Source organism: Xenopus tropicalis, chromosome 5, assembly GCF_000004195.4.
Source record: "Xenopus tropicalis strain Nigerian chromosome 5, UCB_Xtro_10.0, whole genome shotgun sequence".
In the NCBI taxonomy this organism is placed as follows: domain Eukaryota; kingdom Metazoa; phylum Chordata; class Amphibia; order Anura; family Pipidae; genus Xenopus; species Xenopus tropicalis.
The window spans coordinates 92,540,972-92,603,899 of NC_030681.2; the positions used below are offsets into that span (position 1 = coordinate 92,540,972).

General features: G+C 38.2%; 1 long non-coding RNA gene and 2 other non-coding genes across 3 annotated transcripts; all 3 read left to right on the top strand.

Annotated features, from left to right (window-relative positions):
- Positions 1 to 5,239: 5,239 nt before the first annotated feature.
- On the top strand, positions 5,240 to 30,238 carry LOC116410933. The gene is made up of 2 exons (XR_004222764.1): positions 5,240 to 5,331; positions 28,659 to 30,238. It is a non-coding gene; the product is annotated as an uncharacterized LOC116410933 (long non-coding RNA).
- Positions 22,617 to 22,687, top strand: mir30a (microRNA mir-30a). Its single transcript, NR_049557.1, has one exon. It is a non-coding gene; the product is annotated as a microRNA mir-30a (primary transcript).
- On the top strand, positions 29,995 to 30,072 carry mir30c-2 (microRNA mir-30c-2). The gene has a single exon (NR_049663.1). It is a non-coding gene; the product is annotated as a microRNA mir-30c-2 (primary transcript).
- Positions 30,239 to 62,928: the final 32,690 nt, after the last annotated feature.

A 62,928-nucleotide genomic window follows, 5' to 3' on the forward strand; every position in this document is an offset into this window, starting at 1 on the left:
AATGAGTGGAGTAGAGGTGGACTTTTCAAAGGATACATATCCTATAAAAATTAAGAATGTACTGGTGAATTATACTCCTCTAAATATAGAAGGATTGTACTTAAAAAACTTGTATTTCAGACTGATTTTTTGAGAAATTCCACCAAAACCACACTAGCCCCACCCATCTGTTCCACTTCCTTCTGGCTGAATTCTCTGGATGTGCAGGGGAGCCGGTGGCCCTCCGTAGCTGCACTGTAGAATAGGAACCGATCAGCAGCTAGGCTGTCCTGATAGGGAACTGAAGCCTGTCTGTGCTTGTGTGAGTGCAGGATTGTGATTGGCTCTCCCCCTCCTACTGTGCTTCTTACAGGGACCGTTAGGACACTCCCACCCTTCATTTCAAACATGGTCAGAGAAGTGATAGGCTCTATAGGGAGCTCCAATAAAGGGGCCATTTTTACAGATAAGATACATTTTTAGCACAAAGTGAAACCAGCACCGTATATTATTCATAATTGCCTACAAAGTTAGGGTTTTTCCCATTTATCCAATATGTCTCCTTTAAGTAACAGGTCTTTGAGAGACAGAATTCTTGCTGATTACCAGGTGTTCAAATACTTATGTGCAGCAGTGCATTCCAACATGACAATGACCCGAAGCACACAGCCAGGATAAGCAAAAAGTGGCTCTGTAAGAGGCAAATCAAGGTTCTGGAGTGGCCTAGCCAGTCTCCAGACCTAAATCCAAAAGAAAATCTTTGGAGGGAGCTGAAACTCCGTGTTGCTCAGCGACAGCCCCGAAACCTGACAGATCTAGAGGAGATCTGTGTGGAGTAGTGGGCCAAAATCCCTGTTGCAGTGTGTGCAAACCTGGTTAAGAACTACAGGAAAGGTTTGGCCTCTGTAATTGCAAACAAAGGCTTCTGTACCAAATATTAACACTGATTTTCTCAGGTGTTCAAATACTTAAGTGCAGCAGTGCAATACAAATACATTCTTTAAAAATCATATGCGATTTACTGAATTTCTTTTAAATGCTGTCTCTCACAGTGGGAATGCACCTACAATGCAAATTTCAGACCCCTCCATGATTTCTAAGTGGGAGAACTTGCAAAATCGCAGGTTGTTCAAATACTTATGTTCCTCACTGTAAGTTCCATGAGATTTGTTGAGCTATCAGCTCTGCATTAATTGAATAATGGTTACTATGTTCAGTGCTCCAAATTTATATACAGTAATCCATGGCAACCGAAAAGAAATGAACTTTGATTAATGATGCATAATCAGTCCAATGAAATTAGCTGTGACCACTAGCTTCATAAACCCTGGGAGATGACAGCAGGGCAGAGAGAGTTAAGGAACAACTTTTTATAGCTGTTGGAATGCCTGGGAAGTCTTGGATGAGGTCTGCTAAGGAAAACTGAATATAAATACAGCAACAAACTGATGAACATTTAAGCATGATCAGCTACAATGTAAAGAACACTGTGGTGTACCATCAAAATCTCAACGTCATGTTACTTACTCTTTAATTTGTCATCACATTTTTCACATAAACTGTTTTATTCTAGAGATCTCACTTTTTCCTTTATAAAGCATTTAGCATCTGTCAACATGCTGATACCTCACCTGTAATCATCTTTTATATTTTATTGCAGCTTTCTGCTCCATCCTTCCTCAAAAACGTAATCTTTTTTGGGTGATGGAATACTGAAGTAGCCTGAATGTATCTGGTCACCACATAAACACATGCTTGGGATGCCTATTCTGCTATTATAGGAATCAAAAGCTTCCAGGCAAAGGCATGATTTTCAACAAGGCTTTGCAGGTCATGAAAAAACCACATTAATAACTGGACACAGGCTTTATAATTTTCAATATATACTACTGCCTAAAGAAATACAACTGTAAATGTGTTGTTCTATTAATGCCTAGTACTATTCAAAGAGGTTTAAAGGGCCATAATATTGAACATTTTCAGAATATAATAACAATATATATCAGAGATCTTGTGTTATTTTTATTAGTTCAAAATAATTGCCCAGTAAGGTGAAGCTACTCATAGCTCTTATAGCTATATGTTGACTGAAAGTCAATGTAGATACATTTTTAGTATTTACCAATCACCATTATGGCATTATGGCTCTTAACCTGTATGTACAGTGGCTTGCAAAAGTATTCGGCCCCCTTGAACTTTTCCACATTTTGTCACATTACAGCCACAAACATGAATCAATTTTATTGGAATTCCACGTGAAAGACCAATACAAAGTGGTGTACACGAGAAGTGGAACGAAAATCATACATGATTCCAAGTGGGGTGTGCGTAATTATTCAGCCCCCTGAGTCAATACTTTGTAGAACCTCCTTTTGCTGCAATAACAGCTGCCAGTCTTTTAGGGTATGTCTCTACCAGCTTTGCACATCTAGAGACTGAAATCCTTGCCCATTCTTCTTTGCAAAACAGCTCCAGCTCAGTCAGATTAGATAGACAGCGTTTGTGAACAGCAGTTTTCAGATCTTGCCACAGATTCTCGATTGGATTTATATCTGGACTTTGACTGGGCTATTCTAACACATGGATATGTTTTGTTTTAAACCATTCCATTGTTGCCCTGGCTTTATGTTTAGGGTCGTTGTCCTGCTGGAAGGGGAACCTCCACCCCAGTCTTAAGTCTTTTGCAGACTCCAAGAGGTTTTCTTCCAAGATTGCCCTGTATTTGGCTCCATCCATCTTCCCATCAACTCTGACCAGCTTCCCTGTCCCTGCTGAAGAGAAGCACCCCCAGAGCATGATGCTGCCACCACCATATTTGACAGTGGGGATGGTGTGTTCAGAGTGATGTGCAGTGTTAGTTTTCCGCCACACATAGCGTTTTGCATTTTGGCCAAAAAGTTCCATTTTGGTCTCATCTGACCAGAGCACCTTCTTCCACATGTTGCTGTGTCCCCCACATGGCTTGTGGCAAACTGCAAACAGGACTTCTTATGGTTTTCTGTTAACAATGGCTTTCTTCTTGCCACTCTTCCATAAAGGCCAACTTTGTGCAGTGCACGACTAATAGTTGTCCTATGGACAGATTCCCCCACCTGAGCTGTAGATCTCTGCAGCTCGTCCAGAGTCACCATGGGCCTCTTGGCTGCATTTCTGATCAGCGCTCTCCTTGTTCGGTCTGTGAGTTTAGGTGGACGGCCTTGTCTTGGTAGGTTTACAGTTGTGCCTTACTCCTTCCATTTCTGAATGATCGCTTGAACAGTGCTCCGTGGGATGTTCAAGGCTTTGGAAATCTTTTTGAAGCCTAAGCCTGCTTTAAATTTCTCAATAACTTTATCCCTGACCTGTCTGTTGTGTTCTTTGGACTTCATGGTGTTGTTGCTCCCAATATTCTCTTAGACAACCTCTGAGGCCGTCACAGAGCAGCTGTATTTGTACTGACATTAGATTACACACAGGTGCACTCTATTTAGTTATTAGCACTCATCAGGCAATGTCTATGGGCAACTGACTGCACTCAGACCAAAGGGGGCTGAATAATTACGCACACCCCACTTTGCAGTTATTTGTAAAAAATGTTTGGAATCATGTATGATTTTCCTTCCACTTCTCACGTGTCCACCACTTTGTATTGGTCTTTCACGTGGAATTCCAATAAAATTGATTAATGTTTGTGGCTGTAATGTGACAAAATGTGGAAAAGTTCAAGGGGGCCGAATACTTTTGCAAGCCACTGTATGTATAGTTTTATTTACATAGTGCTATTACACAGCACTGACCTGACATTATTAGCTGGCACTAAAGGTACTTATCATGCCTTGGGAAGAAGGTGCAGCAGTCAGAGGTAAAATACTTGGGAAGTTCTGACTGAACCTCACAGACCAGCACATGCAGCACAGCAGATGTAAGCCTGAGATGACTTCTAATGGAAAGACACCAGAACGGGAATCTGCTCATTGTTCTGCCATGGAGGAGTAGCTCAAGCCAGACTGAGTTTAGCAGAAAAGGACAAGTGTGCTACTTAAATACAAACAGATCACTTAATGCCTAAACAGCCTATATTCATTAATTGTATCCACTTAAAATATTCCCAATTAGGCCCACACAAGCAACACGCTTCCCATTCTTATTCAGTGTGTGTGTGTGTGTGTCTGTATATGGTACATAATTGAGAGCAAGGAGTGCACAGTTCATATTCCTTTCCAATAAGCTATAGTAGTAAAATTAATTTTATTCAGACTTTATTTGTTCAGATACATCTGTATTTATTTATGCACTGCTACATTCTAAAGCCAAAAATCAATTCTAAACTTAGTTTTTCCCCTTAGTTAGGAGGCTTAGTATTTAGTAAATGCAAGCATTTAACAAATTCTAACCTATGTCAGCAAAAATAAATGAATTATGGTTTATTAGATGACAATTATAATACAGTTCCTAGAAATGTGAATTTCCATGCTCCATGTGATTTCTCAGATTTGATATTGATCTGGTAAATGTAAGGTGAACTTCATTGTTATATCAATGGGCTTGTTGCAAATTATGATTAGCAGTTTGGAATAGTAATGAGAAAAAACAAGCGTTTATGGATGGGATGCTGCAAAAGTGGAGGCTTGTTATTAAACTAAAGCTGAAGTACCAATTGCTTTGTGTAGTAGGAGGCAGTAGTAAGATCTATCTGTTTGTAAGTAGGGGGCACGTAGCTAAGGTCCTGCCTGGTGCAGCCTTCCCTAATGTGCATTCTGATGTGGGCGGGGGTCTGTAAAGCACCCATGCCCTGTAGCACCCATGTCTCACAACGAGGCGGAACAATATGCATCAGAGGGCGCCTGTGACTCCATTCGGATCGGGAACTTTTCCCGTTTCCAACTACACGTGCTACGTATTTTCCTTTTCCATCCATTTGCTTCTGTTTGCGATGACCCAGTCGCTAATTAGAAGTGTAAAGTCTACGGGAGAACTGCAGCGTACATATTTCCTCATGGACAATCTTATTAGCGCTACATAACTCTGTTCGGGAAATGTCTTCAATGTTGTCGCCCCGCTAATTAATAGCAATGCTCAGCAACACACACTAAATACCCTTTCCGACATTGCAGTCGACTCTACAAGCTGCCTTTCATCCAAGTAAATGATTGCGCCACTCCCCCGGCTTACTGCTATTGGTCTGTGCGTCGCACTCGGGGGAAGCGTCGAGTTTTCATTGGCTCGCAGACCGGGGAAGGCGGTGCCGGCGAGGTAGGTGTGTTTGTCCGAGTTCATTGACAGCAAAAGCACAGGGGGGACATGGGGTCACATCACGTGGGGTTGCAGGAGCCGCAAGGAGATGGCGATCAGGGACAGAGAGGCTCTGGGGAGGTGAGTTTGTTCCTGAGCGAAAAAGAGAGCGGTGCGTGTTCCCCTGAACCCCACCTGCACGAAAAAGATTCAGTTGCACTCTGTGCTGGGGAAAAGGCGACATTAACTGCAAATAGGAGCAGTATTTACGGGAGAGCAGAGTTGCTGTAGGAAAGCGCTATGCAACCTGCTTCCCCTGACTCTTGTTAAACTCACAACAGCCTTTGTAGGCACACTGGGAATTGTAGTATAGCAACAGCGGCAGGTTGGGCAGCACTGGCGTGTGACATGCACTTTATTAAATGAAACAGCGAGGTAACATGGCTGGGAAAGTCAGGCTTTGCTCGAACTTGTTTCTTCCCCTGGTTGCTGTAGTCGGACCGCGACTTTCTCAGCTGCGCCTCAGTCTGTGCGTCAGGGGATCGTGGGAACCTCAGCCCAAAACATCCGGAGGTTAAAATGCTTTTTATAGTCCTTTGCATGGATGCCGAGCATGTATTGGTCATCCTGAGCCTGAGGCAGTAAGTGCCTGAGAGCAACTTCTAGTAATCAGTGTCAGGCATTGTGCTTCATACAGCTCTGTTACACAAATGTGCTGGGGATGCACCCTCATAGTGATAGTTATTATAGGAATGGACTAGTTGCACCCTACATAAGCCTTGGGGTATTGCACTGACTGTTTGTAAGGAGGCCATTAAGGCATTTTAATCCCATGCAGTTATCATTGCCCTACCCACCACAATCCACTCATAACCAAAAAACCAGCTGGGTGTTTTGGGAGTTGTAGTTCTGCTAGCTGAGGGCCACAGATAGTAACTGATGCACTGTAGCTGGGATGCCCTTGACTTGTCTCCTTCATTCACTGAGCAACTTTTTTGCATGTACCCATTAGCAGGAGTTACGCAAAGCCCCTGCACTTGGGAACATGAGAAGGGGAAGGTCACCCTTTTTTTTTTCTTCACTTTTTGTTTTCACCCGTGCAGAACTCTTTCAAAACCGGAAAGGGTGATCCAGATGACTCGCTGTGTTAATAGCCGGCACTTTGTGAAATGACTCTCAAATAAATGAATTATTGATAAACTTATTAAGGATCTATCCCATTTTTGAAGTTCGGGCAATCTAACTTAAGTGGAAAAGTGACAACAGCTGCAGTGTTCTTACTGTGCCTAATAACCGTTTGCCTAGTTTGTAGTGCTGTTGTAAAGCAGCAAATGCTTATAGAACAGGAGTTGCTATGAACTGTAGCCTAGCACTGCCGCTGGGAGTTGTTGGCTGAGTTAGATATTGATAGTTACTATTGATTGTTTCTTCGCCATGGTCACTGTCAGATAGATAGTCCATGTGATTATTTTCTCATCTTACATTAAGGTTTCCACATCATTTGAAAAATCAAGGCCACATCTAAAATTGTATTTATTATAGCACTACAAGTGTACACATTGCTTTGCAAAGTGTAATCTCATACAGGTATAGCGTATATACATTAGAGACTGACAATAAATACATGGTGTGACTTTCAATATACAGTTAAAATAAAAGTTGCTTAGCTGTACTGACTGACTTAGCATAGTATAAATGATAGCATGAGGCCAACTTGCAAAATAAAATTTGACATTACATTTATTGTTTTTATAAAATTAGCATGCTGTCATTTTTGTTTTGTTGCTACTAAAGTGCATTATGCTTACAAAAGTAGAATCTGGATGCAAAAATTTTAGTGGAGCATAAATGGGTCTGCACTTTATATGTTGTCTAGGAAATTGTGTAATATTGTTTTTGTCTGTAAAGCTCCTTTGCTCTGATATGAATGTTGCAATGATACTGCATTTCTTTTAGAACGGAACAGAACTGAGATTTTGAGGAACAGGCATTTAGCCACTGTAGTGAAAACAACTGTATTGGAATATAAACATGTTTTGAGATAAACACAGGCCAATCCAGGGTATAAACTAAGGACGACATTTGTATATGTGTCAGTCTGTGGACATGACTGAGGTTAAGTGGGTCAAAGACTTAGATATATAGCAAAAACGGTACATGTGGGATTCTGGGTACATAGCTGAGAATAAGCGGCTTATAGATGTTGTAGCTATAGTAAAAATTGTGGCCAAATTGGGATTGTTGCTGCAGTACAAGTACATCAGTCTTTCCTTAACCAAGTTCCTTATTTATTTTTTGCAGGAAAGTTTAATGTGTATTTTTATCCAGATCTTATTTTGCCAACTCAAACATGAAAAGGCTACCTGTGGTTTCAATCGATTAATATGAATGCTTTTGTGTCTAATTTCAAAAATTTAGGGACATGTATAGAAAGTCCAGCTAGGATCTATCATATAAATAAATAGCCAAGATCTGAGGACACCTCATTAAAGCTATTTTACCTTATATGGGATAAATTAATATTTACTTTTAACCAGCAAAGGGATGTGTATTTTTTTTTCTCCAAGTGAGAATTGATGGCGGTTAATGGCTTTGCTAAACAGATCTAATGCTAGAAAAGCCTGCATTATTCTTCTTAGGACATGAATGTCACTTATTGGTGGATGGAAACATCCAGAATGACTGCATCAGACAAGCATGGAGAATAAATAGGCAAGCTATGAGGACCTGATACTCTCCTATTAACAGCTACTGATCCGCACTGTGAGCATGGAAGAAGTGAATAAGGATTGTGCCACTACAGAAAATATGTGACTCCTATAGCACACTGTTAGTTATAGTGGCACCAAGATCTAAAAAACCTGAAATGCACTAAAAGTGATACTAAAGCTAGCTGCTTTAAGCTTCTCTGTGCTTTGTAGTGTTTCACCCATCTTTATTTTTAAATTACCTGCTCCCCAACAGGGTTTAGGTACTAAATTTAGGTACTTAGTGCACACTTGCTTTAAAGCTGTACCACAAAACTGACTGGTTATAACAGTGTGCAATGAATTAATATCCAGAGTTGCTTTATCATATTGATGTCAGGCTGTGTTTATCATTTAGCTAAAACAAATATTGTTTTGAGCTTTCCTCTGAAAACAATCGGATGCTTGACTGATGCCAAGATGGATATGTTTTTCTTTGGTTCCTGTCTTTGTCATTCTATTAGCATTCAGTCACACCAATTTGCTAAGTGACTGCATGTCACAAGCATACTTGCTTTTAGTATCATGCAATCTAATTACTTGGAAGAATCTGCAACCCACAGATTTTCTAAGCACTCTTTTGGCCTTAAATGATTTCCACCAATCAAGTAATTAACCCTGACACCCCTACCCTGTATTTTTGTTCTGTGTGCTTGTGTACACAAATACAAATTTTGACACTAGCTCATATAGAAGTTGTTGTGGAATGCATACAAATCATGTATGCTTAAGTGTAATTATAAAAATTAGAGGAAACTATAAATTCAACTTGCCCCAGCAAATCAAAAGCAAATACTTACATTTAATATACACACAGAATGACATTGCTGCATTCATTACTAGTCTGGACAGCAGAGACTTTTAAACCCCCCCTATACTCTTTGGCACATTTAAAGGAAAACCTTGTAAGAAAACTTGGTGGGCAGAAGTGATCTACTTAGCAAGCTCATGGGAGACCAAGGTTTACATTAGGGGGAAGAAATTGTTTGAACACATGGGAAGAAAAAATATTTAATATAAAAAAGGGCCATTAAAAAAAGGCCAACTAGAAAGGGAATTAAAATGAAAAAACAAAAAACAAACAAGCATACAGAAAGGAAAAATAGAAGTTGGCAGTAGGGCTTTATACAGAAACCCATGTGAGAATACATAATTTTAAAGAATACCCTTTTCTATATAACAGTTAAGAAGTGCCAATTCAAATCATGGATCAGTTTTACTAGTTTTTACCTACTTGTGTACCTAGATATAATAACAAACTTCTTTTGAGTGGGGTGCCCCTCTGTTTTGTGATTGGCACAGTACACAGAGTGCTCTGCACACACAACAATCGGATAGAGTGTGGGGGCAGTTGGGCACCGGACAGAAATATACCTCTGATCACTATTGAGCCTTAGTAATTGGACACTTAATTCTTCTGTTTATACTGAAATAAAGTTCTTGTAATCACTCGGTATGTGCATACTCCAGCATAGGTATGGACTTAGCTAAGCCTTTCAATAAGGGTGTGGATCATACCAGCAATGAAAAATGCAAGTGAGTGATGTGGGAGTTTCACAGAGCAGGGCCAAAGCAAACTTGGCAAGAACTGCAAATATATATATATATATATATATATATATATATATATAATATAAAAATACAAACAACAATGAGCTGATGACACAGCATGTTAATAGATGTACAGTTGTGTTATGTGTGTAGCTGGGAGTGCATGTTTGTGACTTTCCACCATAAGAAAACTGATGTGCAATTGATGAATGTTAATTGAGTTGTGCACAGTACGCTTGTGCATGAAAGGATCAAGAGCATTAAAATGATTTACTTGTAATATTGACTTTGGGGGGTTGAAAATCAATTTGAACATTATCATTGTTTTGCTGCATATTTTCTTAATTAACCAATTAAAGTTATAACTTTGATGTATTGCTGACTTTGGCAGATAAATTCTTTACATGGGTCAACATTTTTAATAATAGTAAGTTCTTAATTTGTTAACCTGGATCATACAGTTTAGCGTTGGTAATTTGGGCTGTGTGCCCACCACCACTGTGATCAAAGTTCGGGGCTTGGCATAGTGTTTATTTACTTCATAGAACATGACAACTGTGTTACTTTATCCAAAAATGCTCTGAGAAAAGCACAGTGCTTTCTTTGAAGTATAATTAATCCTGAAGTCAAAGGCCAGTGGCACAAGTTTGAATCCTGAATGGGAAAAATTTGGATTGGATACGATAAATTCTGAAGATCGCAAATATCATGAAAATGCTTACGAAAAAATCGTATTAGTCACGATAATATCGTATTGGCGATCCGAATGTCACAAAATTTTCGTACTGAACGATTGTAATCAGCGTTCAAAAAAGTCACGCAAGCGTACGAAAAAGTCACGCGGGCGTACAAAAAAGTTGCGCAAGAGCAAAAAAATCGGCGAAAATACAGAGCGTTCATGTCTTAATAGATCTCCCCCCTAGTGTTTTTTTCCAGTGGCATAGATATACCAGCATGGAAAAGCCGATGTGCTCCTCTCAGCCCCATCTTGTGTGTGCACAGACAAGCACATCAGCAATGCTAAACTATGCATTTTGCACGAAAGTCTGCCCTATGTGCACACTGAGAGGCCGATGCTGTGCCTGTCGCTTTGCACACAATACCTGGCAGACATGACCAGATTGGCCCCCTTTCTCTGCTGTGACTGGCCTTACTGGTAAAGGTATCGGACCCCTTATCCAGAAACCCATTATCCAGAAAGTTCTGAATTACGGAAAGGGCACCTCCCATAGACTCCAATTTAATCAAATAATTCACATTTTTAAAAACCATTTCCTTTTTCTCTGTAGTAATAAAACAGAACCTTGTACAATCCTATTGGGTTTAATTTTTGTTTAAATATTTTTTTACCAGATTTAAGGTAGGAGATCCGAATTACAGAAAGACCCCTTATCTGGAAAACCCCAGGTCCCAAGCATTCTGGATGACGGGTCACATACCTGTATTAAAAATTTTGTCTATGAAAAGAAATTTTTTTAACTTTTTATGCATGTGAGAAATTCCCAGTGATTACATCAACTTAGGCCTTTTTTGACCGTTTGATAAAACTGGCCTATGGACTGAGATTGATTTTATAGGCCAGTACAATCAGATCAGTTAAAATTGGTATTTAAAGGGTACCTGTCACCCAGACATAAAAAAACCTGTATAATCAAAGTCCTTTTAAAATTAAACATGAAACACAAATTATTTTTTTTTTATTAGCACATCTATACCTACCTATACTATTATAAAGGCATAAAATCCCAGCTGTCAGTCATATACTACCTGCCCCGCCTCTATGCCTTAGGCAATAACTATAACATTTCACTACAGCACCTAGATCTCACTGCACTTCTCACTTTGCCCTTCCCTCCTCACCATCTAATTGTGTAGCCAGTGCATGGGCATCTGGTCCTCAATTTTATAAAATAAATAAGATTTTGGCATGATGCAAAGCTTGCCATACTAACGGTGTCCACAAAAATGGTGCATTCCTTTGTGCTGTGATTGAACAATTCCAAAACTGAAGGAAACAATATTTATATTGTTTATATAGTTAAAGTAATGTTTATTTTGCACAAATAACATGACAGAATTACATTTGGGTTTATTTCTTAAGGTGGCAGGTACCCTGTAATGTTGTCTGGGCCTTCCAGGGATTCAGTATCTCAGACCCCAAACGTACAACTCGTCTGAGATCTGAAATACCATAGATGATTTATTCTAAAACATCAAGTGTGTATGTACTTTCCTAGGGGATTGATCTGAATTTGATGATTTAAAACAATCACTAATGGAAATGGTATTGACATATTAGGAAACTTTTTGGTTAATCTGCTGATAACAAATAGATCCCAATACTTGTACTACCTGTTAAAGCAAGCATATTCTTCAGCTGTTTTCCATAAACATGGACATATTTCAATCCGGAGCTTCCCTAGGCAATGGACTGCCATCTGCTTCACCCTTTTGCTGATTGGAGCATACACAATACATTCTGCGCATATTCCGCCCCCTCCTCCTTAATTCCGCCAGAGAATTTAGCCAAAAGTGTCTAGTGATGAGCTAGGAGTTTTGTTTTTTTTTTTAAATATAAAGGCACTGTAGATGCTTATGTATAAATACTGCCTTACATATGTACCAGCAAATGGATTCCTTCATGCAAGCACAAATTGGAGCAGTAGCATGCATATTTTAGGGCTCATACATATGGGCATAAGATTTACACCTTTAAGATGCTTTTTAACGGATTATAAGTGCAGAAAGCTGCATTGTAATGTGAACTGAGCAGTGCTCATAAAGATTTATTCAAGTGTTTCAATCCATTGCATTTTAAGCACTTTTCTAAAGGCAGCATGCTCAATTTTACGTGTTTGTTGGACATTCTAATTTACATTAAGGCTGTGGAAAATGTATGTATGTATGAAAATGCACTGTAATGCAATATACCTGCACATGTGTTTAAAACTACAAATGCAAATATACACTCAGTTTGTATGGGACCTAAAATATTTGTTTTGCTGTGCTTAATTATAATGTGTTTAATGTGTGATAATAGGTCGCAATGCACAGTTTTGTCTATGTTCATCTCTTGTTATTCTCCGTTTAGTTGGAGGCTAAGTCAAGTCATAATTTGATTATTAATTTAGAAAACACTGGTGTCTGCAGTCAGAGCTGTTCTGTCACCAGATCTGAAAATGGATTAGCCAAGCTCCACTGGCATCTGTTAGTGGGGAGTTCAGTTAAGCAGAATTGCAGTTTTATGATTATCCCTTTAAAAAGTGTTGGCATTCAAGTGACCTTTGAAAGTCCATTCTGTTAATCATACTCATGGCATTAAAGCACTGCTTGACTGATTTTTTTTCTATTTTTTTTATACATATATATTTTTTTTGCTCGTGCTCAGAATATCATTAGAAAGGCCTAACTGCTTCTTACTGAGCAAGAAATTAGGAAAAACGTTTTGCATTTGCCTGAAGCTGTCTGCTTGCAAACTATGAAAGTGGAGGCTTTCCTGGAATTAATTGTTTTCAAGGGTGTGGTTGGGAAATTAGGGAAGTAATGGAAATACTTGTCTACATGAATTATACTTTTGCCCTTCCTCTTGTGTTTTTAGAAAGTGAAAAACAATGTTATTTAGGGGTGGGAGGTACTAATCTCTGTTATAGCTACCAATCTCCTAGTCAATTTTTTTACCTTAGTAGAAGCATATATGAATATTATGGATTTGAAAAAACAACAAATTTGTGTGGGGCATTTCTTTCTGAGATTACATGCACATTGCCAGGGGCGCTGATGCCATTAGAAACAATTCTGGTAACTTCAAGAGCTAATTGCTCTGCACTGGCAATGTGCCCCCCCCCTTGGCCCCCTCCGATATGAGAAGACTTGGAGTGTAGAGTGGCGCCACCAGGGGCCTAAACACCTCAACACATTGTTATGGAAAGTTTTGAAAAAGTTTGTATGAGCAGTTATGGTTTCTCCCACTCATATCAATAGTTAATGTGCAGAACAATGTAGCCATATATATGCTACTGAACAACAAGCACATAAAGTGAATAACAAGTGTATTTATAAACTGGGTTTCAACCTAGACATCAATACAATATATTTGTACTCATTTAAATTTTGTTTTTGTTTTCCATGCCATTTAACACTTAACTTTCTTTTGAATGAGGTTGTCGACCTTTGAGTTAACTTTTAGTATGATGTAGAGCAGGGGGTCCCCAACCTTTCTTACTCGTAAACCACAGTCAAATGTAAAAAGACTTGGAGAGCAACACAAGCATCATAAAAGTTCATGGAGGTGCCAAATAAGGGCTAACATTGGCTATTAGGCAGCCTCTATGCACACTATCAGCCTACAGGAGGCTTTATTTGGTAGTAAATCTTGTTTTTATCCAGTCAAAATTCAGCCACCAAGTCATGAATTCAAAAATAATGACCTGGTTTGGGGGCACTGAGAGCAACATCCAAGGGGTTGGGAAGCAACATGTTGGGGATCTGGGGATCACTGACATTGAGAGTAATATTCTGAAACAATTATTACTTGGTCTTCATTTTTTATTATTTGTGTGTTGTGTTTTTTTTTTTTTTTATCATTTTTTGTTAAGTAACTTTCCAGTTTAAAGGGGTGGTTCCCCCTTCGAGTTAACTTTTAGTTATAGAATGTCCAACTTTTCGATTGGTCTTCATTATTTCTTATAGATTTTAAATTATTTGCTTTCTTCTTCTTACTCTTTTCAACTTTCAAATGAGGGTCACTGACCCCGGCAGTCAAAAAACGATTGCTCTCTAAGGCTACAGTTTATTTTTTATTTTCACTTTATAATTTATTTTGTATTCAGGCCTTCTCCTATTCATATACCAGTCTCACATTCAAACTACTCCCTGGTTGCTAAGGTGATTGAAGTTGTTTGGCTGCTGGGGTCAGTTAGAAAGAGAGTCAAATAATTTAAAAACTATAAAAATAAATAATTACGACCAATTGAAAAGTTTCCTAGAACTGGCCATTCCATAGCATATTAAACGTTAACTTAAAGGTGATAAAGGTGCACCACCCCTTTAATAAATCACTTACTCTTACAAAAATATGTTACCTTTAACAGATAAACCTGTTTTATCACTTCTGCTAACCATGTTTTTGGCATCTTTTCAAAGCCTCTTCCCAACAAACTTTAGAATAATATGCCAGATTGCTAAGGTTATTGCTAATAAATTTAATATAAAATAGTTTTTATTCATGAGTCTATATAGATTGTACTCATTGACTTCCATATGTGTATATGTTTTTAAAGAAAATTCTATTTTGGATAATGTTCTTTGTTTTGAAAGGTTTCTGTGGGCTGAATTTTGCAATTTGTTATGGATTAAGCCATAAAATTTTCCCTCATGCTATAAAATAAATTTACATTAATTACTTTTACGAAATGTTTGAATGGTAATTCAAATGCCATTAACTTACAACATAGTTAATTTTATTGCTTACTTGTTAATGTTTTACCTTGGTTAGAACATTTCTCAAATTCTTTCTATGATGGTTGAATGGGTGAGGGTTCTGTGATTTGAAGAGCAGATAAAGCCCTTCACACCTAAAATATATTGGATTGGATGCAAGCAATGACTTTTCTTCTCATTTGTGTATTTTAAAAGTTAATTTGAATTTAGAACTTAATTTCAGATAGTGATGTACTTTAATATTTGTTAGCATATGGTCAAATACAGGCATACAGGTGTCTGTTATAAACCTGTTGCAAAAAGCAGGGCAGGGTGTAAGGCATCATGATTTTTTTTTTATTCGTTGCACCCTGCTGTTTTTTCTTGTTAAATATGCTAGCAGCTAAGAAAAAAACCTGTGGTTGCAAGGCTACTTACAAGGCGCTCTGACTCCTATACCTTATCCATCTGGTTAATCTTGGGGACACTGTTGTACTTTGGAGCTGTGGTGGCCGTAAGGGGTTGTTCACCTTCAAATATGTGTGTATGATGTAGAGAGAGCTGTTCTGAGACAATTTGCATTTGGTCTTCATTTTTTTATCATTTGCAGTTTTTAAATGATTAAGCTTTTTGTGCAACAGATATCCAGTGTAGCAGCTGTCTGGTTGCTAGGGTCTGATTTAACCTAGCAACTAAGTAGTGTTTTAAAAGAGAGACAGAAATATAAATAGAGGTGAACCTAATTATAAAGATAAGTAATATAAAGTAACAATACCAATTAACTCACAGAGCACTCGTTTTGTGGCTGCTGGGGTCAGTTAACCCATATGGAAGCTGAAAAGAGCCATAAAAGCAAGGCAAATAAAAAAAAAAAATTGTCTATTCCATAATAACATGCTAAAAGTTAAAGGGGAAGGAAAGGCAAAGTCACTTGGGGGTGCCAAAATGTTAAGCACCCCCAAGTGACTTTAACCGCTTACCTTGTACCCCGGGCTGGTGCCCCTGTTAGGAGAAAATAGCACCAGCCCGGGGCACCTGGAGCGCAGCGCTTCCTCCTTCCGCCTTCCACTTCCTAAACTGCCGGTGGCCGGGCATGCACAGTAGAGCGAAAAAGCCGACTTAAATGTTTAAGTTCGGCTTTTCACTCTACTGCGCATGCGCGCGCAGCGAAGCCCGAAGGAGGAAGCGCCGGCAGCTACCCCGGGCTGGTGCTGTTTTCTCCTGACAGCGGCACCAGCCCGGGGTAAAAGGTAGGCGGTTAAAGTCACTTGGGGGTGCCTAACATTTTGGCACCCCCAAGTGACTTTACCTTTCTTTTTCCTTTAAGTTAAAGGTGAACCACCCCTTTAATCTGTACAAGTAAGATGTCCGCAGTGAAAGATTAAAGGGAAAAGATTTCACAACAAAAAAAGTCAACAGGCTACTCATTTAATTGATTATATTTCTTTTCAGGCTCTCTGCTGTTCTTATTTTATTTTATCTTCGAAACTACTGCTTTCATACTGTTGTCTGCAATCTACTTAAATTATAAGGTGAACCTCCCCTTTAGTATAGTATAGTATAGTAGTATAATGCCCAAATAACAAGCCATAACAATACAAGGGAAAGCAATTAAAGTAAAAAACTAATTTTAAAACCCTACCCCCTTTTAAGTGCAACGTATAGGGCTTGTGCTGAACTTTTTGGCTCTTGTGTTAATGGAGAAGGAAAGGTAAACCTAAGTAAGCTTTATCAGAAAGGTCTATATAAGTACAGCCATATGCACTCACAGAAAGACTGCACTGAGTCCTCTATCAAAAGAAACAGGATTTCTTGCCTCCTTCCTTGCCCCTGTAATTCCTCTGCCAGAGTCTGCATAGCTCTCTCCCCTCTCCTGCTCCCTCAAGAATGCTAAGAACCCCCCTCCCCCCCTTAGGAATGTGGATCTGAGCCATTCAGCAGGAAGCTTCCTCATAGTCTTACAAACTGTGCATGTAAATTGGTCTTGGTGCAGGAGCGTGGCATTATGGGAATTTTCTTTACAGAGCTCTGCTTAAATAAATATTTAAGCAGATCATGAATTCTCCTCTAATTAAATGACTGTGCCCCTTTTTTGTTCAGTAGGTTTCTGCAATGGTGCTGTTTAGGCTAGGAACAGTAACAGTTTACCTACCAACACACTCTCATAGTGTTGGCATGTGACACATAGATATTATTTACAGCTGATAAATCCTTGCCAGCAAATACAGTCTGCCGGTTTCTCAAGAAAGAGAGATACTGAGATCTGGGAATGATTCAGTGTCTAGAACATGATCTCACCATACTGGCACTGCCCAAAGAATGCCTGCTGGTCTTACTACAGGGATAACAGTGTTGTCCCTTTTAGTTTGCAACTTGCTTGCCTTTTGTAATATCACTTCTGGTTTCTACTGCAGTTTCACATTTACTATACTTTAATTTGATCCAGGATCCACCAGATCCCAATGAAAGCCTAATTACCTTTGTGCATCTTTCTCATGATCTAACTCTGAGGAAACTTGTCTTCCCAACACATTTAACATTGCCTTATAATGAATGAGACCGTTATTTGGGGGCCCACACTCTGGAACACCCTGACCTGGTTCACAGTTGTGTTGGGGACTATTTTATAAATGCAAATATGTTTTACTAGTGAATGATATGTTATGTAATAAACACTGTACCATTTTTAGATAAATTAACTTAAAGCTCAGGAGTTTAGGGATGCTCCAATTCCCAACTGCAAACCTCCCAAGTGTTCTGATTTGTGCGGACTGTCCTGTTTTGTTTTTTTGTTATTTTAACAAAATCCACAGTCCTGGATGACAAAGATGGCTGTGCATTACACTGTGGAACACATGGCCAGCTTTAATTATTTTACAAGAGCTTCATCCAGGCAGAGCGAGACAAACAGCATGGGAGCACTGGGAGAGAAAATCAAAGTTGTGGTATTATGCCTATGCAAGTCTAGATAATGCTTTCAATCTACCCATTTATGCAGTAATCTTACTGGCATGTCTGAGGTTAATTGAGAGCTAAGGACCCATTGACCACTATCAACAGTTAGTATTAATGTTGGTATATATACGGTAGTTTATGTATGTGAGTGTATAGATTGGTAAGTATAGGTTGTGTGTGCCGGGTTTACTTGGAAAGGTTAAACTTGATGGACTCTGGTCTTTTTTCAACCCTATGTAACTATGTAACAACCCTCTTCTATTTTCTTTTTATTTCAAAATTGTCCCTTTTCTTAAGGTATGAACCTTTATGTATTTCAACAGAAATTAAGGAAATCTCACTTATCTTCTGAGAAAAGTAATATTTTGGGGTTTTTTTTGTTTTACATTGTGGTTGGAACAACAGCTGCTGATGAATATAATGAATGTTTTATGTGAAGACAGTATTTATTAAGAGTATATGTCAATCAAAAGCTTCAGGTTTTATTTTTTAACTTTAGAATAGGATTCAAAATATATTATTTAAATTAGCAAATTTAGAACAGTCTTTTAATCAGTGTAGCTTCAAAGAGTGATATTGTTAGTATGCCTAACCCTGTTTTAGAGACCACTGAAAGATTGTACTAACAGATCGCTCTGTAGTACATTTTGTGGCCATAGCTAGGTTCTTAAAAAAAAGTCATGTCTTTGTAAGGATTCGGATTCAGTTTGGCCAGGCACATGGATCAGCCCGAATCAGAATCCTGCTTAAAAAGGCAGAATCTTGGCTGAATCCTGAACCGAATCCTGGGTTGGGTGCATCAAAATGCGTACAATGGGTCCTATATCTACTACATCTCTATAGTGCCCAGGTAAGTCCTGCTTAACTTCTAGTTGATCCAAAGGAAGACCCAAAGTCCACCCGAGTCCATTTTTTTGTGAAGAAAGAAATTCATACTGGGCAGTTGAACCAGTCCCTCAATTAACTTTGCAGAGTTTTTTTTATATTAATTTGTTCTGCATAGTCTTGTGTCATTGGCAAAAACATATTGCTATAGAACTCTGAGGCACATCCTAGTACACTTATAGAATGTACCATTAACATCTACTCTCTGTACACAGTGTTCTGTTCATGTACAAATAGCACAGCCAGGACCAACAGACCTTAGTTTACAAAGCAAACCTTAATGTGGCACTGAATCAAAATCCATGGCTGAATCTAAGCAGACCACAATTACTGCAACACTGCTGTCTAGCTTTCCATATTCTACATTGTTAAAAGGAAGTATGTTTTTTTACATGACCATAAACTTGTCTGCTGCCTATAATGCCATTCTCTAGTGCATAATCTTGATTGTGAGATCTTCAAATTACTTTCCCACTAGATAGAGTGTATCTAATTTTCCCTGGCCTTATTTTGTTTATTTTACTTTATACTATGCATTTGAATTCTTATTATGTTCCGTTTTGTTGGCTGAGCACTAAGAATTCTATTCTTATAGGTACCCAGCCTTAAAATGGTAGATTTGGTCTGTTTTAATGAAAACATTTTACTAACCTATAATTTTTTTTCGCTTCTGTAATAAAGAAAAGTAACAGGTATAAGAAAGCTAATTGTTCTGAGCTCTAAAGAATGGAATGTGAAGTTGCTTAACATTTGTAGAGTTCTTATATAAAGTATGGCCCTTAAGAGCATTATAAGTGGTGTGAAGCTGAAATGACCCTACAGAGAACAGAATCTCTTGCTGGATTCCTAGTTCTATGGTGTTACCATGTGTATATGATTCAATGTTAAAAGACAAGGCAACTCAAAATATAATTTTTTGCCTAATAAAAGAAACCAAAATTTTAAGCAGCTTTGCAATATACATTTATTACAAGTTTGTAATGGTTTTTGAGTTATTTGTATTTATAATTGCTATTAGAAGCAGTGCTTGCCTGTCCTTTTCTATTCTCTGCCCTGGTGGCTCAGACTGTTGAAACATTGTAACACAAGGTGGAAAGTTGCTTAGAATTATGTTTTCTTTCATTATGCAAAACATTATTTTTGGGGTTGACATGCCCTTTAAAGAACACTAAGGGGCTGATTTACTAACCCACGAATCCGACCCGAATTGGAAAAGTTCCGACTTGAAAACGAACATTTTGCGACTTTTTCGTATGTTTTGCGATTTTTTCGGATTCTGTACGAATTTTTCGTTACCAATACGATTTTTGCGTAAAAACGCAAGTTTTTCGTATCCATTACGAAAGTTGCGTAAAAAGTTGCGCATTTTTCGTAGCGTTAAAACTTACGCGAAAAATGCGCAACTTTTCGCGTAAGTTTTAACGCTACGCAAAATGCGCAACTTTTTACGCAACTTTCGTAATGGATAGGAAAACTCGCGTTTTTACGCAAAAATTGTATTGGATCCGAAAAATTCGTAAAGAATCCGAAAAAATCGCAAAACATACGAAAAAATCGCAAAGTACCGATCATTACGAAAAAAACGCAATCGGACTCCATTCGACCCGTTCGTGGGTAAGTAAATCAGCCCCTAAATGTGCTTCATTTACACTTGATGTAACAGAAATATGCACAATTGCAATTTTTACATACTACTTCGTTGCACACTTTATTTGTTCTTCCCAATAACCTTACTTTCCCATTCTCTGGACATGTTTTTTTCTGTCCATGCCAAGTGTGAGGAATGCTAGGAATGTAGAATTGCTCAGCTTTAATAAAGTTTGCTTTGTTCCCCTAGTGACTTGACCCATTGAGAATATGTGGTTTCCTAGGAACCTCTTATATCTCTGAGACATAATTTCTGGACATTGTGTTTGTGTTTTTCAAAGCTACCTTCTTGTTAGGTAAAACTTTTCATATTTGTTTTTAAGATCATGTGTTTTAAGGTGAGGTTGAACTTTTAAATCAATGTGCCTGTAGGTATCTGTGTTTAAATAGTATTTAAATATGTACTGTAACCACAATTCTAATAACTAATTTTAACCATCAGCCAACACAGCAGCACACACAGATAATTATATGCATCTAAAAATACCACAACTTATAACTTTAAATTCCTTTGTTAAGAGTCTTAAGAAATCTAAATGCTAACAGAAAGAGGGGATGTCAGCTGTTATAGAGCCCTCCTGCAGTTTTGTCTAATTGGGCAATACACATGTTACCCCATCAGTCACACCCAATCAAAAACCACATGCTCTACATACAGAAATATCATATACACACTGCATGCATGCTCAGAACACTTTCCTTACCAACTGAATGTAGCATAATCTGCAGGTACTTGTCAGCACTTCCCATAGCTACCCACCAGGATCTTGTGCCCTAGGCTTCTCCATGGGATGTCGCTACCCTACCCTGAGCTACATGGTAAAGCTGTCTAAATGGTCATAGCAGCAGAGTGAAACTGGTAGCACTTCAACACCTCCTTGTCACCCTTCACAAACTACAACTCCAGATGTCAAAGACTAACCCGCAACAATCCCACTAGGAACATGTTAAGCACGTAGTTGGTCCTTGCAATTGGTTGGACATGGGCAGCTGGGAAAGCAATGACTGAATGGCTAAATTGCACATGCAGACATAAGGGAAAAATGATAATGGCATGAAGGGACTTGGTAAAATGTAATTATGGATGGTTAGGCTAGGGAAAGTACAGAGTTGCACAAGGAAACAAGGCCCTAATGGCATATGCATATGGAAAGACATTGGCAAAAAAGACACACATGGGGGCACGAACGTTTTGCCCGCCGTTTACGAGCGCTCAATACGAAAAAGTCGCGACAATATACGAGCAAATCGTAACGGCTAAGAAAAAGTCGCGACAATTCGCGCAAGTCGTAACGGCGACAAAAAATCGCAAAAAATATGAAAAAGTCGCAAAATGTTCATTTCCAATCCGAATTTTTCCCATTCGGATTCGTGGATTAGTAAATCAGCCCCTAGGACTTGGATAAAATTATAATGCTACAAGAGACAAGGAATAAAACTTCCTTAAAAAAACTTTCTTTTAAAAAAAAAAAGTGTAACATTGAATGTAACAAATTATTTTTTCTCACTTAATCTCATGTTTTAAAAATTTCAAGTACGATTTCTCTCATTTTTTTTCACTGAAAATTAATTTCTCACAGTTTATTGACAATTTTCTCAGATTCAAAGAGTTACAGACTGTAATCTCTTTTGGGCCCCTTTATCTCTTGTATCAGTTTATATAACCATTTATTGTACAGTGCCAAGGGACATGCTTTATAATACATGACATTTTCTTCAGAATTCTAATTTGAGAATACTTGAGTAATTACACTGACTGAAGTCTTTATAAAAGACATGTTTTTGTGCCCCATTGGATCAAATGGTTCTCTGCATCTCTTAATTTGTTGGAGAAAACATTTTTTTTTTAAGTGAGATGTTTATACCTTTTTATAAATATGCCTCTAAAAAAAGTTTATCAAAAATGAAGACTAAACGCACACTACCTTTCCATTTCAATTAAAATTTGTTTCTTGCTAATTGCCTTTTATTCAAATATCTATATAATAAAGTTTTCAGTGGATCAAGTAACTCATATAAACCAATCAAATACTTCCTTTTATACATGTGACCAGTAATTGCTGTTTGCTGATAGGTTATTGACCTTGTATAAACTTAGCAACTTTGATTATATTACCCAAAAGTTGTTTTTTTCCCCTCTTTTTTGCCACCTCACCCAATAAGCCCTGTGATGAACTTGCAGTGTAGTGATAGAGTAAGGCCAGGAACTACTGCTGACAGTATGCGACTGTAAACATCCTCGACTGGAAGCTGTGAAGCAGTTGAAGGGCTTTCAGTCAGATGTTTGCAGCTGCCAACTGCCTTCGTCTTCAAGAGCTTCTTATGCCATACAGCAAATTTTTCTGGAATGTTGTCTTGTGAGAGTGGGAGGAGTGCCTTCATTTTTTAAATGTGTGCAAAGGGATGAGATACTAGATATGCAGTCAGCTTATTCTGAACTATTTGCATCTAAAGAATCCAGTTAGACATCACTGTGAAAAGAAAACAGACCCTTGCAAACCATTTGCTATAGTATGTTTTAGGATTTATTCCCAGTGACACACAGCATTCAACTGCACAGACTGACGGATCGTATTCTTTGTAAGCAACTTCAGCAACTCCTTTATTATAAAGCAAAAGTATGTTATTACAAATCCCGTAACATTTTATAGGAGAAGTAGATTTTATTTAGGCCCCTTCAGCAAAATCACATTCTTTGTATGATTGAACTGCTTGCTATGTATGCATTGCACTGTAGAAAAATGTTTGCAGGGAAAAAGAAGCCCCACCACAGAAAGAGAGAAAAAAATGCTCTTTCCCACCAATTAATGCAGGTTGTCACAGGGATGACAGAAGGTTAAAATATAACTATTACTTTTGTCTTTAAAACAAGTTATTGAAAAACACATTGCCCTGGGTATAATATGAGTTACAGCAGGTAAATGGCAGCTGACACAGTTTGTAATCTACCACTTGAAGGTTATTTCTTTATTTGTTAATTTTGCCAAAAAAAAAAAAAACCAGGTCGCAAACAGAAAAGTGTCCAAACCACATAACCATATACTAGGCTTACTACAACTGACTATGTCCCAGTTGCACCCAGTGCGCTTATTACCCACCCCCATCCCTATCTGTGTATTTATTAACATTGGGGACAAACATCACTGTTGATGTTGCCCATAGCAACCAATTAGGAATTAGATGGGTACTGCATACCTCCTATGACCTTTTAGGCTGTAGTGCAGGGGATTTTTCTTGTTCTATATATATATATGCATTATACTGCACTGCTCCATTATTCATAGTTCATTGCTCAAGGTGTATCCATTTCATTGGAAAATACTTTAATATGTTAACAGCCAGCATATAATGAACATAAATATATATTTCTATTTTAGATTCCATTTTTAGTACTTCATCTATAGTTTAAGCCATTTTGGAACATTATTGCTGATCATACATTTTAAAGCTTATCCTTATTGTGTGACAGTTCTACTATAGGATTTCAAATAATATATATATATATATATATATATAATGTATATTTAGAAACAGTGAAGGGCATTATAATTTAAATGACATGACCTCATTATCAGTAATAATTGAAAAAGGAAAGATCTGTCCAAATGTTCAAAGGAAAATTAATTTGATTTTGTTGAAAAAAGAAAAATATTATTCTTACTTGGTTCATTTTCTTTTGTGTAGGAGTTGCTTGGATTGCTTATGTTGCATTTCTTTTGAGCATTTGAGTCTTCCCCTGATACATGATTAGATTTTTTTTTTCTAAAATGTTTCACCTTTGATGGCACAACAGTAGTTTGAGCAAATGGCAAATTATTTTATACCTAATTATAAAAGGAATGTAATATTGAATTATAAGGTACAGAATGATTTAAACATTTCTAAATATATAAAGAATCATAATTCCTGGTAGGCGTGTGCTACTTCCACTAAACCCTAAAAGTTTTATGAGTTTTAAATCTCTGAATAACTGTTTTTTTTGTTGATTTTTTTTAACATCTTAAATTTGAAAATGCAAGTTAGAATTTGGTTTGTATTGGGTCGAATATTTTGTGCAGGATTGGTATTTGGCTGAATACAAAAGTGATCATTGTGTTCCTAAAATGTATGTAAATCTATAAATAGAGAAAAAAATGCAATTAATATTTGAAATTCATTTATTTCTAGTGTTGCAATTTATTGTATTGAAAGCAGCAATAAACAGCAGCAAACATTCTTGGTTCGCTCATGGTTGAATATCTTTTAAGGTGAGGGCTGGGTTTAGTTGCCTATGGTGACTGCACCAGTTTTTCTTAATTTATTTTAGGAAGTGAGTAGAAGCATTAAACCCAGGGACAGTTATTCCCACTGGCTTCTCATAAATGCATCCCTTGAGTTTCATCTCTTGGTCCAGTGTGGCTTATGAAGCAGATTTATGGATCCTGATCCATGAGTTAAGAATCCCACCTCTTTTCCACTTGTCATTTAATTTCCCCACCCTGCCCTACAAGTTATCACAGTAACACAAAATATATTTTTTTTACATTAGTGAATCGAAAATGGGCAAACTTATATGATTCTTGTCTCTGACTTTGCCCGTATTTGTCCTCAGCAGAGACCACTAGAACCAAAGTATAGTTTCTAATATTTGCTTATGGAATCTGGGAGAGACTCCCTTCTAATGTAGGAAACAGTAATGGTTAACAAGTCTCTATTAAAGATTGCTCACATCTACCAAATCCTCTGCACAATGCTGCTTTTGGATTCCTTCCAATAATTGAATATGACGTTAATCATCTTGGATACACTGCATATTCCTTTCTCAACTCTGCTGGAGTCCATAGGGAGGAGATATCCGTTTGTATTCCATTTATCTCTGAGAAGTTGCTTCAGATGTTCCAAATACTTTTGCATGGTGTGCATTTTAGTATTTACGTTCCATATACTGTGTGTGTAATATGTAAGAAAAACCTGCTGTTAGCAATCTTCTCTTTTTTTCCAGAAAACATTTTAATTATATATACAAATATAAACTATAAGCTTCTGGAGGGTTAAAAAGAAGCTACTAAAGGGTTAAACTACTTCCATGTTCACGTGACCAAAAGTCACATAATTTTAAGGATACGGATTTGGTTCGGCCAGGCACTTGGATTCGGATGGATCTGAATCCTGGTGAACAAAGCCAGAATCCCAAACCAAATCCTGGATTCGGTGCATCCCTAGCTGTTCTCAACAAAATGTTGGTACCTAAAAACAGTAGCGGTCATTTGCAAGTGCAATATAAAATATGATTACCAGTGGGAATTGCACCAAACGCACTTGCGGCTAATGCAGTAAAGTTGAGACATTTGCACATTCACTTTGAGACAAAATCTGATACAGTTGCCCTGATCATGATATGTGTGTTGCCAATTCATTATGTGCAAGTCTGTTGCTTCTTTGAACGCAGCCCGCACTGGGAACCCTAGAACTACCACCACTTTTAGAGGTCACAGTAGCTCCAGGTTTCCACTTCATCAATAAATACACTTGCACTTAATTCATCCGAAAATGTAGAATTAATGCAGTGGGGACCATGTGGAAGTGCAGTAGTGCACACTGATGCAAGTATCTGTATAAATTGCATTAATGTGTGCTTTCAATTGAATATATTTTGGACAACCATCAGTCTGGGGTGTTTTTTGTACATGAACCCTAATGTGTAATGTTATAATAAAGCAGACTTAGGCTTGTATAGGGAAGTATAGTGGAATCGTTAAACCGACATGCTTTCTCTCACAAAGCAGTAGTTATGCACACTTTAACTTAGGTGTTCAAATTATACAGAAACGAAACTTTGTAGCGAAGTTTACAAAGCAGGTTAACTCTAAACAGCCCCACAGTGTGTTAGAGTTTTCTTTTGAGCTGTATTTCACCCTACGTGTTTTTTTAATAGGGTTTTGTCTTAAATAAGGTAATAATAAAAGTTAAGTTTTAATTTTGCACCACACCTGATTAAGAAACTTACCTGATAAAAATTACACCCTTTGTTTTGGGGTTTTCGGTGCAGTGTCCTGAAGTCTATACAGGGATAACCCTCTGAGAGTATATTCCTGTTTTTTCTTTTTTCTTTTTCTGCTATACAATTTTACTTCAGTTGCACGTCACCCATATATTCTCAATCTCTTTCATGCACAGTTAATGTGGACGGTGCTAGCTTCCTCTATTTCCGCACTATCTATTCCTTTTTAATATGCCTACCAGCTGGAATTCTTCCTTACTCTGTCCAGCCAGCTGTATTTCATTCTACCTTTGCTTAGCCAGCTATTTTTCTTCTTTACTTTGCCTACCTCGTTGTAATTTCTTTTCAATTTGCCTTTGTTTAAACATAGTTGAATGCTTATGAAATGCAGCACTCTGCAACCCTCTTAAATGCCCATTGCATAGCTAGCTCCTCTGATACTACACCCACACTGACTGAAAGGCAGATTGTAGCTCTTCACCTGGAGTAAGAGTGCACACGTTGTGCTGAAATAAAGTAATCATAGACTTGTTAAGAAGTGTATCTTACACTGTAACATTACCGTTTGATTTCCCTCAAATTTAGGTTAAACAGCCCATTTGGTTACTCCTCCTCCACCAAATTTTACACACAGCATTATATGTTAAAGTCTTCTCTTGACATCTACCAAATCCAAACCTCGCCTTCAGACTGGCAAATGGCGGAGGACAATTTTCTACTTCATATAACATGTTTCACCTACTCCTGCTCCTGAGTCCACTGTTGGTGACACTTACACAACTCCAGATAATAGCATTGTGCTTACTGATGTTAGCACTTTTTAATCATGTGTTAATAATGTCTTAGCATATTTCCATAAGCTGTTGTGCTGAAATAGATCAAGGTTTGTAGAGATAAGTGGAGCAAGCCATGGACGCTGCAGATGTAAAGGTAACAGTTTGGAAGACTTACTATAATATAATGTTTCTGGCTAGTATCCTGTAACATCGGTATGGCCATACTGCATATCTGCTGGGAAGTAAAACTAAAATTGCTATGTAACTGCCAAAAATGAGAGTTTTCTATAATTTAAGGAGTCATGTAAATACCTTTTGTTTTAAGGTGTTTTTTTTTTTTTTTTTTTTTTTTTTTTGGGACAACCATTTCAGTTCTGGGTTGTGTGCGGGGCAGAGCATGGAAGTACGCTTCTTCCTCTGATCCAGAAGATTCCCTGTCTTTGAACCAAAATTGCGCAAAGAAGTAGTGTACAGAAATGGGTATGGGTTGGGTGTGTATATTTGGGAAAAAGCTGCACTAGGAAAACACAACACTGAATGATCAAGCCGTTTGGGGACCCAGCCTTAGTGAGCTTCTGCCTTCCCTCGGGATGACATATCTGTCTTAGCGTGTGTTATTTAGACTATGACTAAGAATTATAGTAGATATACTGAAAGATGAGCCTCAAATGTACAGTATGTTTTCTCACTGTGTAATATTACATTCTAGTCCTATGTAAAGCAACCACAGTGGCATATGTCGTGCATCAAAGATTCCTCGTTTATGAAGTAATGTACCTAATCTGTCTAAGCTGTGGGGAGTGAGTCCATATGTTGAGAAAGATGATGGTGATGAAAGCTTCCAAACGCCGTAACTATTAACAAGCAGCTGTAAAGTTGCAAGATTTATTTTGATAACAATAAAATAGGTTATATTTAGACCTTCTGTAATAGTGAAATATTACTATTATGTGAAAACATGACAGGTGGGACATTTGTTTTGTACAGAACTGAAAAAAATTGTGCATTTCATTTAAACGCACTCATTTGTTTGGAATGTTGTGCTTTTTGTCTTATGATTTGATTGCCATGAAATTGGCCCATTTTTTGGTGCAGCATTTTTTCCCAATTACTGGGGGTGAGAGAGACACCCATAGCAAACAATAAGTTTATTGCTATTAAACTAGTGACTTCCTACAAGATACCTGCCTGTTGCTATAGGTGACTAGACCTGCAGTAAACTTTTTATTGCATTACCTCTGGGAGTGTTGGTTCTATAGCAGCTGGAATGCCAAAGTGAACATTTTTGAGGGTGGATACAGAGCTTTATCAGGGATACTGTATATGGGGTTCAGCTCCATATTTCGAGTTGCATATTCTGCTTGAGTAATCACATTCTCGGACAATCACATATTAAATCACATTTCAGTAGCAAAGGGATAATACGTTAATTTACATTTTTTAAATATTTCCTGTTTAATACTGAATTTATTTTAATCCAGTAATTTTTTTTATTTTTTTTTTTGACAGAACAAAACCTGGCGCCATCAAGCAATGAGCATATATTTTAGAAGTGGATGCTGTCACACAGAAGTATTATGAAATCTAACATCCTATTGTGTGTTGCATAAAATAGTGAAAACGAAATGTCTATTTTTGTTAAAAATCACTATGTAAGCACATGGCTGGCCAACAGATTCAAAAAAATCTGGTCCCCGTGGCTTGACCTAAACCCTGAAACAACAGAGGTGGTCTAAGGCCCTCAGACAATGAGACACATGAATCTAAATTAATGGAAATGTAGTCCTAGTAATAATAGTACAGAATATGGCAAACACTGTGTCACTGTATATAAACTTGATATGCGATTCATTTATTATGTAATCCCATCGCTGTTTCCTTCTCTCTTCTCATCTTCTTCTTTTCCTTCCTCTCTTAAGTTAAACAGAAAAACAATGAAAAGATACTTTAAAAAATAAAATAAAAAATCACTATGTAATGTTGTGTGAAGCAGGGTAGTTGGCAGAGAAAGCATTTTCATCTAGTTGGGAAGTACTTTTTGTGTTTGCATGTGTGTTTGCTGGTACTTGCAAGTCTCTGCTTGGTGAAAATGCTGGTATTTTTATACTTTGTGTAAAATTTTAAACAAAAAATTGGTTAGTCGCAGAATTAATAATCTTCATCCAAACATTAAAAGGTAATTTTTTTTTACATGTACAGCACTGTCTGTTAGAACTCAATATTGATTTACAGTGTACAGATCAGAGCATCAGAGATACAGAGCATCCATATGGAAGCGAAATTAGGCCAATAGTTTTTGGGGGGTGCCGATTTGCTTCCAAAGCATGCCTTTATAAGCTGCACTTTGCAGTTGGTCTGTACCTCAGTGCTAAACACTATCTTACAAGGAGACCCTGTTTCATTTGGGGGAGGAAATATGTTAGGTACCCTGCAGGGAATTAAATTGCTATTTTTCCCCCAAGTCCCTGCTCCGTTTAGGAAAAAAAAACACTGGCCTGAGGTAAAAAACTAACACAGGGCTACAAGGCCACCTAACTTACCTTTTCCAAAAGCCCCTCATATTAATATAAAAATAGGCCATGCTTATTTGCTAGATGTAATTCCTTTGCAGTAAACTTTTCTGAGTCTTCAGAAATATAAAAAATAGATCAGCAGTGTTTCACTAAGTATGTTTAATAGTTGTATGTTTAGATTCTGTTTGCTAATTGGGTTGTTAGGTGTCTGACCTGACTGTTGGTCATTTGTCCACATTCCGCTGTGATTGATGGCATTCTTTTATGTGTGTTAATGTTGAAGAGTCTGCAGTGTCTTTTTCAGGCCCGGCCAGCGGACATGTTTTCCTTCTGAGAGACAGATACTGTAAACATCCTACACTCTCAGCTGTGGAAATACAAAGCTGGGGGAAGGCTGTTTACTCTCTCTGCCTCTAACAGCAGCTGAAAGGAAGTCAAGTAGGTGCCTTGGAAGAGTATTTTATCGGCTTCCCTTTCTCTCACAAACCTGAGGTTTTACAGCCAATGATTTGTACTTCTGAGAAGTGATTTTTTCGAGACCTTTAAAAAGGCAATAAACATATATTGCACCATTAACATGCTTATGTGTTTTCATTTATATTTTTTTTACAGGGAGTGTTGGAGTACATATTTGAAGTGAAATATGTAAAAACGAATGCAGTGCCTTCCTGCTTCACTGATATAGAGGTTGTAGGATGCTATCACTTCTATTCCACTCTGAAGAGAATGTGCACTATAAAAAAAGGAAAATAATAAATGTAGGTATGGGGTCCATTATCTAAAAACCTGTTACCCAGAAGCCACAGGAAGGCCATAACACATAGGGGCAGATTTATCAAAGTATGATTTTGGATCAACCACGATAATTTCTAATGTGCGTAAAATTTGTATTGTGGCCATACGAAAATATTGTGGTAGCGATCCGAAAGTTACAAAATTTTCATATCCGAAGGATTGTAAATGGAACAAAACTTTTCTGACTTTGAAACTTCAATGCATGATTTTGGAAGCCTCCCATAGGACTCCATAGCACTCTGCAGCTCCAACCTGGGCAAAAGAAAGTCACAATACCGAAGCTTGAATGAATTATGAAATCTTTCGTTATCGTTGCGCAAAGTACGAAAAGTACGACTTTTTCATGCAATAACGAACGTATCACAATATTTTTAGCGATATTATCGTTAACAATACGAACAGTTCTAAAGTTTCGAAAAATACAAATTTTTTGTAATTGTGCCAATCGTACCTTAATGAATGGTCCCCTTGGACTATATTTTAATCATATCATTCAGAATTCAAAAACATATTTTCTTTTTTTCTGTAATAATAAAACAGTACCTTATACTTGATCCTAATTCAGATACAATTAATCCTTATTGGGGGCATAAAAATCCTATTAGCTTTAATTTATTTATTTAATTTATTAATTTATTTACTTTTTTAAAGATTGTAAGTTATAGAAATTTAAATTATGGAAGCAGGAATGCACTGTATTCGTTTTTACATATTCCACTTCAAAAACCCCAAGTCCCACGCATTCTGAATCAAGTCTCGTACCTGTACGGGAAAAGGTTTATAAAATATTGAACTAAGGAATCATGATGGTTCCCAAGTCATTAAAAAAAAAAAAAAAAATATATATATATATAATATAGATATTTTAACTTTTTTATTTATTTTAACAATTTTTGGCAGTCAGGAAAACGTTTTAACTTGCACATTTATCAAGGAAGATATGTGTGCTACTTACTGTTACCTACTGTTTTTGCCTTACTATGGTGGCAGAACCTTTATTATTTAAAAACAAGATTTTAAAATTTATAGTCATTTGTTTTTTTTTCTCAATTTATTTTTATTAAGTATACAGGCATATATACAGACAAGAAAGAAAATTAACAATTGCAGTAATCAAATGAGATCATAGGATTATACTGCTATATGCATTCAATTTAGTAGGAGTCTCACATATGATAACATGGTATGTATTTATCCAAAATGTATATTAAATGTAAATACATTGTTTCCACCACTGCTTTCACTCATTTAAAAATCAACCACAAACCAGTTTAGAAAAAAAGTGCTAATTATACCATTTTTGTTTATTATATTACATGGTGATTAGGCATTAGGATGAAGGACATAAAGTTCAGTGCTAGGAAAAATGTGGGGCCAGATCTACACAGGTGGGTTCTAACTGGAGTTTTATTTTGTATTTTAATCAGCAACTGTATATAAAAGTATGCAGGGACCTGTAGTCTAGAGAGCAATATAGTACATTAGGGTTTAGTGTCCCTGGCACTTAGAAGCCAGCAACTTGTCACATTCATTTGTTGCATTGGTATGCTCTAATGTTAAATTCATTAAGGATTGTTGTACAGTAAGTGTGCCAGTTCTCGGTGACCCTAAACAGCTATATCAAAAGGACAAGTCTATTTGTGGTGCTGCAGTTCTTGCCTTCTTTGTTCTAAAGTAAAAGTTGTGCTTAATGATGCCATTCTTCCCTTTTCTTTGCTGATCTGTTGTTTCACGGGAACAAAAGGAGAAAATCCTAGATTTTGTGAAGGCCACTGTTACAGAGGTATATTGTTGCATACGTGAATGCTATTTCATCCCTTATTCTGCTGTAAATGTCAGCCTTGAATCAGAGTGCTGGATAAAGGGAACTGAGAAACAGCAGTAGCACTGGTTAACATGAAGCAGGTTGTTTGTTCCTTGAAATGCAGAAGGCTTATTATTTTGTGAAAAGAAATCAACTGAAAAAGACTGAATGGCTTTTGGCTCTTTAAGGTCTAGTTAATACCACTGTGGTTTACAGACTAGTGCAGGTATGGGATTTGTTATCCGGAAACTCGTTATACAGAAAGTTCTGAATTATGGGAAGGACATCTCCCATAGACTCCATTATAAGCACATAATTCTAACTTTGATCCCAACTAAGATAAAATTAATCCTTATTGGAAGCAAAATTGTTTTTTTTTTTTAATGTTTGAATAATCATTTAGTAGACAATGTATGAAGAAAGAAATTACGGAAAGATCCCTTATCTGGAAAACCCCAGGTCCTGAGCATTTTTTTAAACTTTTATTGAAGATTTCACAATATATACAGAGATACAGGTTTGTTGAAAAGATTATTTAACAGCATGGTTTTGTAAAATAAACTGGTGTTTGGTGATTTTTGTGTCTTGCATCACCTTATTGATAAAGTATTTACGGGTAGGCTGGGGGAATTAGCAATGGTAGGCAGGCATGCAGAGGATCTGGAGCATAGAGACAGGGACACCTCGTCTTTAGACAAAACACAGGTTTATTTGGGCAAATTCTTCCCAACAGAAACATAAGACAGTTCATAAACATACAGTTCATGGATGTGATTTGTCCCTTCTTCAGGGCTCTCACCTTCCAGGGTTAATGCCACACTCTGGAACACTCAGGCTTCACATTAAGCCTTGCTGACTCCTCTCAGCTCTCTGCAGTGGCAGGTGGCACCCCCAGCTCCTCTCCTCTAGGAGTTCCTGACACAGGCAGCTCTCCTCCCTGGCATTTGTATCCCACATTAAACACTGGTGGAAATACACCAAATAATGACCTTTTCCATTGCATCTCTCACAATATATATATATATATATATATATATATATATATATATATATATATTTCTCATCGGTCACAGGGTCTCCTATAATTATGGTTTGTGCTTTTACTGTATATTTAAGGTGTATAACATGTATAAGATGAAGACCAGTGCCTTTATGTCACAGTCCCTAGATCATGGATCATTTGTTGAGTAGATAGTTGGGCTGGTCAGTCTTAGGAAATGGTGCAGTTTAGGTTTGCTTTTCAGCCTTGTTTAAGGGCCATTTTAAAAAGAGGCATTCTGCCAGTAATGCCATACATGGTTTGGCTAGACTGCACTTTAAGCCAGTTAATGGTACAACTTGGAACGGAACAACTATGGAAATCCTCAGCAGGAAAGAAAACAGCTGATTGGCATCGTTTAGGCCTGGGAGCACAAGCAGAAGTTGGCACAAAATATAAGAGGTTGCAAATTTAAAGAAACTATACCACGTTTTTTGCATAAGGTATCTGTAATAAAACCCACCTGTGTGCTACTGCAAACTACAACTTACATATGAACTGTTTGATATTGGGTAGAGCCAGTGAACTCTACAATTTATATTGCCTGCCCTTCTTTTTAAGGATCAGATATTAATACCAACCTGAAATACTTTTATAAAGTTAGTGACTGAGTGTGGCACTGTCTTTCACCTCCTGCCCTAATATGATGTGAATCTGGTATAAATGCAGAGCATTTGTCTAAGACTTCAGCCACAGCTGGAGGGCCATATAATGTTTGTAATGCATCTCACCCTAATAACCTTAAGGGTCTATTTAATATATCCTACATTTCTGCTTTATTCTACCAGCAGGTTATAAATCATACTTTATATTTAATCTGTGCTATAATAGTAACCAGTATGTTTAAAAAGCCAACATTCCTCAGAGCTTACATAGTTAAGTTGGGTTGAAAACAGACCAAAGTCCATTAAGATCAACCCTTCCAGCATACACATAAACCTATACTGACCTATCTGTACACTCACATACATAAACCATATATACCAACATCAATACTAACTGTAGATATTAGTATCACAATAGCATTGGATACTATGCTTGTTCAAGAACTCATCCAGGCCCCTCTTAAAGGCATTAACAGAATCTGCCATTACCACATCTCTAGGAAGGGCATTCTGCAACCTCACTGCCCTCACCGTGAAAAACCACCTACTGTATGCTGCTTCAAACGGAAGCTCCGTTCCTCTAATCTAAAGGGGTGGCCTCTGGTGCACTGTTTTTATGGGAAAAAAGAACATCCCCCATCTGCCTATAATCCCCTCTAATGTACTTGTACAGAGTAATCATGTCCCCTCGCAAGCGCCTCTTTTCCAGAGAAAACAACCCCAACCTTGACAGTCTAACCTCATAGTTTAAATCTTCCATCCCCTTTACCAGTTTAGTTGCACGTCTCTGCACTCTCTCCAGCTCATTAATATCCTTCTTAAGGACTGGAGCCCAAAACTGCACTGCATACTCAAGGTGAGGCCTTACCAGGGACCTATAAAGAGGCAAAATTATGTTTTCATCCCTTGGGTTAATTCCCTTTTTAAACAAGATAGCACTTTATTTGCTTTAGTAGCCACAGAATGACATTGCCTGGAATTAGACAACTTGTTATCTACAAATATCCCCAGATTCTTCTCAGTTCTCAGCTGTACAATAGAAGATTGAAACATTTAGAGTAAATACCAATACTGATCAATACAGAAGATAAAAATGGCTTAGCTTAGGTTTGGAGTTTGGCCAGATAACGAGTGAGAGATGTGGCATTGAGTACTGTCACTGCCGGTGACAGTGGCTTCTACTGTATCCAGGCCCGGATTTGTGGCGAGGCCACAAAGGCCCAGGCCTAGGGCGGCACAAACTTAGGGGTGGCATGCCGCCCCGCCGCAGCAAAGTTTTTACATTTTGCTCCCTTACGGAGCAATGGGGACTTCTCCCCACTGCTCCGTATGGGAGTTTAAACATTTGCATGCACGCTCGGGCGGGGGGGAGGAGAGGGGGTTGTGTCCGCGCATGCATGTGGGGGCGCAGAATGGGGGCGGCCTTGGGGCGCGCAAATTAGAAATGCGGCGCTGACTGTATCATGATGGAACTGTAAGTTAGATGAGAGGAAGCTTCTGTAAATAAATGCGGTTTGGTAAAATAAGTTCAGAGATGTGAGGTGGGAGAAAATTTTGAACTGCTTTGTACATCAGGGTCACTATTGGGAATTTTATTCTCAATGGTAGTGGAAACCAGTGTAGTGACTGGCAGAGTGGTTTGACAGAGGAAAAGCAGTTAGTAAAGTGTATGAGCCTAGCAACTGCATTTGTTAGATGGACTGGAAGGGTGACAATCCCTGCAAGGGTGACAATCCCTGCAAGGGTTGGCCAATCGATAGAGAGTGGCGGTACTAAATCTGTGTTGTGATAACTATATCAATTAGATTTTTATTGTATAGAATTTTATTGAATATAATTTTTATATTGTGAATGGTCATAGTTTTCAAATAGGTTGTATGTTGATGTTTTGTAGGTAAAAAAGATTGTGGGGAGTGAAGAAGGGCAGAAACAAAGATACCCCAAAGTTGCTTGGCCCAGGGGAGGGAATGACAATGGAACTGTTAATTAGAGAGTCATTCAAGTCATCCAAGTAGAAAATGGTGGACAAAAAAGATACATGAGTTAGACCTGGTTGAGATTAGGAGAGGATAGATACATTTAGGTAACATTAGATTAGAGATTATATGTAAAACCATATAAATTGATTCTAGGATAGAACCCCAAAAGAGAGAAGAGGTAAGAGAAAAGAATATACGTTATTGTACGAGACATTAAAAGAGTGATTAGAATGGTAAGAGGAAAACCAAGACACAGTGGTGGGCCAATCTTGTGGGGTGTACTAGGCAGAGCTGTCTGGCACTGTACTCCCCATGCAAACGATGAGTGTGGGGGGCGACAAGGTCCCCTTTTCTGTCACTATAAAGTTTAAAAAGTGTGCTGCAGGCTCAGGGACAGGACACTCCTTTTCTCTCACCCAGGGCTAGACTAGGAGTAGGCAAGGCATAAGAGATACATGCCCATTGCATCCAAGCCATGTGCTTCTTCTGCCTTCCCCTAGTTATAGCCCTGCCAGAACAGTGCAGTGCAGGACAGGGCAGTATTATGAAGGCCATGAGAATGAAGGGACTGGGTTGAGTGTAAAAATTTAATTCATTATAGTGTTGCTTTTGACGTGTTCTGAGCAGTGGCTGAAGTACATGGATGGGGTAAGGAGGGGAAGAGCAAGCAATTGAGGAAAGTTTTTTTTACAGAGTTCATTTATGAGTTCAAAAGAATAGGTTTGACTAATCAAAGGCTGGTATTATAGGACAGCAATGCAGATTTTAAGATGCAGAAATGTTGTTCTGACCAGGATTTCCACCATTGGCAAGAGTACGTGACCACATTTTGTGAGCTGTGGTTTAAGCTGTTTGCTAAGCTTGGAGTTATTTGGGTCTTGTGGACTTGTGACCTGGAAATATCAAGCTCAATAAAGGCAGTTAATAATAAACAGAGCTAGTGAAGTTAGGGAAGTAGGTGGTAGTCAGTAGAAGAGGAGAGTGCAGGGTGCTGGTCATGGTATGTGCATGGCTGGAAAGTCTGCAAAAGAATTGTTAGCTGGTTTGTATTTGAAAAATACATTTAATAGAATATGCACACCTAAGAAAACTGCTTGTAGCTTTTTGTTTGGTACCACTAGATGGCACTGTGGCTTGTACAAAATAGAGTAAAATGTTCTGCCAAATTTTAATATAATATTTTTCTACTGACCCTGTGCATTCCCAATTTTGGTCACTAGATGGCATATGAAATTCAAGATACTTTATGTGCCTGTTTTGTTTTAATGTAGGTATAATGTAGCATTATACATACAGCCCAAATTTACGGGAACACATTTGTGCATATGTAACAAATTTTGCAAAAACAGCAAAATAACTTCGTAACATAGTAAGTTAGGTTGAAAAAAGATGTATGTCCATCATGTTCAGCCATAATACCTATATATAACCTGCCTAACTGCTAGTTGATCCAGAGGAAGGCAAAAAAAACCCATCTGAAGCCTCTCAAATTTGCCGCAGAGGGGAAAAAAATTCCTTCCTGATTTCAGGATGGCAATCGGACCAGTCCCTGGATCAACTTGTACTAAGAGCTATCTCCCATAACTCTGTATTCCCTCACTTGTACTATGAGCTATCTCCCATACCCCTGTAATCCCTCACTTGTACTGAGTGCTATCTCCCATAACCCTGTATCCCCTCACTTGTACTGAGCGCTATCTCCCATACCCATGTATTCCCTCACTTGTACTGAGTGCTATCTCCCATAACCCTGTATCCCCTCACTTGTACTGAGAGCTATCTCCCATACACCTGTATTCCATCACTTGTACTGAGAGCTATCTCCCCTACCCCTGTATTCCCTCACTTGTACTGAGAGCTATCTCCCCTACCCCTGTATTCCCTCACTTGTACTGAGAGCTATCTCCCATACCCCTGTATTCCCTCACTTGTACTAAGAGCTATCTCCCATACCCCTGTATTCCCTCACTTGTACTGAGAGCTATTTCCCATAACCCTGTATTCCCTCACTTGTACTGAGAGCTATCTCTCATAACCCTGTATTCCCTCACTTGTACTGAGAGCTATCTCCCATACCCCTGTATTCCCTCACTTGTACTGAGAGCTATCTCCCCTACTCCTGTATTCCCTCACTTGTACTGAGAGCTATCTCCCATACCCCTGTATTCCCTCACTTGTACTAAGAGCTATCTCCCATAACCCTGTAATCCCTCACTTGCTAAATAGCCATCCAGCCCCTTCTTAAAGTTATATAATGTATCAGCCAGCACGACTGATTCGGGGAGGGAATTCCACAACTTCACAGCTCTCACTGTAAAAAATCCTTTCCGAATATTTAAATGGAACCTCCCTTTTTCTAAACGGAGTGGGTGCCCTCGTGTCATTTGGAAGGACCTACTGGTAAATAAAGCATTGGAGAGATTATTATGTCATCCCCTTATATATTTATACATAGTTATCATGTCACCTTTTAAGTGTCTTCTCCAGTGTAAACAGACCCAACTTGGCTAGTCTTTCTTCATAACTGAGACTTTCCATGCCCTTTACCAGCTTAGTTGCCCTTCTCTGGACCCTCTCTAATTCAGTAATGTCCTGTTTGAGCACTGGAGACCAAAACTGAACAGCATATTCTAGATGGGGCCTTACCAGCGCTCTGTAAAGGGGAAGAATAACCCCCTCCTCCAGTGAATCTATACCCCTTTTAATACAGCTCAATACCCTGTTTGCCCTTGCAGCTGCTGCCTGGCATTGCTTGCTACAGCCAAGTTTATTATCTACAAGGACTCCAAGGTCCTTCTCCATTAGGGATTTGCCTAGTGCAGTCCCATTAAGGGTATACGGGCTTGCATGTCCTTCATAAAGTCATGCTGAGTACTGCTCATAATGCCATTCTCCAGTACATAATTTTGTATGTGATCCCTTAACAAGCCTTCAAATAACTTGCCCACCACGGATGTCAAACTTACAGGCCTATAATTGCCAGGCTGAGATCTTACCTTTTTAAATATAGGAATGACATTCGCCTTCTTCCAATCCCTAGGTACCATACCTGATGAAAGCGAGTCTGAGAATATCAGAAACAAGGGCCACTGTAATTCTGCCCCCAGCTCTCTCAGTACCCGAGGGTGTATTCCATCTGGCCCAGGTGCCTTGTTTACATTTATCGTGTGTAACCCTTTAAGCACCATATCCTGTGCCAACCACTGTGTAGTTGGAGCTGAGGCAACAGTGAAGCTATTGGGTGGGACTTGGCACTCTGGCTCCTCTACTGTATACACAGAAGAAAAGAACTGGTTAAGCACATCTGCCTTTTCTGTATCTGCTGTAACCATATTGTTATTATAACTCAATGGGGCCACACCCTCAACCTGCATCTTTTTACCATTAATATACTTAAAAAACTTTTTGGGGTTAGTCTTGGCCTCTGCCGTAACTAAACTTAATAACAAATCCTACATTTAAATTTAAACTTTAACTAACTGAATAATGCTGTTTGTATAAGTATGTAACCTTCATACTTAAATTATTTGAACTACCTTTTGCTGCAATATCAGATTTAAAAAGAATCTCCACCAAAACTATGTTTTTTGCTTAAGGAAAGAAATTGTAACTCTAAACAATTTTCCAATGTACATTTATTACAGAACTCTTAATAGGTTTTAAGTTATTTGTAACTGAAATTGTATTCACCTTATGCCTTTCAGTTCTATGGTTCCTACTCTTAAAACAATGTAGTAGAGGTCACTTCTCATCCTGTTACTGAGCCACATTGTTAGCATAAATGATTACCATTCACTCAAACTTCCATTTTTTTGACTGTATAAAATGTGTCCTATTGTAGTATTTCCTAGTATTTTGTATCATCCATTCTTCCTTCTATTTAATCCCTGCCATTACTATTAAAAACCCTATCCCACAATTGCAGAAGCTGTGCAGTATAAGTTTTGGTTTCCCTGGGTTGGAAAAAGAATGAACACTTCTAGCTGTCCCACTTTGTATTAATGTTTAGGTTCATGTGGGAATCATTGCTGTAACCTGTTTGGTACCGTACCAGGTGATCAAGTTAAGGCTAGGGCAAGGGAAGCCTGGGATTATTTGATTGCATGTGAATATGGGTTGCTATTGCAAGCTATCTGTCTCTGCTCTGCAGGCTATTTCCAACACAGATATAGTTGCAGAAATGGGGGCTTGTCTACTGGCATATTTCCTCTTCCCCAATTCGATGATACAGCTGATAGTTTAGCTTTTCCCCAGACAAGTCTGGGTGGTTTCCCGTGAAACAGCATACCTGGAGACCCATCTAATGCTCACTCAGAAAAAGAAAGTTTATTGATTTGGTGACCAAGCATAGAACAGCAATACAGCATTCACTAGCTTCAAACTAATTTGTCTGCTTCCCCACCCAATTTCCTGACTTTTTATACCCTTGCATAAACAACATTAACATCTTGTGATTTCATACAATTGATTTTGTTATCTTATTGGTTAATACATTATAGAAACTTAAAATGTTTTCGATTAAACTACCAAGTATCACTTAGTATAGCAAAAGCCTTGAGACAAAGAACCTCATCCACAACTTACCTCTTTTCAGCTAAATGTCCTTGAAGTTTAGGATGATCTTAAAACATGAAATCCTGTTTATTATGGAATTTTAGGGGGTTTAGAAGCAAAATACTATACCTGAAGCCAAGCACTTAAGCACCAAGGTCACACGAGCCATTTGGCAAGCGGAGAACCATGAGGCCTACTAAGCAATTATATTTTGACCCTAATGCCCCTCAACTGAGCATGCTACATCATTAACTGTTTGGCTCAGGCCTAAGGCTAATGTCACACATAGAGATTTGCCACTTTGAGGCTGTTCATTTAACTCCTATTAACTGCTGTTAGTTTGAGGTCTCAGCTCCAGGTCTTGTGTACTTTATATTCTCCAATCAATACTGGAAATGTATTGTGTCTGCCCTTGTGTGAGCCATTCACAAATCATTCCCATAATTACTGTGATAAAATGTTCCTGCCCATTCCCAGAGTATGTCTATACTTTATATAGCATTTGGCAAAATAGCAGCACTAATATCCATATGTTACCACTTACTAACTATGAAGGATCTGTGCCAGAATCCAATAACTTGTTTTTTGCCCCAGGAAACTGCTTATTTAACCAATGGTATAGAACCAATGGTTCTATTGAAAAATACGGTCAAAATATTTCAGCCAGCACAGCAAGTAAGGTGCAAGCAGGGCTTAGCCCTTGCGTGTTTATTCAAAATGCAACGTTTCGGGGGCGTACCCCTTCGTCCCTGCTTGCACCTTACTTGCTGTGCTGGCTGAAATATTTTGACCGGACTGTGTGGAGAGTGCCGACTCTCTAGGCTGTGCACCAAGTAGTAATTCTCTGGAGGAGGTAAGGGTGTGCTGGTGTAAATATTTTTCCCATTCTATTGAAAAATCAACACTGCTGAGTTGCAAACCCAATAGTTAATGCAGTATTTGTTTAGAAGACAAAATTCCAGAGTCTGTGAATCCATGGCTAGACATCCTCTTGTAGCTTTTGGTGACTATGGGCAATTGGCTGTCTTTGAAATATTATTCATAGTTTAAATATGTTATTGGCCGTTGCATTTTTGGGGCTGCTGCCTCCTGAGGCATATATTAATGTGTTTTTCCACGCTTACCTCTTTGGCATCTGAGTGGGTCAACAGGGAGCTGCTACTGAGCTGCTAGTGAGATTATTGCACTCTCTACACTAGTGGTACAGCTAGTGGTACAGCTCCCCCTGCACAAATGGTTACTAAAAGAACACAGCATTGTGTGTTCTTTTAGTAACCATTTGTGAGAGTAAATAGCTTCATGTGACCAATATTCTGAAATAAAAGGTGTTTTGCAGGGTCACTCATATTTTCTAAACATAGCTAACATCTTACAAATTGTATGTAAACTTCTGAGCCCAATAGTATGTTATTGCCATGTCATGCTGTGCTTGTATGGGAGCATGTTCAAGTGGTAATGCACAGTGCGAGGGCCTCATGCAGCCTCATCACATTAGAAATGCATCTATAGCTTAGTTGTCCCAAATTTTTAAGGGAATTCAGGCCTGATTGTCACATCTCAGAGGTCCATGAACAATAAAATTACAATACACATAGCTGATGCATTAAATGTATATACCAGTTCATAGACCCAGTGCACCTTCTGAGGTCTTGGCACTTGTAGGTGTACAACATTACAGAGCCCTCCCTGCACCCTCCTCCCTCTCCATGCCTTCTGATTCAGATGGCCATGTGTTCCACAGTGGAAGAGTCAACTTGCCCAGAGGGCAGCGGTGTCAATGAAGAGTAGGGTCATGAGTGAAGGAGGGAAAATTAAATTGAAAAAAATAAATAAATAGTGGAGCAGTAGACCCCCCTGCTGGCGAATGACCAGCGCATTGGCAATTTCCCATGTTGCTGTGAATAACACATTCAGATTTGAGTCCCTTTTGGCAGTCCGTGCTTCCCTATGTAATTAACACTTATATCCTTTGACAATGTTTTGAGGCATTATATATATATGTATGTAATGCTAACAGCAATGTGCATATAAAAAATGAAAATCTTAAAAAGTGGCTGCTCACCACAGAAAAATTCATGCACCTTCAATTCATTCCTATGAAATTTTTAGATCTATCAAATAATGAACTCTATTCACCCATTGATAAATATGCATCTAAAAATCCCATAGGAATGAATAGAAAGTGGGTGATTGTTTCTATAGTGAGCTCATATTTTAATTCAATCTGGTCCTAAATGTATTATATTATTTTACTATTTTTTAAAGGTGAAGGAAAGGTAAAAACTAAGTAAGCTTTATCAGAAAGGTCTATGAAAATACAGCCATAAGCACTTACAGAAAAGCTGCATTGATTCCTCTATCAAAAGAAACACAGGATTTCTTGTGTCCTTTTTTGTAAACATGTTCTTCAGGTATCAGACTTCCTCTCTCAGAAAAATCCTTCATTCCAGGGGCCAGAGTCTGCACAGTTCTCTCCTGCTCCCCCCTCCCATAAATTCATAAAACCCACTCCCCCCACCCTTAGGCATGTGTAATCTGAGCTATAACAGCTAAGCTGCAAGCAGGAAGCTATGAAGACCAAGCTAAAATGGCAGCTGCAATCTTAAACAAACAGAGAAACCTTCTAGGGCTCTTTACTCGGGTATGGTAAAGCTTTCTGCAGAATAAATATAGCATTCTAGATGGCGCTAATGTGGTGATTCTGTTGGCAGTAAAATGCCAAAAAACTTTCCTTCCCCTTTAATGTCTTTGTCTTATATGCATTTAGATGTCTCTGAGGAATTATATTAAAAATACAGTCTTATATCATGTCAGTGATACCACAAATGGTTATTTAGCTCTCTTTTGTCCCTTCATCTGTTGTATGCTACAGCTACCAGAAGTTCCCAACTGCTTAGTATTTGGATTGTTTAAATAAAATAAACTGGGGAAGTCATCAAAATTGCTTTATCTTTTTACATTTAGCCCTCTATTTGGCTTTGTCAGTGGGCTATAGGGCTACCTAAAAGTGGCCTTACATACTAACAGATACCAGGGCTGTGGAGTCGGAGGCAATTTTGGGTACCTGGAGTCGGAGTTGGCAAAAAATTAACCGACTCCGACTCCTACTAAATTTAAATGGGAATAAAAAAAAAAAATAAAGCAAGTTTAAATGTCCCAATTCACAAACAGTTATAATTAATTACTTCTCTGCTATAAGAATAAAGCCCAATGCACACAGTGCATAAACGAACACGTTGAGTGACCATGAAGCATGCTTTTCATTGACTGTATGAATGTATAAAATACATTAGCATATTAAAAACAGAGGAGTCGGAGTCGGAAGTATCAGAAACTGAGGAGTCGGAGAATTTATCTACCGACTCCACAGCCCTGACAGATACTAACTTAGTTGTTCCAGACTAAGGGGCAGATTTGAAACCACTATTAAACTCATTTCCACTAAAACTACTAATGTCTAGTCATTTATTAAAAGATCCAAATTGAAAAAGCACAAACAAACTAAAATGCAGAACGAAAAAGAAAAGAACACAAAACCCACACATTTTTCATGGTTTTTACGTTTTTTTACAAATCTTTTTGGACTTCACAAAACCTCAAAAACTTCTTAAACTACGAATTCAATAAAGATTGTTAAAATTTGCCTGGGATGACTCTAATTGACTTCTACATGATCTTAACAGTTTTTAGATTAATATAAATTAAAAGTAAGTCTAAAGGCATTCTTTTTAAGTACTTACTGCATATCTAAATTCCCAGATCCCTGCTTGCTTCTCTGAGATATGGTGCTGGCAGCCTACAGCAGTGTGAAGCCTACAGTGACATCACTGAAATATCTCTCCCCTTCCTGTAGGTGCCAGCAGCAGCCTTCCTATTCTCTGAGCATGTGTGTAACTTGATCCTGTCTCCTGTTCTGAGCTACACATGCCCACCAGCCAATCAGAAGCGAATCTGCCAGAGGGGAGGGGGGGAGGGAATGAAACACATGTGCAGTATGAAGCAAGGAGGGAAAGGAAGGGAGAATACCTTTTTAGAGATGGCTGCCTGTTCTAGAAAATGTGAAGTAAGTGTGACTGAGTAAATATTTGATTAGGTGAGCCAAAAGTGTGGCGTTTTTACTAAACAATAGTTGACTATTGGGCAGTATGCTTTTTAAATTTTGACTTGCATTCTCCTTTAATACATTTTTTTTCCATGAAAAATTCAAGTTTTAGTGCAAAAAAACATGAATTGTGAAAAGAAAACAAATACAAACATTAATAAATGCCCCTAAACGTCAGGAACAAGTGTATGGCCAGAATGATGGGCAGAGATCTAATAGGCAGATTTGTAAATCCCATTGGACAAAGACGACATTGGGCTTGAAGCATTTCTTTCCCAATAGGTTTGCATAGGCACTTGCTTTGAGTCACTTTTTTATCTTCAGGCCAAACAATCAGATTAGGCCAGTTTGACCCAGTACTTGGGTGGTCAAATCATGTAAAGATCCATTGATTTGGTGACCTCAACATAGAGCAGATCTTTCTGTGCATGGATACTGCTAGCATATTTTGCCTGAAAACAAGGTGTACAGTTATGTAATACAGCAGTAAGCCTGATAAGATGTAAAATGAGTCTGAGTTGGGGATGGAAAAAAACTGTATTTACTCCTAACAGTTATTTTTGCAAGCACGTAAGATTATGCAAAGCCTGCTAATAGTGCACGCTTGCTTAGTGCTGAACTCTGTTTCAGTCTGATGTAATATTCGGCAAGTCAGCACAACAGGAGCAATTTATCACTCTGCTGCTAAACATGCTGAACAGAAGCATCTGCTGCACACAAGCTCATTAAAAGATTTAGCCATTTATGGAAAAAAACCTGTTATCTTGTTGCACTACTGTAGGTGTGTAGCTATGAGGGCTAATTTAAGCACACAACTGACGTTCATCCAAAAGGTTCTTGTATTTACACATACTTGTTAGCACACTTGGCGTACAGGCAGTGATGTCACTATGAAAACCATGCAATGGAATTACTGTATCAGTGCCTGCAATGACAGTGGAATTATTTTAAAAATACTGCGTTGTGGGTAAAATATATGGTGATTTCTGTCTGAATTTAAATATCAGCCACATACTGTCTCATTTATGTAATTACATAAAAAATATAAATATTACACTAAATAAATCATACAGTAATCACTATAATTATAGACAAATTTAATGTGTTTAGGCCATTTTCTTAAGTCTGTGACTGGGTGATAAAATCCATGTGTCACGCAGGTGATCATTGGTGTTGGCAGTTTATTATATTTATCACTGTTAAATCACAACTCAGCTATAAATATGGCAGTGACTGGATGTTTGATGCTAAAATCAGCATTTGTGAGAAGGAAAGATTTTTTTTTAAATGTCATCTACTTAAACCAATAAAAAAACAAACTTTTTTTTAAAGTTCTGTTTTTTATATATAGTTGCTGTTTCTTGTTTTAATATAAATAGTAAGAGCCCTTAAATGAAAATCTGAAAAGGAGGTCATTATCTTAAACAGATCACTTAAAAATTCAGGGACATGTCTAAAAAATGCAGCTAGCAGGGCTGAACTAATTGAAGTTCATTTTAAATGCAACATGTATTTATTAGACATGTCCCTTCATTTTCTGGTACTTCTGTGCTCTGGCTACAAATGAATATTTGCAACCAACTAAGAATACAGAGATTTTTTTCTCTGCTGCTACTCTGTAGGTGCAAATCCCTGTCAGTATTTTGGGTCAGTGTCCAGTTATACCAATGGCCATAGAAATCAACTCATTGGGGGCACAATAAACATAGTAACATAGTAAGGTAGGTTGAAAAAAGACATACGTCCATCATGTTCAATCATAATGCCTATATATAACCTGCCTAACTGCTAGTTGATCCAGAGGAAGGCAAAAACCCCCATCTGAAGCCTCTCTAATTTGCCACAGAGGGGAAAAAATTCCATCCTGACTCCAAGATCGGATCAGTCCCTGGATCAACTTGTACTACCAGCTATCTCCCATAACCCTGTATTCCCTCACTTGCTAAAATGCCATCCATTCTTAAAGCTATATAAAGCTGTATAATTGTGGTTTATTAAGAATTCTACTGCTTCAATATGCATTTAGCAAAGGGACTAAGTTTTACCTGCAACTTACTTGCTTTCAAGGTTAAAACCCCCAAATGGTTGCCCTTTTATTGGCTCCACTGGGATCACCTGACTGTAGCTGGGAAGGGTGGGGGCTACAACATGGAGCTGGCAACTGCTCCTGTATAAACTATAGCAAAAAAGGGAAGGTTGTGCTTAACCACTTAATTTTAGACCATTAAGAGGGCATTCAATGAGGTTGCGACCAGAAAATACCTATAGACAATAACAAGAGATCCTCTGCACTCACCCATTATCAATATATATAGGACATTAAGACATTCTGTGCATTAAGTTACCAAGAAATGCCCTCCCCTTTAACCAAACGGATTGTTTGTCCATATATTGCAATATACTTCAAGCTGGCCAACTACGTCAATGTCATCCCTTCTGGCCACTCCTACACTGACTTATGCAATTCATCCAAAAGGGATAACTTTGGTGATATGGCTATTTTAGCTGCTAGAGGGGAAGCTATTACTAATATTCATTATTTATATAGATATTTATAAAATATCCCATAATGCTTTACAGAGGTTATACATCATTTGCATCAGTCATTTTGAGCTTGTCATGTGAGGCCTATTTCTATCAAGAGCTAAGCTGTATATGTTTGAGAAAAACAGAATATCTAGAGGAAATTCATATAAACTCCTTGCAAATAGTATACTGGCTGGAATCAAACCTGGGACCCCAGTGCAGCACAGCATGCTAAAACAGTTTTAAAAAGTAATATAGCTCTCTACTCAAATGAATATACAGTATTATGCTGGCAATAAAATTAAAATAGAGATAAGAAAATAACAAGTGCATTTATCAAGGGACATGCTTCCTTAAAGATGCAGTGTGTGCCCCAGAGGCACTAAGTACAAAAAGGAATGAGCTGAGAGGAGGGGAGCAGGGGAATAGGTGTTCATGTAAACTGAAGTAGCAAGGTATGCACCTCCTCCTCTAAGTGATTAGTTACATATTAGTTACCTGCAAATAATTTGTTCTGGGCCCTATGTGGGCCATCCATGTGTTGATGTCCTTTGCGGGTTCCACACATAATTGCAGCTCATCCATGATGCCCCCTCACAGCCCACTGTATAAAGGAAACAAACTGCAGGGTCTACTCTAGCTCTGTAGTTATGCCTCTGGTAACTAGTCTCCAGTGGCTCTTGCTACATCTGTGTTATCTATGTTATATTATTATAAATAATGTTTACAGTTTATTTAACATCTGTTCAGATAGAATTTCCCTAAAAAATTGCATCTGCATTTAACTGCAATCCATTATTGTGTATAAACAAAGAAGAAAATATAGGGGAAGTGATTTACAGTGTATTTATCTACTTAGTAAGGTAAACATAATTTTATAGCTGTCTGCTTTGATTCTCTGATATGCTTCATTGCTTATGAATAAAAAAAATAATCTAAAAATGTATTAGCTCTGTGTTTATATAGTTAGAACTTAATTTGAAATGTTTTATAACCCTTTTATGAGCTCATCTTCTTCAACTCCCCCAGAGATTTCATCCTGGGTCAGCGGTAGATTTCTGATTTTATTACTTTTGTAACATCCTTCTACCCTTACTGTCTCCAGTGTTAGGGCATTTACAGTATTCCATTCTCTTTTCATTTACTTTGAATGGCCCTTTGCCATACTGTACGTGGAATACAAGAGGTTATAGATGTCCACACAAAGGGCATTGTTTAATTAACTATGTCTTAGTTGGGAGAAAAAGGATATCATTTATTTATATATTTTGATTGAAATTGACTATATGGGAGATGGCCTTCCTGTATTCAGTGTTATGTATAGTGTAACACATATACATGATTTATACTCTTTACTTAAACAGCCCCCCCAGTTACACATTATGGAAGCTATGAGGGACTTTCCTACAAACCTGGCCTTACCTTAACACATATATGTCAAACACAAGGCCCGGGGGCCAAATCCGGCCCACCTGGCTGTTTTATGTGGCCCTTGGTGAGTGTGTCTGACCATCCAGCCTGATCAATTTCCATTTTCCTCACATAGTAACAAAGACTAAGGGGTATATTTATCATGCTGTGTAAAAAGTGGAGTGAAGCATTACCAGTAATGTTGCCCAAGGCATCCAATCAGTAATCAGATTTCAACAGTAGCAAAGCTACGAGCTGCTATGAGCAACATCACCGGTAATGTCTTACTCCACTTTTTATACATTGTGATAAATATACCCCTTAATATCTTACTAAGTATATTAATAAAAAATTTGGCCCGCGACTTAGCCTGTGTTTTAGATTTCGGCCCCCTTATGTGATTGAGTTTGACACCCCTGCCTTAACACCTGTATACAGGCTTAGTCTAGATAAATAAGCATACTTGCAAATGGCCTGCTTCATTAGGTTAATAGAAAGGGAGTAGGATGAGAGGTTATCTGGATCGCAGAGATGCCCATAAGGAACACCTAGAGATGTGAACTACTCTTTCAAAGGGAAAATAATAACAGTTAGTTGGAATAGAGATAATGTAGATCTTTGTGAAAGGAGAGAGGTTACACGTGTATTTTATCTGACATTTTCTCAAAATCTCTAAGCCTGTCACAGAAAATGTGTTGCTGAAGATAGAGCCTTATGCCTTGCTATCTCTTTAGCACCTGAATTGAATCCATCTATTAATAGCACTAGATTAGTACCAATACACACTAATGTGATTTATAAATATTTTTCCAAATGTGATGCACTGCTAAATGTGATGTTATTAAAATAAAATGTCTAATCCCAGATTCTACAATTCACAATGACTACATTTCATTTTGTATCTTAAAATGTAAATCATAATAGTAAATGCTGAAAATTTCCTTAAATACCTTTTCTGTTGGTGTTTCAGCATAACAAGTTATAATTCATGGAGAGGCTTTACAGGTTGGAATTTCTGCAGCTATCTGGTTGCTAGGACCCAATTTAACCTAGCAACCAGGGAGTGAGTTAAAAGGAATACGAATGTAGAAGAGTCTATATAGAAAGATAAGAAATACAAAGTAACAATAACAATAATATTAGATCCTCACAGAGCAATAGCTTTTGGGATGCTGGGGTCAGTTACCCCCATTTAAAATGAATCAGAATAGGATGGCATATCATTAAAAACTATAAAAAATGAAGAACAGTTGAAAAGTTGCTAAGAATAGGCCATTTTATAACATAGTTAAAGTTAACCTGAAGGTGAACTACCCCTATTAATGTCACTGCTAAAACCTGATTCTTTCTCCCATGTAATATTGCAAAGATAAGCCCCTTTCTTTTACAAGTTACAGCTAAAACACTAATCCATGCCCTTATCTGATGCCTTTAAAGGGACAGTAACACAAAAAAATGAAAGTGTATAAAAGTAATTACTATATAATGTAATGCTGCCCTGTACTGGTACAACTGGTGTGTTTTCCTTAGAAAGACTACTATAGTTTATATAATAAAGCTTCTGTGTAGCCATGGGGGCAGCCATTTACAGGAGAAAAGGCACAGGTTACTTAGCAGATAACAGATAAAACCCCATTATATTCTACAAAGCTTATCTGTTATCTGCTATGTGCCTGTGCCTTTTCTCCTTTTTCCCAGCTTCAATGGCTGCCCCCGTGTTGACATAGCAGCTCATATTCATATAAACTATAGTAGCGTTTCTGTTACAAACTTACCAGTTTTACCAGTGCAGGGCAACTGTACATTATATTTTAATTACCTTAAAACACTTTCATTTTTTGGTGTTACTGTTCCTTTAAGACTACTGCAGTCTCCTACTTACCTCCCTCCTGAAATAAGTCTTAAACACTGCTGCTAGAATCCTTCTGCTCTCTCCCATGAGGGAACTTGTATCCGCCTGCTTAGAGTGTAAGCTCTATAGGGCAGGGGCCTCCTACCTACTGTATCTATTAGCACATGGCACTTAATCTCTGTATAATTATACCTATTTATTACTATGCTTGTTACTTACAGTTTATTATTATGCTTGTTCTCCCTGTGTGTACTAAAGTTAGGCATAACATGTATGTAAGTACCGTATGTATGTATGTATCTATGTGTGATATATGCAACTTGTGAAATTACCCAAACTAATCAGAATTTGGCACTTCAATAGAAAAAGAGCATTCAGCAAAAAATAGGAGAGTCAATTTCCCAATGTAATCTTTTCTACTTTTCTATAGTGTTTATCCATGTAACTTGGGGGCAGCTTTGTATATGAAAGCAAAAATATACTGCACAATAATCTGCAGAAATGACCTGCTGACAGTAACAGCTGGTTTTGTGAAGGTTGGTGTCAGCAAGTCTTACAAATGATTATTTTTCAGAGTCTTAGCATCAGCAGTCATAGCAACTTTCCTATCAGCATTTTTATTGATGTCATGCATTTAATAATAACAAATGTGTTTCTTTTTCAAAATGCCCTGAAATAACTGTAGTAGGCCAGTAATATATATTTGCAGTCTTTATAATTTCCAGTTTGCTCACGTACCAGTAGTTTAGTTCTACAATTGCTGGTGTACGGAAAAAAGTAAAGCTTTTTTTTTTAAAAAAATGTATAACAATAATAATACAGGGATTATATGATAATGTTATTTTATATATTGGTGCCTAACAACATAAACTCCAACAGAGGAGCACAGTCCAGAACCTCCAAACGTTTAAGCCATAAAAAGCAATTTAAATTTGGCAGTAACTTACCTGATTCTCATAATGACCCGGGTGCCAGTGCCCTGAACCAAAAGCCAGGTAGAACTGTAAATGGCTTGCACACCAGACTGTAGTTAAAAGATCCTGACTCGTTTCGTCCACAAGAAATGTAATCATAGGCTATACCAAAAATCGTACAACTGCTCCATTTAAAACACTTAACAGGAAATGATGTCATGAACTCCATTATATTTTAACCCTTTAATGCTTTAAAAGTGGAACAAAGATCTACACCCTTTACTATCTAGCCACAATTTTTTAAAATTTTTCATTCCTTTTTTTTTTTTTTTTACTTTTTTTAATTTAAATTAACTACATAATCCCATATTTACGATCTAATTACACAATAGACTTAAATAAAAAATGCTTCAGACCAACCAACTTTTTATTGTATGTTGTTTTGATTCTAAGTTAGAGTTATATAAAACATGTGACATTGACCACTGAATTGAGCCCATTCAGTGACCTTGTATTCAGGTAATGTGTTCAGGCATACAGTGGAGGAAATAATTATTTGACCCCTCACTGATTTTGTAAGTTTGTCCAATGACAAAGAAATGAAAAGTCTCAGAACAGTATCATTTCAATGGTAGGTTTATTTTAACAGTGGCAGATAGCACATCAAAAGGAAAATCGAAAAAATAACTTTAAATAAAAGATAGCAACTGATTTGCATTTCATTGAGTGAAATAAGTTTTTGAACCCCTACCAACCATTAAGAGTTCTGGCTCCCACAGAGTGGTTAGACACTTCTACTCAATTAGTCAACCTCATTAAGGACACCTGTCTTAACTAGTCACCTGTATAAAAGACACCTGTCCACAGAATCAATCAATCAAGCAGACTCCAAACTCTCCAACATGGGAAAGACCAAAGAGCTGTCCAAGGATGTCAGAGACAAAATTGTAGACCTGCACAAGGCTGGAATGGGCTACAAAACCATTAGCAAGAAGCTGGGAGAGAAGGTGACAACTGTTGGTGCGATTGTTCGAAAATGGAAGGAGCACAAAATGACCATCAATCGACCTCGCTCTGGGGCTCCACGCAAGATCTCACCTCGTGGGGTGTCAATGATTCTGAGAAAGGTGAAAAAGCATTCTAGAACTACACGGGAGGAGTTAGTTAATGATCTCAAATTAGCAGGGACCACAGTCACCAAGAAAACCATTGGAAACACATTACACCGCAATGGATTAAAATCCTGCAGGGCTCGCAAGGTCCCCCTGCTCAAGAAGGCACATGTGCAGGCCCGTCTGAAGTTTGCCAATGAACACCTGAATGTTTCTGTGAGTAACTGGGAGAAGGTGCTGTGGTCTGATGAAACCAAAATAGAGCTCTTTGGCATTAACTCAACTCGCTGTGTTTGGAGGAAGAAAAATACTGCCTATGACCCCCAAAACACCGTCCCCACCGTCAAGCATGGGGGTGGAAACATTTTGCTTTGGGGGTGTTTTTCTGCTAAGGGCACAGGACAACTTATTCGCATTAACGGGAAAATGGACGGAGCCATGTATCGTGAAATCCCGAACAACAACCTCCTTCCCTCTGCCAGGAAACTGAAAATGGGTCGTGGATGGGTGTTCCAGCACGACAATGACCCAAAACATACAGCAAAGGCAACAAAGGAGTGGCTCAAGAAGAAGCACATTAAGGTCATGGAGTGGCCTAGTCAGTCTCCGGACCTTAATCCAATAGAAAACCTATGGAGGGAGCTCAAGCTCAGAGTTGCACAGAGACAGCCTCGAAACCTTAGGGATTTAGAGATGATCTGCAAAGAGGAGTGGACCAACATTCCTCCTAAAATGTGCGCAAACTTGGTCATCAATTACAAGAAACGTTTGACCTCTGTGCTTGCAAACAAGGGTTTTTCCACTAAGTATTAAGTCTTTTTTTGTTAGAGGGTTCAAAAACTTATTTCACTCAATGAAATGCAAATCAGTTGCTATCTTTTATTTAAAGTTATTTTTTCGATTTTCCTTTTGATGTGCTATCTGCCACTGTTAAAATAAACCTACCATTGAAATGATACTGTTCTGAGACTTTTCATTTCTTTGTCATTGGACAAACTTACAAAATCAGTGAGGGGTCAAATAATTATTTCCTCCACTGTATGTGTGTGTGTCCCCAGGTCTACAGCTTAATAAGGTGAGCCTATAATAAAGTACCTGGTGCATGAAACTCTTAAGGCTATGCTGTATCTTACATGTGTTTAAAATGATATTTACTCCTGCTTTTGGAATCTGTGTTATTTCTTGGTATAGAAGTGAATATACATAGGAATAAATGGGTCTTTATTGCCTACTACTGCCATATGAAATGGGTCAAGATTTCTCAACTGAGAGCACAGACAGAAAGAAGCAAAGTTGGAGCTCACAAGTAAATGCAGAACTCCTTAGCCAGAGGTTTAAGGTGAGTATTCTGAATGTGTATAGCAACAGATGCCTATATTCGTTTAGCCTGATAACTAGTACATATGTCAATAGTAAGGGAGGTGCTAGTTTTAATAACACTTAGTTATGAACTGGGCTTGGAAGATATAGAGAGCTTGGTTTTGCTGACACTTTTTTGGGCCCTTTGTACCAAAAGGGCTGACACCATCCTAAATTAAAATTCTTTGTAGGGTTAACTTCTTCTGCTAAAGCTCAGAGGGTCCTTTGCTTCATTAGTGCTGCAGTCTCCTGTGTGCATCAATTATGGTGACTTCACAGAGCAACCCACTTTTTTACACCTTTTTTTTTTATAATCTCCGGGCAAATTTCGCACATGGGCAGTAACCCACAGCAACCTATCAGAGATTGGCTATTTCAGGCAGCTGCAGGTTGAACAATGAAGGCAGAAATCCACAAGTAAATGACCAGGTCTAAATTTGTCTTTATAAAGTCGGTGGGCCTGTGTACTTGGTAGAGATGCTGGCCATATACATTAATATCTGCTCATTTGACAAGTTGCTCTTTGCCCAATCTTGCCACCTACATGCTGGACCAAATCAAGCTCATGTGATTGTTGGCATCTGGGCCTGTTGGTGGACAAACACATCAAAGTGCCACACACTCCTCATCTGGCAGGATTTTTAGACTTGCCAATAAATATCTGGCTTATTTGCAACCAGATATTTGTCAAAGTGGCACTTGGATAAGGCCCATACACAGACAGATATGCTGCCAGCTCAGTTTTAAGGGGCCAAATTAACAGCGCAAATCTGCTTGGGTATGGCCAGCTATAGAGCTTGGTCTATTTTTTTTCCCTATATTTTCAGAATTAATTTTTCCAGCTTGCAGCCAACAACAAACGTTGGTGCATGGTAGTACAGTGGTAAAGTGGCAGACACATCTGTAACTCATTATTTAAACAACAGCCAAAAGCAATTTGAATCACAAAACTTCTATATGTTCTACATAATTCATTTAATTACAGCCTCATTATTCTCTTCCTTGTAGGTGTCAAATTGCATATTATTAATATGAACACACAATTTCTTCACTTAGTACCGATAGGTAATACTGTGGTTATTGCACCCCCAGGTTACAAATCTAATAATTACCGCTCTGAATAGTATTGGAAGAGAATGAAACTGCTGCGAACAGCAGTAGGCATTGTAAAAAGCAGATTTGCATCTCCATAACACATGTCAAAGTTGGAAGGAAACATAAAAATAAATTATAGCAGAGCACAATATATTCAAGGAGGCTGTTCTGTGCTTTTACCTGCACTGCATTCAAACGGATTGCTTTTCAGAATTTCCTGGCAAAGTTCTATTATCTCCACATGCACAATGGTCCTGTGGATACACTGAAAGCAGCGCTCTAAAGGACAAAGTGGTATTGTAGAATAATCCAGTGGGACTTAAGTTCTTAATATCTTCATATATTTGCTTTCACGGACTCTGTATTTTAGTCATTTAGAGCTAGGGTGACTAGGAATGGAACAGTTGTATTCACAGCGATCTGTTGAGCCCAATTAGTCATGCTCTCCTGGACTTCTGCTTTAGGCCCTAAGAACCATTGCTTAAATATTTATCCATAACAGGAATAGAAGGTTCACATTTTTAAGGAAAAATACAAAACTCTATTTCCCACTATACTGAAACTATTCATTTAATTTTACATTTGCATTCATCTAATCCCAAATCTTTACACCTGTTGTTACCTGAAGATCTGAGTGCAGTTACTATGGAATAACCTTTTAAAGTGATAAGATTCCTAACTTTCTTTATCGTTTTATAGCTGTACCTTCCTTCTACTGAACACTGCTATGGAATATATTGGTGCTTTATAAATAGTATGCATATATGATAACACACACATGTCTATGAATAAAGGGAATCTTTCCATTAACATCTACTGTTGGAAGTTTTATACACCTTTCTGCCTGGCTGAAATGAAATAGCCAGAAAACCTCTACGCAACATTGTACATTTATGTTAATGAGCCATTGCTTGAATTAACAACACTGCATTACTATTTAGAAGCCCTGAAATTCCAGCGTATTTTAAAATGTTGATCCTATAATTGCCTGTGCCAGTCATATAATTTCCAGGCTGCTAAAAATCATCCAGTTTTTGCTAAAAAAAAAAAAAAAAAACAAGGGAAGTGAATGTTTTAGAGACCATGCTGATTCAGACACAATGGAACCAATTTCAGCATCTTAAATTCACAAAGCAACACTGAATTCTAAAAAAAGCTGCTGCGTACAAAGTCATACTGCATTTATTAATTCCAAGTTATTTTTAGGATAAAAAAAGATCAAGAAATTGCTTAAAATTTACAACAATGTAAAGGATAAGAAACATTAATGACCACTAAATAAGATGAGCAGATCTCCTTTTATTAGACTTAATATGTCCCTATTAATTTATTTCTGTCTATTATGCTTGAGAGAACTCAGGATGTCTTAGAGCTCATAATCTACCCGGCACTATAAAATTACTGCAGATTTTAGATTTACTTTTTGGACCAAAGTAGTTTTCCCTTGGTAGTCTGACCAGACATAGGAACTGAATAATTTATCCAGTGCAATCTGTAACATGATAGGACTGATGATACAGAATAAGTAAATACTTCTATAGCTAATCATTAAGATACGAAACCTAGAACCCCAGCACTGCAAGGCATCAATTGTACCACTATGCTTGATGTTACATTACACTGTATAATCAAGAATAAGCATGGATCATTTTAAAGGACACTGATACAGGCTTAGGTGCATAGCCAAAGTATAGTATGTAGCAGTGATCCCCAACCAGTGGCTCCTGAGCAACATGTTGCTCCCAGTGGCCTCAAAGTTGGTGCCCATTTTTTAATCTCTGGCTTGGAAACAAGTTTTGGAAGCACAGAGCAGTTTTACTTCATGTAGAGCCTTCTACAAGCCAGCATGTAAGGAGCCCCGGCACGTGTTCCTACCTCTAGGTGTGCCTGTCCCTAAGCTCATTAGTATAAGCGTGCTCCTGTGCGCATCCTTCTGAGGCGCGCCCCAAAAGGGCATCAGTGAATACCAGGGTTGGCAGGGCCCTCCTGCTACACCTAAGAGGTTACTCCTGGCAGTTTACGGGCTTCTCAATATTACAGTCCGTAACACAGCAGTTCACATGGGGCTACCAAATAGCCTATCACAGCCCTTATTTGGCATCCCCCAAAGAATTGTTTTCATGCTTGTGTGGCTCACCAACACTTTTTACATCTGAGTATGGCTCACAAGTAATAAAGGGTGGAGATTCCTGGTATATAGTATCACTTGTTAGGGATCTGATCTACATGGCTCATTTACAAGCACAAGTGAAATGTGTAAAAATTGCACAATTAAATGCTTATAACAAATGTACTTGTAACTAATACTTTCCTACCAACTGCTATATTGGCACAGGGTACATGTATAGAGAGCACCGATACATTGGAGCCCACCTACCCTAAAGTGTTACTTGCAGGACTCCATCATGTTGTGTCTGCGCTCTAAATTGCATGCTAATACAATTTGACACTGCATGTACTGACACATTGGAAGTGACACCATTTGTGCACACAATTCCTAAGAAAAACTGTCAATGTCAATGTGTGCAATTTAGCAATGCAGTCGGTAATTTGCACCTGCATTCAAGTTGTGTTACCCTCTTCTCTATATTATAGCTACATGCTGCATTGTGAGTAAAAACATTGCAATGTGCTCTCACACTGTATTTACAACACAGAACCTCTTTTATTTTACCCTCAATGGCTGACATTAGCTTTTTTATATTCATATGGTTTTCATGTGAATATATAACCATTTGTAATTTATAGCTTTTTGTGTGAGCACGACATCTATTATCTATCTGCTTGTATTTCTATGTAGCTTTCTTCCCCACCAAGGTCTATGTATAACTGCTATTGCACTATAACCTGTCACAAAAGATTTGAAGACTTTTGAATATTTTTTTATACATCATCTCACAGTGTGACTCTACAGCAAAGATCAAATGGAGAAACAGTGAGTGACTTGTGGGCAAAATGAAGTAAGTCTTTATTTCCAGTGAATAAAGATTCAGCTTGAAACAGCACACAAAGCGGTACAACCAGCATATATCCAGAAAAAATGGGTGGTTGGGGAAAATATTTGAGCCGACATGATAAAAACAAATAAATAAATAATATGTGCAACCCCCACCTCTCCCTCTCTATTAGAGCAGTTTTTGCATCAACATGAACATGAACATTTCTCAAATAAAGTACCCAGTCCTACTGGCTTCTAATTCTATCTAATCTAATGCAGTGTGTGTTGTGGGGCCAGAGGGGAATCAGTGGTGAGGAAAAATGTACTGGGTAAATAAAGTGGGGGCAAACACTGGGTAAAATATATAATGCCTTTACCTAGAACAAAAAATAAACATTTCATGAATTAATCTCTTTGACCTAATGTGTTTAAAGGAGTAAAGCTTAACTAAACAAGTAGGCTAGATTGTTTTGGGGTACAGGTATGGGACCTGTTATCCAGAATGCTCGGGACCTGGGGGTTTACGGATAAGGGATCTTTCCATAATTTGGATTTCCACAATTTGTCTGCTAAAAATCATTTAAATACTGAATAAACCCAACAGGCTTGTTTTGCCTCCAATAAGGAATAATTATAACTTAGTTGGAAACAAGTACAAGGTACTGTTTTATAATTAGAGAGAAAAAGGAAATCATTTTTAAAAATTAGAATTATTTGCTTATAATGGAGTCTATGGGAGATGGCCTTTCTGTAATTCGGAACTATCTAGATAATAGGTTTCCGGATAAGGGATCCCCTACTTGTATAGAATACAGCTCATTTGTCTCGTTGGTTCATTGGGTATAGCTAAATGGTTTTCAGTGGTCTGATGTATGGAGTGCAGCTCAATGGTCTAGTTCATTAAAGGAGAAGGAAAGGCTAAGTCACTTGGGGGTGCCAAAATGTTAGGCACCCCCAAGTGACTGAGATCGCTTACCTTTTACCTTTAGCCCGGGGTAGCAGCGAGCGCTTCCTACTTCCTATTCGCTTGCGCGTGCATGCGCAGTAGAGTGAAAAGCCGAACTTAAACAAGAAAGTCGGCTTTTCACTCTACTGCGCATGTGCCGGCCCACGGATTTTGCCGGCAGAAGAAAAAGGAAGGAGGAAGCGCTTCCTACAATTACCCCGGGCTGGTGCTTTTTTCTCCTAACAGGGGCACCAGCCCAGGGTACAAGGTAAGCGATCTAAGTCACTTGGGGGTGCCTAACATTTTGGCACTCTCAAGTGACTTAGCCTTTCCTTCTCCTTTAAGAACAGTTTCATGATTTGTTTTCGTGAGTGTAGCTCAATGGTCTGGGTCATTGAGTGTAGCTGAATTGTCTGGTGTTTAGTGTGCACTTCAATGGTCTGGGACATGGAGTGCAGCTCTGTAGTATGGTTTAGTGCATCTTAACTCATTCCTCACCAGCCAGCCAACAGCTCACCCTGCAATCCTAACAATCGCTTAACCAGACCATTGAGCTAAATTTGCTGACCCAGAGCAACACTAGCTCACCCAGACTATTGAGCTGCACTTCAGAAACCAGACCAAGCAGTGTCCTGCCGAAAACAGGTCCTATTGTTGACCCATAGCTCCAAAATTGCAGGTTATTTAGGTATCTCCAAAACCTTGAAACTCACATTGAGAAACTTTTGGTGGCCTAGTATTCAACAAGATGTTATTGACTTTGTTCATTCTTGTCACATCTGTGCCCGAAGCAAGGTACCCAAAAAAGTACCTATGCGTTTACTGCTACCCTTGCCTATTCCAGAAAAGCCATGGAGTTCGTTGTCTTTAGACTTTATTGTAGACCTTCCAAGATCTCAAGGGTTTAACACCATACTTGTGGTAGTGGATCGCCTTACAAAAATGGCGCACTTTATTCCAGCTCAAGGTCTTCCTTCTGCAGCTACCACTGCTGACTTGGTGGTGCATGAAATTTTTCGACTCCATGGTACTCCCGATATGATTGTGTCAGATCGAGGCACGCAATTTACCTCAAGATTCTGACGAGAATTTTGTAGATCTCTTGGTATACAGACCTGTTTTTCCACTGCTTTTTATCCTCAGACCAATGGACAAACAGAACAAACCAATCAAACATTAGAGCAATACTTACGTTGCTTTGTAACATCTTTGCAAAATGATTGGGTTACGTTCCTTCCTATGGCAGAATTTGCGGACAATAACTCAGTTCACTCCACTACTCAGATGACCCCGTTTTTTGCAAACACAGACATCCATCCATCCCTGTTCCCTGGAATGCCTAGTGCATCTTCTGTGCCAGCAGTCCAAGAACGATTAACAGCTTTCCATAAACTTCATACTACCTTGATTTGTACACTTAAGGAAGCTAACGCTCCTTCCAAAAGGTATGCTCACAAACGCAGAAGCAAAGAGGTAGCTTTCGAAGTAGGGGACAAGGTTTGGTTGTCCACAAAAAACTTGAAGCTACATGTCCCTTCTGTGAAGCTGGGTCCTAAGATTGTAGGACCTTTTATAATTATGAGGAAGATTAATGAAGTAGCTTACCGTCTGGAATTACCTGATTCTCTACGAGTACATCCTGTTTTTCATGTCAGCTTACTGAAACCCTGTGTTAAGGGACGATTTTCTCACCCAAATATGACCCCTCCTGCTGCAATTTTAGTTAACGGCGAGAAAGAGTTTGTGATTTCGGAAATCCTGGATTCACGCATTTCTCAAGGTCATCTCCAGTACCTGGTTAATTGGGAAGGTTTTGGCCCAGAAGAAAGATCATGGGAACCGGCAGAGAACACACATGCCAATAAGTTAATTAAAGAGTTCCAGCATAGATTTCCTAATAAACCAAGACCTAAGACGTCCTCGGGAGGGGCATAATGTTAGGATTGCAGGGTGAGTTGTTGGCTGGCTGGTGAGGAATGAGTTAACATGCACTGGCCATGCAGCCTATCAGAGTCAGGCATAGGTTTCTTAAACCCCCTGCATGCACTCCCCTTTGCCAGTTCAATCAAATCTCTCACACAGCTAGTACCTTTGCAAACTTTCAGCATTACCTGGGAGCTGAGCTGTGAGTAGTCACAATAGTTAAAAAAACGTTTGCCTAGCAACTTTTTTGCTGCCAACGAGTTACAGACTTGTTACTCTGTTTGTAAGCCAGCAGCTGCACCCAGGAGCCGAGCTGTGTGTGTTGTTACAATTGTTTCCAAATCAGCCTAGCAGCTATCCTGCTGACAAGGAGTCAGACTTGCTACTTTGTTTCGGGTCTCAAGCAAGGGGATCCAGTAATAGTGTAACTTTTGCTTTATAACAGCGATTTAGCTCAATTGTCTGGGTCAGAACAGTTAAGCTCAATGGTCTAGGTCATTGAGTATATCTCAATAGTTTGGGTACAAAGTCTATTTCTATAGTCTGGTTCAGCGAGTGTAGCTCATTCTTCTGGGGTAGCGGGTGTAGCTCAATGGCTAATAAAGTGGATCTCACTGCTCTGTATCATAGAGTATAGCTCAGTGGTTTGGTGTATGGAGTGCTCATTGTTTTGGGGAACAGGTATGGGACCTGTTATCCAGAATGCTCGGGACCTGGGGGTTTACGGATAAGGGATCTTTCCATAATTTGGATCTCCACAATTTGTCTGCTAAAAGTCATTTATATACTGAATAAACCCAACAGACTTGTTTTGCTTCCAACAAGGATTATTTATATCTTAGTTGGGATCAATTACAAGGTACTGTTTTATTATAACAGAGAAAAAGGAAATCAGTTTCAAGATTCTGAATTATTTAATTAAAATGGAGTCTATGGGAGATGGGCTTTCTGTAATTCAGAGCTTTCTGGAAAAGGGGTATCTGGATAAGGGATCCCATACCTGTAATTCTGAGTGTGTGAACCGTATGCTTAACTTTGCTTGCAATTGGGGAATGGAGATCAGCGGGGTAACATCAATGCTTCAGATTGGGTCAGTGCAAACACATGTTCAATGGTACTCACAATACTCTGCATTCTGATAAATTCTGAAGCACTGAGCAAGAGGAGCAGAGTAAATAACTTCCTGGAAGAGCTTTCATGTGAGTTTCTTGTGCATTTCATAACACAATGGCACCAGTATTGTATGACACATTGGGTTCAGATTGCACTGGCACAGTGACTAAGGATACAGAATCATATCAAATTTGAATTTAAATGTTTTGTTGTTCAGAGCTTTACATTTACATGACATTAAGGGGTTAGATTTGGTTTGACTGAATGATAAGAATTCAGCTGAAACCAAATCCTGTTAAAAATTGGTAGAATTCATCTAAATACCAAACCAAATACTGGATTTGTTGCATTGCTAACAGTGATCCCTAGCAATATATGATACAGTGGCCCCTGACTTCTGTGACAGTGACCCTGGTATTTCTTACATAAATATATGCTAAATATATATATATATATATATATATATATATATATATATATATATATACACATATTTATATAATATATATATATATATATATAATTGGGATGCGTGGTTCTTTAAATTGAACAAAACTATGTCTTGTGTACATATGTCATATACAATGTGTACAAAAGGCATGCATGCTTGTACAAATGACATGCTGTGCCATTTTGCAGTGGTAGTAATTATATCAATCAAATAGCTTTGTCTGGGCTATTTAAAACTATCCTTTAATCAAATGGTATTGTAATCGTGTTCTAGCCAGGCAGACAAGAAAAACACATTTTAGCATTGCAAACTCTGATCTGTATAAATGTTAAGAGTTGCTCTACTTTTCTAATTGTACTTAACTAGACCATAAATGGAAACATGCATTGCACATTAGCAAAGATTGATTCATGTAATTAACATTTCATAAATTTTATGTGTAAGTAAGTATATACACCTCCCTAAGGAAATGGTAGATGCTAAAAACGCAAAAGCAGCCATTTATGGGTTGTTCTTCGCTTCTCTCTGTGTAGCTGCACTCAGGCGGAAGCTGTGCTTGTCAGTGTGTTAGAGAGTGGACTCTCTTCTCCCTCATGCCTAAAATACACAGACTGACAGTAGCAGAGCCAGCACTCTTAAGTCTTATGTGCCCTTAAGTCTGATGATTTCATGCTTTCTGAGTTCAAACTATGCTAAGAGACCTTATCAGGGCAGCTGATAAAAGAAAAAGGCATAGTTCTGCTGTACTA